The following is a 72089-nucleotide window of genomic DNA, read 5'->3' on the forward strand; positions in this document are numbered from 1 at the left end:
GATGATAAAGCCATATATTTATGTGCAGTATTTCTACTGCTCTGATACTGGGTTTTCTGTCTTAGGGCCCAAATTAAGTTTCAATAAAGCCTCCCAGAGAGTTTTTCCCTGAGAAAGAGCTGTGTCAGGATGGGAGGGTAGGGAGCTGTGAGGGAGAAGCTGGACTGAGCATTTGAATAAAGGCTAAGGGCTCAGGATAACTAATAAAAATGAGCTGGTAGGCAAAGCCACACAGGACTGTCAGCAGGTCCATAGTCTCGAGTGAAGGACTTTTTGGTCCTAAACGTCACTGCCAGCCTCGGGTCTAAAGACCAGTCATCATTCGAGCTTGAAGCATCAGAATGAGCAGCAAGGGTCCAACAACCTGGAGAAACAGAAAAGGCCGAAAAGACCAGAATCAAACAAGAAGCCACAGACCCGGAGAGATGGGTCAGAAAACATACACAGAGCACTAACAAGAAGGACACCTTGACAACAAACCATATGTAGCTCAGAAGTCTGCACATGGTCCATATAAAATAATAACCAAATCCCAAACACAACAAGCGTAGGGCTGGCAGGTAGAGATAGTACAAATACCTGGCTGGGACAAAAATGAAAGTTAGGGTGGGCCCAGTACTTATTCACTTTGTCTTTTCTCAACAAGTAAAATGTAGAGCTTATTATGTGCCAGAAAATAGCTTCAAAGTGCTGAAGATGCAGCAGAAAAGAAAAAAAAAAATAGTTTTCCTGCCCATGAGGAATTTACGTTTGATTGAGAGTCAGATAATAAGCAAATAACATACAGCATAATTTCAAGTAGTGATAAGTGCTGAAGAGAAAACTGAATAAGAACCAGGGGATGGAGATAATGGCGGGGAAATCATTTTAAAAAGTTTATATTTGAGGGATAGCCTCTTTGACAAGATGTAATTTGAGGAGTGGTCTGATTAAAGCTAGGGAAGTTTCGGTGTAAAGGCCCCACGGGAGAATGCTTCAGGGAGAATAGCATGTGCAGAGGTCCCATGGTGAAACTGAGTTTGGCAGGCTCAAGAAACCGCGAGGTCAGTGTGTGAAAAACATTGAGCAACAGAAGACTGGCAGGTGATGAGTTTGGAGAGAGGGGCTGTGGGCAGATTTTGTAAGGCATTGCAGACCCTGGTTAGGAGTTTGGATTTTATCATTGAGCTGCTCTCCTCCAAAATTCTCCCTTAAAATTAAAGTCTACCATTTCTTGGTTACTGCAGAATTTTACTCTCTGCCTAATAACTGATCATTGTTGTCACAAGCAGCCTAACTGCGCCACACAAACAATCAAAGGCAGCAATACTCATTCTGTGGGGCTCTCAGCAACAAGTCCACTTAGCTCTCTCTACACCCCACGCAGGTGCCCAAATGGCAGTGCTGGCACCCAGCATAAAGTGACTAATGTTATGTTTGGGATGCAATTACAAAACCCAAATCCATTCTCAATAATAAAGTGGACCAGAGGGTAACATTTCTTTGAGGTCCACAAGCATCAGACCCCCATAGCCAATGCTGTATTCTCAAGTGCATTCCTCTGAGGAAAAAAAGAAAAAAAAGAAAAAAAAGTGAATTATTTTAAGTACCAAAATCTCTTTATTTAAATTTGGGGCGGGGCGGGGGGGAGGTGGTAACAACATGATTTATATGCCCTCCTGGATATAAAATATAACCAGAAAAGTAAAGCAAGACGAAAATCATTTCCATGCCAGGATAGGAATTTAGAATTTACACATCAGATGAGGAAAGTATGACTACACTTTGTTAACAAATATTGCTAAATTCGAGTAAACAACTGTGTTCTGCTTTCATTTTGGAGTGTTTAGCTGTGGGGACTTCTGGATCTGTCACTATTCAGCCACCCATTTTTACATTTGTAGGTGTCATCTAGATCTACCTAACATAAGAGTATTTTAAGTTCTGACATCTTTCTTTTGCTTTCTTACCAGAATAATGACCATTTACTGAGTGGTACTAAAGAGATAGGGCATTGTTCTCTAGAAAACAAAGAATTGACGTATAGATGGGTGAGAAGAACAGGATTGTGGAAGTTCCATCACTTTCCAGTTGTGTGATCTTCACCGCATTACTTTACCTTTCAAATCCTGGTTTCCTCATGTAAAACTAGGACAAAAATACCCACCTCAAGATGTTACTGTGAAATTAAGCAAGATAACACAGGAAAAACTCTTGGAGCCTAACACAGAGTAAGGACTTTATCAATGGTATTTGTTTTGTAACAAGTATAGATTCACGGGAAGTTGCAAAAAGAGTATGGAGAGGTCCCTGTGCCTGTCACCAAGTTTCCTTCCATGGCTATCTCACATAGTTTGATAGGAAATTGATGTTGTTACAAGGTGTGTGTGTACTTCTGTGTCATTTTATCATATTATATAATACATCGTATCGTATATCATGTCACATCATGTCATAATCAAGATACGGAACTGTTCCATCACTCTAAGGTCTCCCTCATGCCACCCGAGAAGTCGCATCACCCACCCGTAACTCCACTCTGCCTCCACCTTCTTTATCCCTTGACAACCACTACTAATCTGTTTTTCATCTTCATAATTTTGTTATTACAGGAATGTTTTATATAAATGAAATAATACATGTATGTCACTTTCTGAGATTAACGTCTTTTCACTCAACATAATGCCCTCAAGTTCTATCCAAGTCGTTGCACGTATCAATAGTTTCTTTCTTTCTTTCTTTTTTTTAATTCCTGAGCAGCATTCTAGACTATGGATGTAGCACTGTGTTTAACTATTTTTCTCTTAAGGAGCATTTCGGCTGTTTCCAGTTTTTTGGCTCTTACAAATAAAGCTACTTATGAACGATTCTATACAGATTTTTGTCTGGATATAAATTTTCATTTCTCTGAAATAAATACTCAGAAATGTGATTGCTAGTTTTGTAAACTGTTATAATATTTTCTCTTTACTGTTATAATTACAAGTGAAAATTTGCAACTATTGCAATATAAGAGAATGTCAACAAACCTCATCAAAAACAAAGAAAGGAAGTTAAATAAAATCCTTGTGTACGACTGAAAAATTGTATTAGTTACTATAGTTAATGCTAGCTGCTCTAAGAAACAACTCTACAATTTCAGTAGCTCAAAACAATAACGGTTTATTTCTTGCTCAGTCTATACCTGGTGTGAGTCAGGCAATACTTCTGAAGCCCTCTCTCTGTTCTATGACACCTTCTATGATGGAGGTCCAGGATCTCTGCCATCTTTGAGCTAGGTAGATGGGAAGGGGAAGGAGAAGATATTAAAGATAACTCTGGATGTTTTAGGAGTCAGGCCTACATATGGCATATATTGCTTTTGTCTACATTCCATTGGCCAAAACCAGTCATACAGCTCTACTTAACTGCAAAGAAGGTTAGGAAATGTGGTTTTTCAAGAAGAGATGGAGCCTATCTCACTAGGCTTTGTATCAAAAAGAAGTAGCATCTCTGAACAGATGGAGAGATAGAGCATTTTGTTTTCATTATCAAAGCACTAAAGGTTGAACCAGCTCTGGCTTGAGGAAAACTCAGTAGCAACTCCTGAATCACATCCTAGAAAGACCACTGACAGAGTTAAGGAACAGGAAATTACACTGTAACAGTGAACCCTTACTTGGTAGTTATAATCGTTAAAGCAGTTGACACGCGTGTTGTATATATTACACTCTCCTGGCTGGAAGCCAGTAATCTTTGGCAAGTACAAGAGTGGAGAGGGGATACAGAAAGACAAGGTGGCAGTGCACCAAGACCAATCTCACCAGCCTCATCTGCTGGCTCCCAAGGGCTTTGCTGATTCTACATGTTACACCCAGAGGGAAATTGGGTTAAGCCAGCATCAACCAACTGCACCTACAGATCTCGCCCAGCCCTCTGCCTGTTTTCCTATGTCTTGTGCACTAAAGATGAGTTTTATACATTTTAATGGTTGAAAAAAATCAAAGGAAAACACAATATTTTGTGATACTGGAAACTATATGACGTTCAATTTCACTGTCCATAAATAAAATTGTCAGGACACAGCCAACCTCATTTATTGATATACTGTCTGTGGCTGCTTTCACACAGCAATGAGAGTTAAATAGTTACAACAAAGACTGTATGAGACCTACAAAGCCTAAAATATGTACTATCTGGCCCCAGTTTGCCAGTCCCAAGTATAAACCATCTGGGCCTAATAGTTTTTCAACAGTTTTGAAAATATCATTATGTTCAGGGAAGGCCGTGCCCTTTCTAAAGCCAACTTTACTTAATGACTTTTTCACATTGGAAAAGTATCATTGATATTTTTTTAAATCCACTTTTAACAGATTTTCATCTTTTACTTCTCACAAGAGCAGTCATCCGAGAATTAACAATATTATTGCCGAGCCTGAAGGGATAATACTTTTATTCCCGAAATCCATCAGCATTGACCTTTGAGTCTTCAGTCTGGAAAAAAACTGCCACATGTCCAACTTTGCGGAGTCCTAAAATATTACATAACTGTAGCATACGCATATCATGTGACCGAAACCCTTACCATGAAAACAATTTTCCCCAGGCATAAAGTGTTCAGGTTTTGAACTATATTTAGAAATCTCTAGTTTTTTAAACTTGTTTGTTTTCCCATTGGGCAGCAAGTTCAAAAGAGTGTCAGCAAAAAAAAAAAAAAAAAAAAAAAAAAAAAAAAAACTTTTCTTTAAAAGAAAAAAAGTTCTCGTTCCATCCATGTTGTGAACTACTTAATCTTTTAAAATAGCCTACAGAGTCTCAGCTTCAACATCGCAATTTACAGAAATGAACGAAGAGCGGTGGGTTATTTTGATCCTTTAGGAAAAGCATATGAATCTTTTCCTCTAAAGTCTTAGGAAAATTACCACATTTTATGCATCCTTAACAACTTGCTAGATTTTTTTTCTCTCCATATCTGATTCTGCCTTTTCAATGTGTGTCGATAAGAGCACTGGCTTAGAACTTAGGCTGCCCAGAATCCAAGTTCCCATGTGCTACTCACGCTGGGTGACTTTGGGTAACGACATGATATCCTATGTCTGTTTCCTTTTCTGTAAAATGGGGTCACACAGTGCCAACTTCATAGGATTATTCTAAGAAATAAATGGGATACAATATGAAAAGTACTCAGCAGAGTGCCCGGCATGTAGGAAATGGTTAATAATATTGTCTACAATTAAGATTTGTTTTTGTCTCACTGGAGAACGGGTAGACCAATGAGAGTTTTTTGTTTTGATGCCGTAGCAAACACCACGGCTGCATGGTTATAAAATGTAGAAACAGTGTCAGAGACAAATAGTAGTCATTATCAACAAAACCATCTGTCAGTGAATTAAGCACATTCAAACAGAAAGAGCCTCTTGTGTTTCTCAAAGCACAAGATAAAATGTATTAATTATACGGATAGCAACATCACAAGTATTAAGTCAACATAAAGTCATTTTGCATTAAGTTCTCTTGAATCCCTAGGAAGCCTTAAAATTTATCTAGTTCGACCATCTGTCTGATTAATTCATTCTGCCCATTTAACTCCTTCCCGTGGTGAAGAAAACACCTTCCCTTGAAGCAACCCATTTCAATTTGAGACTCTTCCCCGGACTCTTCCTTCTATATTCCCCACACCACAGGATTTGTGGGGCCTCTGAAACCCTGGCAACATGTCCTGTCGTGCTCTAAGCATAACACAACCCCTTTCTTTTTCAAATAGCTTACCTTCCCTGGACTCTTCTCTCTGGTAAATGTACAACCACAGAAACTCACCAGGCTCTGTAGCTAAATAAAAGTATTCTAAAAATGTTCTCAGATCCGCTCCTTACATTTAAGAGCAAAATTCAAAGAAAAATTATTTGATCTCTTCACTGTGTTCTGTTCTGCAGGTCAGGACCAAATATAAATAATATTGAAAGGCATCATGAGAAACTGGAAATCAAGCACGCAGTGCCTAGAGAATTTAAAATTGGATGTCCTGTTTATTTAGTTCATTATGCCTCTAAATGGAGTTGGAACAATATAGAACCAAGCAATTAAATGAATATGCTTTTCTTTCCAATGTTATGTCAAGAATGGGGAAGAGTCTGAGGTTTTACTTTACTTATAAGCTACCAAGTGAGCCTGCTACAATGTCATGGATGCTGCCAGAAGACATGAGCCTCCTGGGTCAGAGACAAAAGAGCTTATTACCCAAGGCACAGCAAGCAGCCCGAGCTTCATGTTCATGCTGTTTCTACTTGCCCCCATGTCCTATGGGGACAAGTAGAATGGTATATGCGGATGCTGAGAACTCAATAGTTTGCCTCGCAGCCAAGAAACCCTGAGTTTAAAACTCCCTCAGTTTTTTATAATGGGCTATGAGCAAAACTACCCAACTTCTACCCTGGAGGGAGACTATCTATACTATACCTGGCAGCAAGCAAACCTGCCCCCTGCTCCAGTGGAGTCACTGTCTCTGTTCTCCAGGCTGTTCAACTACACAAACTTCCTAAGAAGGGAATCTAAAACAAAAGCTGTCAGCGCCTGTTTGTAAGAATGGTTTCTCAGCACACTGTAGGATGTTATTAGGGAGAGTACTTAATTTCTCTAGAACAATAAGCCAATCAATAAGTACTTATTGAATGAATACTGTGTGCGTAGCACTTCTCTAGGTACTATGGAAGATGAAAAGTCCATGGTCTACAGATTCCAGGAACTTAAAATTTACCAGAGGTGACCTGACCCAAAACAACAGGGAACAATACAAGACAAGCTAAAGTTAAATTAGGAATAATTCATCCATTTACACAAATAAAAATTAAATGCTCACTATAAACACTAACATTAACTTTGTGCTGACTATATGACAGGCAGTAATCTAAGCCTTTTACACATATTAAAACAAGCATATGAAGTAAATTCTAGTATTATCCCATTGTACAGGTGTGGAAATAGAGGCAAAACATGTTAAGTGGCTTATCCATTGACAAACAACCTGGAACTCAACTGTGTGCCCAAGCTGTGGCTACACAGACTGCAATCTCACTCTGAACCCTGCACTATCTACCTTGGCACAAACACTCATGGAAACTGGAGCTCTAAAGTCAGGGCCAGGACAAACCCTGTCTCCACAAAGCTTACAGTCTACTAAGTGGGACACTTATGTATGGATATGAATTTGATTAAAGGGTTGGGGTGGCATTTTTGACAAGGACAACAGCTCAGAAACAATCACAATAACCCAGGCAGGAAGTGATGACAGCCTGAGCAAAGAAAGGGCAGAGGAAATGGAGAGGAGGGTACAGAAAATGAGTGGAGGTTGGAGGTGAAAGAGAAAGAAGTATCTATGATGATGTCTGGACTATGGCCTGCATGTCCATTATGCCACTGACCAAGATAAATCAGATCGGAAGAAAAGAGTTTGTGGAAAAGGGGGTGGATTAATTCCATTTGGACATGCCAAGTTTCCGGTAACTATTTCATGTCCAGACCAAGATGCCAAGTAGATGTATATGGTAGTTGCCACAATGGATGTGGGCGATCTGACCCAAGGTGAGTGTGGAGCCCAAGATGAGTATGAAGTCCAACCAGAAATTAGAGACACACTATAGGGACAAGGAGAAGACAAGGAGAGGAGTTCAAAAGACGAGACATAAAGCCAGCCCTTGGAGGTCAGGGAGGTGCCCTGACTTGTAGGCAGCCTGATTTGTATTCTTATGTTTGTTTATTTCTTCCTTCTGCTTTTAGGGCTAAAATTCTAAGAAAGTATGCAATTATTACTGCACTTCATCATAGAGAAGCATAGGCTACTGTTAGGCTGTTGTCACAGTCATTCAAAAGCTATTTGAAGCCGTTTTGGACAAAGAGATTAAATTAGTTGCTTGTTTCCCTCTCTAGCCACTGGACGTGCAGTCGATAAAAAATGAAGCCGCTTTCTCCTCAGAGAGCGTTAAAGAAAATGACCTCTAGTAGGTCATGGAACTAAAGTTCAGGAGAAGGAAAATGGTCTATTAGAAATGTTCCTTGTTGCACAATTTTAGAAGACACACTTTCGTTTTTAAAGCTTGACATTTAGTTCTCATTTACATACCAAGAACATTGTTTCCCCTTCAGGAAAAAAATCCTATATATTTCAAAATCACTGCTAAGGCATTTTGTTCTAACCAGTTAATCACTTCATTTTAAAAAATGCTATTAAAAAATTGAAAAGGGCAGCATAGTAATCTACTAGTCTTACAGAGCGAGCCCCTTAAAATGACCAAAAGAGAGAAGCAATAGCACGTGTGTGTGTGTGTGTGTGTGTGTGTGTGTGTACACAACTTGAGGTAGTGGCCTGATTAGAGATTGCACCTCTAAACATAGGGACCTCTCCATGTTCTCTCACGGCCCCTGTGCCCCTTTGTGCTCAGTAGTGGCAGCTTAGCCCACGTGTTCTTGTATAGATAGTCCTTCAAATCCCATAATTTCATCACTTCAGTCTTATATATTGGATCTGTACTTCTTTTACATACTACAACTCAGTATTGGGGGGTATAGGTATAAATACCAAATACATTAAATGAATAGATAAAAACACCGTGGCTATTGTTTACAGAGTGGTCACCATGGTTTCTCCCTGTGGACAGGTCCTTGGGCAGGGCCTCCCAACTAATTCTAAGAGGCTTTCCACTTCCTTTAATCCCGGGACCGCTTTTATCCCATGTTAGCAAGCATGAGATAACCTACTGGTGGGAGGAGAGTTCCAGCCTGCCAGCTTTTCCCACCATCCCAGGTAAGGTCCCAGATCTGTAAGTAAGGCCATCCTGGACCCTCCAGCTGCAGCCAAGCTGGACCAGACCAAAAGCACTGAACAGCCAAGACATAGAACAGTGAGAAATAATAAACGTTTGTTTGATGCCACTAAATTTTGTTGTGGTTTGTTGTACAGCAAAAGCCAATCGATAAAAGCAATAGCATTTTCTCTAGGTAAAATGCTTGTAACTATATATAATGTCATACTTTAAATTATATTCTTAATAAACTGTTTATCTTCTCATTAATGTAACTGGTCATAACTTTTAGTAATGAACTTTCCTGAGACTATAGAAGGATGCTTATTAAATATGAAGAGCACAGGAAATTGAGAATGATATAATAAAGAAGAGAAAAATATTTGAAAAGCCAAAATGATGAGATACATCCAACAAGTTGAAATTTATGAATATAAAATATGGAGTCCTATATCTTGATCTATAATATACACAATATTCATGTAGCATGGCTTCCTGTGTCTTGATTGAATCATTTGAGGGTAAGCGTTTAGGGCAAATTCTCTCCCTTGGTGCAGAGGAAATGAGGAAAAAACACAAGGAAATACCAAGGCCACCTGGACAACACTGAATATTTTATTAGTTAATATTGGCTAACTGCTGTAATAAATAGATCCCAAATTATGTGATGGCTGACATGCAAGAAGAGACTATTTTTTTGCTTACGTAGCAATGCCGGGCAGGTGAGCAGATTTGGCAAAGTGGCCCTCCTCCACAGAATCCTTCGGGAATCCAGGCTGACAGAGCTCTGCCATCTTCAGCATGTGGCTTCCAATATCCCTTGCCCCCAATATCCAGTTCAATCTAATATCTCTTCTCTGTTTCACCTGGCCACAGGGGTAAGGAGCATGAAGGATCTTGTATGGGAGCCATTTGTATAGTTTTGAAATAGCAAGCATTACTCTCTCTCTCTCATCTATGGACTAGAACTCAGTTAAATGACTATCTAACTTTGAGGGAGGCTGGGAACTCTAGTCCGGTGATGTGTTAGGAAGACAGGAACAAGAAATTTAGTAAACAGCCAGCTTTTTCCACCCCAGCATCTCATGAATATTCATACCTACTCACCGTTCCTTCTCATCCTGATCTACTGATGAATCTGCTCCTTTCCCTGCCCCAGCCTCTTGCCTTGCGAGGCAGCCATTGATGTGCACAGGGCTACGTTACTCGAGTGAGTTGCAGGAAAGAAACTGCTAATATGCATTAACTTAGAGAGCTTTATTTAGTACAAATCAACAGTGGATACCACTGCAAACAAGTGAAAAAGTTAATTAATATCAATATGTCATCCAGAACAAAAGAGATGCATGACTTGCTCGTCAATGATTAACTCGGACATGAAGTATTGCATTCAGGTGTTTGTATCACACCTGCAGAGGATAAAGTGGACCACAGAAAGAAGCCACAGGAAGAGGAGCTGAAATAACTGGAATTATTCAGATAGAAGAGCCAAAAAGGATAGATAGAGAGACCATAATTATCTTTAAATGCATATTTTTAAAAATAAGCTTTTTCTGACTGCAGAATTGTCAAAGAGAAAACAGAAACTTCATCCATAGTTCCACAACCCCAAGGCAAGCACTGTTAACATAAGGTTATATATAGTTTCTTCTGGACTATTTTCCATGCATGATCTTTTAAGATATTCTTGCATTTGATCTATTTTTTCTAATTTTTTTCATGCTTTTGTCATTTATATGGGCATGAACATTTGCTCATGTTTTTAAAAAAGTCTTTAGAAACACCATTTCCTAGGAACACATACCGTTTCACTGTGAAGATATGTCATAGCCACTCGCTGCTGAAAATTTATATTGCTTTCAAGTTTTCACTATTGTAAATATTACTGGGTTGCATATTGTGTAGAAGCCTTTTTCCAATTCATTTAATCAAAGTGCTGTCTACATGTATAAAGTCTCTTCATGTGTATGCTAAATTGTTTTTTAATATTTGTCTGCTGCTGGTAAATGGCTAAGAATTCATGTTTCATCAAACCTTCTCTAGCATTTGCTATTGCTTCAAAAATATTTTCTCATAGACAGAAAATTCCTATCTTGTTTTGTTTAATCTGAATTTCTTTGATTATTATTAGTTTGGTTGCACAGTTTTTCAGGTTTATATACCACTTATATTTCCACATTTATAAATTTATTCACATAATTTGGCCAATTAATCAATCTTAGTGTATTCTTTATTGACTTGTATGACATAATTATGCTAAAATTTTTGCATATCTTTCAAGTGTTTTTTTTTTTTTTAGTTTCTTCGAGTTCATTTTTATTCATCATTTTGTTTGTAGGAGTTTTAAATTTTAGCACAGTCAAATTTTTACATTCTTCTATTTTCTTCTAGTGTGTGTTTAATCTAAAAAAATTCTTATTCTTGCCAATTTAGAATATAAACAAATATATACTGATATTTTCTCCTATCTTTTAAGGCTTTTTTTTTTCATTTAATTCCTTAATTAAGTTACAACAGTATTTTGGAAATCCTAGTTTGTCTAAAGCTTTATGTCAAGCTTTAACTTCTCTAGCCACCACCTTTCAAGCCAGCTTCGGGCCCAGACACCTGCTGGGAGCTTGGGGGAGCTTCAGGGGTCCTCATTCTCCCACGCTGGCTCAGGGCAGATGAAGGGAAAGCAGGGAAATACAGAAGGGTTTCTGTCGTGCTGCCCTGACCGGGTCAGGCTGCCCTCTGGTGAATGGAAGCCCAAATTCTGGCTCTTTCTCTGCTGGGGCACTTTTGTTGGTTCTCTGGAACCTCTCGTTCTCACTCCCCTGCCAGGGATTTTCAACCCGAGTTCCCTGGGGTGAGTGACACGCTCTCCACCCCTGTCTCCAGCTTCATCTCCCAGAGGCCCTTCATCACCATCACCTTAGCTGGCAAGCACATGAAAATAGGGGTGGGGAAGCTGCCCTTGAGGCCAGAGCCCCTGGAGGGGGTAGTGGGAGATAATATCCTTGGTCATCAAGGATTCCTCTATGAGCAAAGGACAGTGGCCCAGAGGCCAAAGGCAAGAGCCTTGGAAACGAAGAGGTCATGAGCAAGGAAAGCAAGGGGCAGCCCGCCCCACCCTACAGGATAACCTGGAGTGTGCGTCCCCATCTCGGCCTGTCCATGGGCCTGACCCAGGGTTCCTGGTCCTTGAGGAAGGGCCTTCCTCTGCCAGAAATATCCTGGAGAAGCCAATATGTACCAAGTATCTGAGGAAAGTGGATAGAAAAGTGTGGCCTTCACAGTGTGTGAGAAATACAAGTAAAGAATGAGCATCTGATGGAGACAATCTTTCTATTGCTGGAATGTGTTTCTTTGATTGCGTGAGACTAGATCATGTTGGTGGAGTGTAGTGAATATTGTGCACGAAAAAATAGGAAGACAATGCAGTGCTATACTGAACAGTAAAGATTAGGAGCACAATAGAAATTCAGAGAATGGGCTGATGAGAGTAGACTGGAGTGTGACGAGGGCCAGCTCCATGCTTAGACTTGGCTGCGTGGGGAAGGGCAGGAGGGTGCATAGCAGAAGGAAAAACAGCCTCAGCAACCAAAAGAAACACGCATTGTTTAAAATCTCACATTGCTATTAAGGGAAAACAAAACACTTGGCTTTTCTTTTGCATCTTTGTTCTCTCTTTAGTGTCAGCCTCAGGAGCCCTTTCCTGGACATCTAAGCTTGGGCTGAAGTCTGCCTAAAGTGCTCTAGTTAGTAAGAAAGCAGAGTGATTTTCCAAATTCTTGAGTGTGCATTTATCCCCAGCTTCTATTTGGCTGTAGCCTTGCTGTGATTGATGTTGACATGTGACTTTACTTTTAAATGTTGTCCTAGTTTTTCTTATCCAGGTCAGTCTTCGAAGGACCTTAGGTCACATATCCAGCCAGACTGGGAACTTAATTCACTCTCATGATTTCTATTCAGTTACCATGTGCCCCTTCAAAGGGAACATCAGTATGCCTGTTTCCTAGTCATCTGCATTCTAGTTTGACTAGTGGGAAAGGTTGTCTTTTCTCCTTCGTTTATTTTATGTTTATTTCTACCTTCACAAGTCAGTGGGAAGAATGAGCTTGCAAATTGTACTGGACAGGAATAGAAGACATTTCTAACTTTTTAAAAACATTACACTTATAAACTTGTTGGGTCATGCAGCTAATAGCATGATTGTGGCAGAAATGCAGGTGTCAGCTCTATCCATCTATCTCATTTTGTCTCCAAAGAGTTACATTAACTTTATATGCAAGATCTGTTTCTTGCTTTGGTTTGTCCCTTACTTCCTTCTTTCCTTCCTTCTTTCCTTCCACCTTTCCTTCTAAAAAATCAGCTTTTTGAGGTTTAATTTATATACAATAAAATTCACCAATTTTAAGTGTTCAATTTGCTGGATTTTGACAGATGTATAGAGTCGGGTAAAGACTCTCATGATCATGTTATAGGATACTTCCAGATGTTCCCTCAGGGCTTCTGGCCATCCGCTTCCTCCCACTAGCCCTGCCCCTGGCACACTTGGTCCCTTTCTTCAACATGAAGAGGGAAGTGAGCATAGCCCTATAAATATCCCCTAGGGCTTCTCATTCTTAATTTGTAGCAATTGTACTTTGATGGTCATTTCCTAATAGGTATCCTGAAGAATCAGGAATCATTAAAATCCATCTACCTGCTGCCCACTTATCAGGAGCCACCATCTTTGTTAATTTGCTCCCTGTATATCAAATATAGGTTTACTCCATATTTCCAAAGATCTGTCACTATCACTGACATCTCTTCAGAAGCTGAAAGACAAAAGTCTGAGTTTAAAGAGAAAGATTCACAATTGAAATTAAATGTAGTAATCTCTAGCTCCTACCTGTTTTCCTATTACCTTTTGGCTAGATTTCAATAATGTTTTATGTCTGAGAAATTATTAACCTTATTCTATTAAACTATGGGAATGGAAAGAGATAATAAGTAATGAATGAGTTTTGGATAGGAGTCCAGGGGACAGACAATGGCAGTGTTAATGTGGGGTGAACCAAATGCACTATAAACCACTTGCTGAGCATTTGTCAAGCACATTGCTGGGTTCTGGGACAACACACCAGAATAAGCTGTGAGTCTTGCCCACGAGGAGCTCACAAGCCCAGTATGGGAGTCAGACAGATAATCAGGCAGTGATGATTTCATAAGATGCATGCAATGACAGAGGCTATGGGAACACACACAAAAAACATGAAATCTATTCCTTGGACAAGGAAGCCTTCTAGAGACTGTGATATATGAGACCAGGCTTGAAAAACATGTAGAGTATAGAACCTCAGAATTCGTTTTTCGGGTTGTTCGTGGTAATCAAGTGATTTATGATGTGAAATGGGAGGATATTTAAAATTAAGTGGTATCATTCAGAAGCACTCAAGAAGTGAGAAAAATTTAAAATTCAATCTGTATCACATCATAAGCAAATCTTAAGTGATCCAGTTGAATTTAAAAAGATGTGTAAGAGAGAGAGGGAGGAAGGGAGGGAGGGACGGAGAGAGGGAGGGAGAGAGAATGAGAGAGAGAAAGAGAGAGAGAGAGAATGTGCCATGCCATGGAGCAAATACCAAGCAAAAGCTGAAAGCCCAGGCCAGTGCTCTTGCTGTCTCCCCAAGGCAGGTGCTGAACAGGAAGTGGGAGATCAGGGTTCCCAATCAGGCTTTGGGGAACTCAGTTTACTTACCTATAAAGTCAAGAGATGAGGCTAAATTATCTCTTTAGTGCTTTAACCTCTAGATGTCCACCTGGCAAGTGCTCGTTATGACATATAAGGATGTCAAGGTGTTACCTGATGGACTATAATAGATGAGCAAGGATGGCTCTATCCACCTTGGCCCTCTGCAAAGGAAAGCAACATCGTGTTATTCTTCTTCATGTCGCTATGGCTTTTGCCATGTGTACAAATATCAAATGAAAGAAACCCTGCTGCCCTGGCCGAAATGACTTGACCAGAGCAAAAGACAACCACATAGATCTATGTGAGAACTACAGCATGAGACCTGTAACTTGGGATGAAACACTACCAGTATGAATGACCCAATAAGAGCTCCCTGTGGTGGTGTGAACATGATCCACAGAAGAAAAAGTGGGTCATTGGAGCTCCTTCGTATTCTACATGACTATGAGTCATTCTTGAAGCACTTTGGGGTCTGCTGAACATTACTGTTTTAGAAGCATTGAAACACAGAATGACTGTAAGTTGCTGAGCATGTTCCTGGGGCTCCTCATTACTGCAGACATTCTTATAAAACCTTTATCACCTAAAGGAATCTGGGTGTGTCTTGTCTTTTCTAACCATGAAAATCTCAAAGACAGGTAGGAGGCTCTTCGACTGAATAAGAATGAGGCTCATGTGTAGAAGACAAATGAGTAAGACACTTATTTCTGTTAAAAGAATAGATGCTTCTGGAAAATATCTTGATGCATAATACAGTTTTAGTAAGTTGGTGCCGCAAAAATATTTTTCTATTTGCTTTGCAGCTAAGGTGAAGAAATAAATTGGGAAAGTTGGCTTTATGACTTCATTGATGATATGGGAATTGGGACTGTCAAAAACTGTGAAGGGTTTGAGATTTCACCCCACTTGCAGTGAACCTGTTTGCTTGCCAGTTTCATGGATGCTGGCAGAAGACAAGAGACTCCCGGGTCAGGACAAAGCAATTATGGCATTTAGGGTGTCGACATTTGCACTTGTTCTCAAGCCCCAATTCCAACAGGATGTCACTAAAAGGGTTGAGCTTAGGGACCCTGAATCTTTTATAATTAGCAGTAAGTCTGCCTACCATTATCTTTATTGTACCATACAGAAAGCAAATGTATCCCTTGCTCTAGAGAGTGACACCATCTGTGTCATTCAAGGATGTTTGCTGTACAAGCATTCTTGAAAATACAACATCCTTGACAAGGGATCGAGTGCCTCTTCAGGAAAGACAAGCAGAAACAGACTCACAAACTCTCAACACTGATTCACTAATTGAATCATAAAATCAATTTAGAGGATTTAAACATCAAAGGATATTTCATGTAGTAAGCACGTCTAGCGAAGCTTTATTTTTCGTTATATCTACATGTAAAAAATAGTTTTTAAATCTTTTTTCATTGGCAAAAATTTTAGACATATTAGCTAAGATATTATCAAATACATTGAGTTCTTATTTTCTTGGACTTGGCTTGCATAACACCCAAATCTGGGCAATAGCGATATGTATTACAATGAGGTTCTTCTGTAATATACAATTGACTCTTGAATGACATAGGGTGATGGACACCAACACCTCACGCAATCAAAAATCCACCCAAAACTTTTGACTCCCCAAAAACTTAACTAATAGCATATTGCTCACCAGAAGGCTTACTGATAATATAAACAGTAGATTAGCACATATTTGGTGTGTTAATATATATTACATACTGTATTCTTACAATAAAGTAAGCCAGAGAAAAGAAAATGTTATTAAGAAAAGCATAAGCTTTGTCCGCCAGTTTTTTAAATTGTCACAAACCTCCAAACTTTTTCCAATATATTTATTGAAAAAAAAATCCATGTATAAGTGGAATAGTGCAGTTCAAATCCACATTGTTCAAGAGTCAACTGTAAATTATGAACTCAGTTCCATAGACTATATATTCTATTCATGATTGATGAACCCATTCAAATACTTTTTTTTTGCAGACTAGAAAATTTTAGATACCACACTGTATTTTTTTTTAACTAAATGGAGTTTTAAGAAGATTATTTTACCTCAGGTTTCAGGTAGATAGTGGGCAAAATGTGTAATATGAGTTCAGACCACTTAGAGAATAAAATACAATGTGGGAAATTTTACATTAGTAACTGAAATGATGTTTTGCCAAGCATTGACTTTAATAAAGGGTACACACAAAATTAACAAATATTTGACATATTAACAGTTTCAAAGCAAATATTTATTTCCGCTGACTTGCAAGCTTGTGAAACAAATGTTTTGAAAAGACAAATAAGTGTTGGGTTAAATTCAGTATTTTTTAAAACTCTGCATAGTAGACAAAATTTTGTTAAAACTGGTTTTTTAAAAGTCCAGTTTCATAAATATTTACTAAGTTTATATATGCAAAGGATCTGAATTAGGTCAAAAGATATAAAGATATGTAAAACACCTACCTGATGTCATATGGATTGTTCATATGGATTAGAATGATTGTTATTTTAAAGTGTAAAAATTATATGTAGTTTTCTATTGTATATATCTATAATATTGTCTTTACTTAATAAGTATTCCTATTGTTGTTGCTAAAATCAAGGCTGCAGTAGGTTATAATGCTAACATAATTATTTTATATTAATTGAGAAAATCGTCCAATTAGTTGAGTATTTCTAAAACTTGAAGAAAAATAATTTTAAGAATGAATATATATCATGTATTAGAAATAGACCATCCATAATCTTAACATATGAAATCCATTGTCGCAAGAATTATATGCACTGCCAAAGATAGAACTATGATGACAGAACCAAACACCATATCATTATATCTACTAAAAAATAGAATTATTATTTTTATAGGATTGAATCATTTAAGGGAAGACCATACAAATAATACTATTCTTGGAAGTTTAGTATTTTAAACATGAAGAAATGCCATGAGTTCATTGTTTTGGTTTGCTTTCTCAGAAAGGCGGTGAAAGCACTTTTTCTAGGGTCCAACCTTTAATTAATTATATTGTCCCCCTAAAATTCACTTTTAAAAGAATAAAGAAAATTCAAGGAAACTAACTAGCAGAGAAATTTCTCTCTATTTCTTTTTCAGGCATGTGCACGCGCCCGAAACACATACACACAGTTCCTCCAAGGTAAATTTTGGGGTTAGGGGTCATTCTGACAAACCAAAATATCCTCATCATCTATGTTAATAACGTTTCGTAAATGGGTTTTATTTATCTCACACATAATGGAGAACGTAAGGAAAGATGGTATTTATAGAAAGGTAGCAAAACCCAGACATTTGTGAGAAGTACTTTGTTGAATGAAATTAGGACTGAAGTGGGTCAGTTAATTGAGAAAATACAATTAAAGTGTGAAATTATAGAAAAAAACTGGACATCTTAAGCATATCATTTGTCTGCCTTTTAATATAAGGCAGGGACTTTTCTTTGAGTATATTCACTAGTTGCAGTTTCTTTCTTATTTTTTTTCATCACCCCGTCTAGTTTCAGAGTTTCATCACCTCACAAAGCAGCTCTGTGCCCATTAGCAGTCACTCCCCATTCCCCCCTCCCACCAGCCCCTTGCAGCCACTAGTCGACTTTCTGTCTCTGTGAATCTACCTATTTTGGGTGTTTCATATAAATGGAATTATACAATATGTGATCTTTTAAAAAAATCTTTGATTCCTATCTCTCACCTCCTCCTCTTTGACAACCATCAGCTTGTTCTCTATCTCTATGGGTATGTTTCTGTTTTGTTTTGTTTATTAATTTATTTTATTTTTCTACTTTCTACATATAAATGAGATCATACGGTATTTGTCCTTCTCTGTCTGACTTATTTCACTTAGCATAATGCCCTCAAGGTCCATCCCTGTTATAACAAATAGCAAGATTTCATTCTTTTTTTATTGCTGAATAATATTCCATTGTGTGTATATGTGCATGCAAGTGTGTGTATATGATTTACCTCTCACAAATGTCTGGATTTGCTATCTTTCTACAAATACTATCTTTCCTTACATTCTCCCTTATGTGTGAAATAAATAAATATATATTATATATAATATATATATGTGTGTATGTGTGTATGTGTGTGTGTGTGTATATATATATATCAATCACATCTTTTATATCCATTCATTTTTTTCAATCATAAGACTAATGCATCATCTAGGATGACCAACAACTTGGGTTCTTTAACCAATCTGATTTCAGTATCTATTTGAACTTTTGATTCTTTTTCTTCACAATCAGCTGCAGTTTTGTTCCACCATGTAATTTAATGGTAATTTTTGTTTTTAGTGACTCACCTTCATCAAATCATCCAAAGCTTTCAGCTCTACATTTATACTCATATTTGTTTTACATAATATTTAATTTATGTTTATTTATAATAACGACAATAGCAAAATGGGATTTAAATAAATAAAACGAACTCTTAAGAAGTATATAAAGTCTTACCAGTGGGACTGAAAGGGGGCAGGTGCCCCAAGAGCACTGAACCTAACTAGGTGTCAGCTCACGGATAGATGGTAAAGAGCAGGGTCTGGCAAGCCAGTCAAGCAGAAGGTGGTTAAAGAAGTTTCTACTGAAAGTCAAGTTTTGTTGCTGTCAGTATGTACATGGAAGAAATATTAGGCATGTTCCTCAACACCTAAAGAAAAGGTTGTTTTTTAAAAACCAGCTTGCCTCAATTCACAAACCACAAATTCACCCTCAAAATTCACAAATTATTTTATATTTACTTTCATATAATTTTCATTAGTATATATGCATTTTTAAAGATTCTAACAACTTGTTACTGAAAAAGCAAGTTTCAAAACTCCTTTAGAGGTTTAAGGCAATACTGTCACATGTGTAATTAATTTTTTTCTTCTTGTCATAAAGCTTCTCTTAATAATTACACGTTATCTTTTATCAGTATATATTATCAATTGTTACCTGATTACTAGAGCACGTCTTGGAACTATGATCTTTAAACTCTCATTCTCTTCTGAAGCTTTGGCATTTTTCCCCCTTAATTCTTAAATCCCTTTCCTGCATCGTAAATGCTCCGGAGATTTTAGTATCTTTCTAGTTGTTTCACTGACGCTTTCTATAGTATCACAGTGACCAGAGCCCGACATTCCTTTTCAATGTCTTTGGAAAATAAAATTCAATTTATTTTTACATACCTCATCCAGACTTTCCAATGATGCTTTTAATATTTTCATAACTATTCCTCAACTCATACATTTCGTTAATCTCATAGTGCAGTTTCAGGTGGTTCTGTTAATTTACACCTTTACACTTCAGCCCTGGTCTTTATATTTATCCCTGGATTTGGTAACCTTCACTTTCAGATTTCCTTTAAAAGCAGTTTTGTTTTATTTAGAAGATGCTCCCCAAAGCTGTCAGGGACAGTGCCAGTTCCTTAAGATTTGGTGCTGTCAACACTCCAGGAACTGTTCTTTCAGTGATTTATATTTGTACTTGATTTAGTGCTGTGGTTATTTTTAAGTCAGTTACAGATTGCTGGAAAGGACACCAAGCAATCAATAGGCTTTGTTTATTGTATGTGCATAACCGTATGCAAATTATACAGATGCTCTGAACTCTAAGGAAGTGGTAAAGGCCAGGCTGTCTCTAATGACTTGCTTAGGAGTGGCTTTTCAGAATCTATTCTGTGTACCTGCAGTTTTTAAGGTCATTAATATTAAAACCCACTTAAAACGAATGACTTCTGGCTACAAACAGTAAAATAGGCTGCATTTTAAACTGGTTTTATAGAAATATTCTAACATTAAAGAATGTTAATATTCACTTTTAAGATGTAAGATAAACATTAATACTTATAATACTAATTAAAATTTAGTTAAGTATTCACTATTCTTGCTAAGATCAGTAGTGTAGTAGAAGAATTATTTCTCTTAAATACTCTGTAAGTCCATTTGGAGGGCCTATATTGACCCAAAGTTTACATATTTTAGATTGACTGACCATCCTGGGACGACGTTTCTATCAAGTGGACTTTCTCAGGCATTTCCTATCTCCCCTCAACTTCTGAGAGGAAGGTATAGGAAAAATATCTTTGGAAGTGAGAGAAGCCCGGAGTGTTTTTTAGGATCTAGGCACGTTTTTCAGCTGCGTAGAAGATGGTTCATACTGTCAGGTGGAGGTAGCGGGAACTGTCTTCATATATATATACAGATATAAATGCATGCGCACTCAGATCACAAGAGATTCCAGCAGAATAAAGAGCCAAGTAAAATTTCTCCCATCACCCCTCACCTCCAGCTCTGCCTGAAAGAGCCGGGAGAGGCGATTTAAAGCTACAGGCTCTGTCTGCACAGTCGCCAACCAAAAGGGCATAGAGCTCTCTCTTAAAACGACTTATATTTTCCTCCATTCCTCAATTATCTGAGAGCGATGGGAAGTCAGAACTGTCACTTTGGCTTTATTTCAGCCATACGTTGGCATTCAAAAGAAGATTAAATTTTCACGAGGCACTCAGAATCCTTCTCTGCCTGGAAAGTAGCTTCGCTACATCCAGGAGTGATTTGAAAACCTAAATACGTCTGGACCTCAACCAAAGGAGGTAGCGCAGGCAGTACCTCTCGGAGCACGTAGCCGGCCGCCCCGCCCCCAGGATCGCCCCACCCCAAGGGCGGAGCCCCTCTCGCCCCGCCCCCTGCGTAACCCGGATACACACCCACGCTACCCTTTCACCTCCCGGCGGTTGGCTAACGTGGACGTGAGACCCGCTGGCCCGCTGAGCAGCTGGGGCCGCGCCGCCTGGGGGAGTTGGGCCCGCGAGACAGCGACATTATCCTTTGCAGCGCGGCGCGGCCTTTACCAGAAAGGAGCGATGGGGCGCGGCGGCGCCGGGGAGCGGGCGCCGGTGTAGTCGGCGCGGCGCCTGGCCCGGGAGTGCGGCGGCGGCGGCGGGCGCGGGGAGGCCTCTGAGGGCCGCCGGCCCGAGCGCCCGGCCTCCGGCGCCATGGCCCCCATGGGCATCCGCCTGTCCCCGCTGGGGGTGGCCGTATTCTGTCTGCTAGGGCTCGGCGTGCTCTACCACCTCTACTCCGGCTTCCTGGCGGGTCGCTTCAGCCTCTTCGGCCTGGGCGGCGAGCCCGGCGGCGGCGTGGCGGGGCCTGTGGCCCCGGCGGACGGGGGCACCGTGGACCTGCGAGAGATGCTGGCTGTGTCGGTGCTGGCTGCCGTTCGCGGTGGCGACGAAGTGAGGCGCGTCCGCGAGAGCAATGTCCTCCATGAGAAGTCCAAGGGGAAGACGCGCGAGGGAGCCGATGACAAGATGACCAGCGGGGACGTGCTGTCAAACCGCAAGATGTTCTACCTACTCAAGACCGCCTTCCCTAACGTGCAGGTGGGTGCCGCGAACGCCGGGTACGGCGGGAGCGGACCGGCGAAGCGCTCGAGCCAGGGAGCGTGGAAGCCTTGGAACGTGTCCCAGCACGTAGACTTGTCCCAACAGTCCCAGACCGTGGGGCTCTGGCTCCCATTTTACAGATGTGGATTGAGATTGAGACGCTCAAGGTCATACGGCTTGTGGAGGAGCCGGATGAGATTGCAGGCAGTCTGACTCAGGGCCCGTGCCCTTCTGCCCCCTTCTCGGGTGTCTGTGTGGCTTTGTACCTGAGATCAGGAACTCTGGGTTCTGGGTGGGCTTTCATGTCAAAGGCTGAGAAAGTTAACTTCACTCCCTGCCTCAGGTTTTTCTGTAAAATGAGAGGCTAGAACCTCTCTAGCCTTCCTTGATTTAATTACTGAAAGGGTTGTGACTGTTGTGACACTGGTTTTCTGACTGATCTGCCAGGAGCCAACTGAAGGCCAAGAACTGTAGAAGTGTTGCTGTGGAGCTGTTAGTATGCAGGGCTTTCGTTGGGGGTATGCTCATGAATTACTTTAGCTGTAGTGTTATCAGGACCCTCTTAATGGTATAATTTTGGGAGCCCTTAAAGGAAGTGTTTGGAAGTATATTTTCCAGCAACTTTAATTCAACCATCTATCTATGTCTTATTTACTGCAGAAAATAAGAATTGAAGGGCATTTGCCTTTTCTTTGGGTAGGTTTCTGGTAAGGAATTGATATTTTCTTAGAGAAATCCAGACATTTGGGATTGCTGTTAATACTTTACTTCAGTGGAGTTGCTGTTGAATGAATAAAGCTTTTAAAAATGTATTACAATTCCGGAGGAAGAGCTCAACATAGTGTAGCAATACTTTATATATTTAAGTCTTCATTCATGGAACTGTAGCCTTTGGTTCTTGGGAAGAAAAATTGTTTCCAATGGAATTTAATTAATTAGATAAACAGCGAAATATAACCCCTGGCTTCTTTGGAAGGTATCTGACTTTTTACTGTTCTTAGAAGAGTTAGGAGAGTATTGTCATTGTAGAATTACATGTCTTATGTGACCATCCCTTTAGTCTATCATATTAATGCTGTGGTTTTCTTTCTTCCTCTTTCTCCCCACCCCCCAACTTTTTTCCTTTTTTCCTTTTTTTTTTTTGCAGCAGGAAGGAACATCGCCTTTCATATCATGAACTCCAAATACCTGATGTAATTTGCACAAGAATTATTAAACAGAACTCCACATTTTCACTTTTTCTTTTGCCCTACCGTCATTGTCAGCACAGATAATATTTATATGTGTTTGCATCTACATGTGAGACGTGCTTATAAAATGTATTTTTCTCTTCTCTAAAACACAACGTTCTAGACTTTGTAGAAGAAACAGGAGTATCAGAGAAGTTGATGTGTAATAGTTATAATAGTAGTAATAGTAACAATATATTGAGTGTATTTTAGGTGTCCAGATGCTGGCGACACAGGACTTCCTTTGATCCTCACAGCAAGTTTAAGAAGTAAATTTTCTTGATACCTACTTTACAGATGGGAAATCTGAGGCTCATGATATAAACAGAGTTTATATCAACTATCTAGCTGTTCATTTTAGCTAGATCTTTAGGAGATTACTTAAAACAAAACTTAAAGAATGATTTCCCCAGGGGAAACAAAATTGCAGAAACTTAAAAGCAATAATAGTGAAATATAGCAAGCAGAGTTGAAGGTTTTTTTAAAGGTAAAGACAAAAATATTCTTAAATATTGAAAACATGTATCTCTGTGTGCATTTGTGTTTGCATACAAACTGCACCCCAGCCATGCCAAATCTTTTGCCTTGGGTAACTTCCACAGGATTCCGAATTTGCTTTTATACCTATTAGCAAATGCTGAGGGAATAGCTGCCAAGGGTCTTGAGCTGCATTTTATGAAACAAAAGCTAAGCTTTTTGAATTGCAGATGTTGAAGTCACTGCTTTTATACAAAATAACGTTTTGTTTTCTCCTGATTGTATGAATGTTTGCGTGTACATCTTAGTATACATCTTGGATGATGATTGGTGGAATAGAGTAGGTTATGTTCATTTATACAATGGCAAAATAGGGTGGTGTCATGTTGAGCTATCACGTTTTGTCACTATGTTGTTAGATTAGAGGCGATATGTTATAGCCGGCTAAGTAAAGGCTCAGCCCTAGATTCTTTTCTTCTTTCCTCTCCCCCAACATTCAAAAGAATAGTCTTAAATGTCCGGTCATTTTTGAAGCCTCACCTGAAATTTTTTGGTAAGGAACTTAAATCTCATTCAGTTTACTTCCTTATGGAAAATCAGCATTGAAAAGCCACACTCTTTTATCCTAGTGCCCTGTGCAAATAGAGGGAGGTCTCTTTTCTCCCATGGCTTTCCTATCGCGAATAAGATGCTTGAGCTCTCCTATTTAACGTTCACCCTTCAGTGAAAGGATATATACCAAACAGGTGTCACTGTAGAGCACTCAACTGGGGACAATTTTGCCCCCAAGAGACATTTGGCAATGTCTAAAGCTTGTTGTTTGTCACATCTGGGGGTGGAATGCTATTGGCATCTAGTAGGTAGAAAGTAAACAACCCACAATGCATAGGATTGCCCCCCATAACAAGGAGTTATCTAGTCTAATTTTTCAATTTGTGCCCAGGTTGAGAAGCCCGACTCTTGAGAAGTGAGTATTGTACTAAGAAAACTCAAGTTTGACCTAGGATCCCTGGATATCCTTTTATTCAACCTTTCTTCTGTCAGGGATCTTGGGAGAGATCTCAAGGCAGCAGTTCTCTCCCTAAACACATTGGCAATGCTTGATTTTACTGTGTGAAAATAATAGTAACTGCAGCCATTTATGAGACACTGTGTTGCATTATATCCTTGTGGATAAGGATGAAAATGAAGGCTGAAGATACTTTCTTGCAGTGGATTTGCAGACAAAGAACAAACAAACTTAGATTTTTAGTTTTGATTTAAAGTAAAGGGAATTCTGTTTGAGAGGCTCCTGTCTTCAGCTTGTTCAAAGTGTTGACAGTGATTTATTTGAAGAGAAAACATGATACTCCATGCTGGTAGGAGCAGCTTGAGTCAGTGCCTTCCTTGACTTCAAGGATGGGAATTAAATTCTTTCAACAGAATTATTCACTGGAAAAGTTTGAGAAGTTCAAGTATAGTGCAAAGAACACTTGCCTTGTCATCCTGCTCATTCTCCAGTTTAGGTCATCCTGGCCACTTGTTTATCTTCTTTGAGTTACAGTTTCCTCTCATAAATTTGAGATAAGTAATAACGTGGTAATTAGTGCAGGCGTGAGTGTTGCAGACAGAGAAAGTCTTCAAGGCTGCTGACCCAGTAGAGGTGGTACTGTGGTAAGTTAAAGTAGCCTGATGAGTCTGAATCAGAGGCACATGGGAGAATTACCGTGGAAACAATTAGGAAGGTAGGCAGGAGTTATATTGTTTTCCAAGTTCAAACAAGTTTGGACCTAATCTTTAGTTTAATCCTAGAGTACTAAACGAAGGCCAGATTTACCTGACTTTTCTTGAAGCCTACAATATGCTATAGTTTGTTTGGGCTTTGGGCCTTTAGAAGTGATGAGACCAGTTAGCAAACCATTAAAATAGGCTCTGTGAGAGATGAGGATCAGAACTTGGGCAATGGGAAAGTTATACTTAGCTTGTTCTACTAGCTAACATTTATCTAGTCTTCAATAAATGTCAAGCACTGAATTAAGCTTCTATTACCACTATTTACTTTTGACAAAAACATAGGAAGCTAACTACTGTTGCTTCCATTTTGCAGATAAAGAAATTGGAGAGACTGAATAATTTGCCAAAGTTTACACAGCTAGAAAATAATCTTGTGCTCACTGGGATTCATTCAATGGTCTGAGAATCAGCTCTAATTCTGTACGTAAGGTAGTATAGGAGGTGTAACTAAAGTGTACTCTTAACCACAGTGTTTTGAATGCTTAGAGAATGGTTTAGAGGGAGTAGACCAGTTAGAGGCTTTTTGAGAGATGACACAGTTTGAATCGGAGTTATGGTTGTAGAGAAGATAGATATGGAAGGATATGAGAGACTTTCTAGGGATATGTCAAAAAATAACTCTATTTCTGGCTTTCACAACTGGTATTTTGCTGGTGATGAAGGGGTGTGGGATGTGACAAGTACAAGGAGGCAGATTTTGAGTGCCATGTTAGACTTGTTAAGTTAGAGGCGCCTTTGATATGTTCAAGGGGACATGTTAAGGAGGTGGTTGAATATATGGGTCTGAAGCTCTGAAGAGACGTTTGAATTAGATATACAGATTTGTGAGTCATCAGTGTTGTAATATTAATTGAAACCAGTTGTGGACAGGATTGCTTAGTGAAAGAATACTGTGTGAAAGGGTAAGATGAGGGCCTAGGACTAATGAAAATAATCATTTAACGCAACAACAATAGCAGCCAACTTTTATTAACTGCTTACTCTGTGTTAAACACTGTACTGTTTGTTTGTTTTACCTTTTGTATTTCATTGATTTATCCAGAGAACCCTATAGAGAAATATATCAACCACTTTTTAGCAATGGGTAACTGCCGCTCAGAAAGATTACATTACTAGCTTAGGTAAGTCTTATACCAAACACCCAATAAATCAAGGAGCTGGAATTCTGATGATAGAACACATACTCTTAATAATGGTTCTATATATAGGTCATTGGCAAACTTCGTGAGAGATTGCTTAGTATCTTAATGGAAAGGAAGCAAAATTGAAAAAGCTAAAGGTAAGGAAATGAAGACAGTGAGTAAAGACAAGTCCTTAAAGAAATTGGGCTTCTAAGGAACTTGGTTAGGGTGTTATGTGAACTAAGAAAGGTCTATGGATTTTTTTTTTTTTTTTTGGTATATTTTTAAGATGTGAGATGCTAGAGCATGTTTAATTATAGGAATATATTTAAGAGATGGTAGTTAGTTGATAATAAAGTCTTCTGAAAAGGTAGAAGGAGAATAAGGCAAGAGCAATGTTCATCCATTTAGAAAACAGTTATTGAATGCCTGCTATGTGATAGGCACAGTGTGAGGCATTACATCCAAAATTTTATTGGGATTTAATGATTTATGGAAAAAATTCAGTAATTGGTACCTTCTTAAGGCATTAACCAAAAACCTCTTTAACCCCAAAGTAACTGAACTGTAATATAAATAGCATTAATAATGTTTTGGTGTCTTGATTTCTTATTCTTCAATTCCTTGTTGAGGACTTGGAGAGACAGGCAGTAGTAATAAGGGGAAGAGAGGAGATTGAGTGAAAAAAGGATTATGGTGAAGAAATGAAACTATATTAGTGAAGAATGATGTTGTCAATCAAGAAGTTATTTATTTAGCTCCTATTATTAAGGCAAGTACAAATGTCCTGAAGCCGAGGGACCAGAAGACCAGTCAGCCTGGATGCAGTGAATAAGGGTGTGTGCAGAGAAAGTTTCTGCTGGGGCCAGATCACTAGGCCTTGCCTTGTAGATGATGGTAAGCAATCCGGATCTTATCTGTGTGAAATGAGAAATCATTGGAAGATTTTAAGCAGGGAGTGGCATCATCCGATTTAGGAAGATGCCAGGTTGCTGGGTTGAAAAGGGAAGCTGCATAAAAGCAGTGATTTTGTCTATTTTGTTCATTATATCTCAGTACCCCAAACAGTTTAGAATATGTAGTCATTAAATAGTTGTTGAATGAAAGACTGAATCAGGTAATGAAAAGCACCATAGGAGTCAAGAGCAATCAGAGGCTAGGTGGCAGTTTTAACCAGGATGTACTTAGTATACATAGTGACATGTACTTAGAATTGGGAGGTAGAATTTCTAGGATGTACTACTACTTGATTGAATGTAGAATGTAGAAAAGAATTGAGGAAGACTTAATGGTTTTGACCTTTGCACCTTATGTAAGGTCATTTACAATGGCGGGTAGGGGATTTATTAAATTTGTAGTTGTGTAGCGGTAGTGCCAGGGTATAAATAGTTGTGCAAAAGCAGATGCAGGTAATTGTGCTGATGATATTGTTCTCTTGCTTCAATTTTTTTTCTCCCCTAGCCTGACTTTCAGTGAAGATCTTTTCAAATACGAATTCAGTTGAAAGGATATAGAGAGGCTGACTTGAATTCTGAGAAGCAGTAGTTGCCACTCAGACTTCACACTGCATTTTTGTAAACTATAGTGATCAAGATCTGGGAAATACTTTTTGTTTTCTGGGAGTCACTTTTATTTGTTTTAAGTTTATTCTGTGATTTTTTCATGGTTTTACTCTTAAATTTATTCATCCAAGTTAGCCTGGCATTGTCATTGAGTATGGGCCCTAAAGTGAAAATACTTTAAAGTGACGTCTACAAGATCGCAGAAGAGGACTTCTCTCATAGAACGTGGATTTTGGGCATTACCCATAGATAAGAACACCTTTGTGGGAATCTGGTAGTCCAGTAGAGAAGTTCCAGCACACCAGTATGGCAAAGAAATCCGAAAATAGATGCACTGAAGAGAATAAAACAAACATTTTCATTTTGCTCCCTCAAGGTGGCAATGAATGAAATTTAAAATGCAAAATAGAATCAGCAGAATACTTGATCAAGCAGAAGAAAGTGTCTGTGAACTTAAAAACAGATCATTTGAAATTATTCGGTCAAAGGAGAAAAAAAGAACTAAAAAAAAATGAAGAAAGCCTATATGGATTTTGGAGCACCATCAAATGAAACTAATCACATTCTGGGAGTTCCAAAAGGAGAAAAGAAACAGAAAGGGGCAGATAGTTTATTCAAAGAAATAATGGTTGAAAACTCACCAAATCTGTGGAGAGAGATGGACATCCAGGTTCATGAAGCTTGTAGGTCCACAAACAGATTCAACTCTAAGAGGACTTTATTAAGACACATTATATTAAAACTGTCAAAAATCAGAGATGGAGAGGATTTAAAAGCATCAAGATCTAACAGACATATCCAGATCATTCCACCCAACAGCAGTAGAATATACATTCTTGCTAAGAGCACGCAGAATATTCTCCAGGATAGATCATATGTTATGTCAGAAAACAAGTCTTAACAAAATGAAGAGGATTGAAATTATATCAAACATCTTTTTTTGACTACAATCATGTAAAACTAGAAGTCAATAACAGGAAGAAAGCTGGACATTTTACAGATATGTAAAAATTAAACAGTATATCCCTGAACAACCAATGGGTCAAGGAAAAAACAAAAGGGAAATGAAAAAAATTTTGAAATAAACAAAAATGGAAGCATAACAGCAAAGCTGTGCAGCAAAAGCAGTTCTTATAGGGCAGTTCATAGTGATAAATGCCTACATGGAGAAAAAAGATCTCAAATAACCTAACTTATACCTCAAGGAATTAGAAAAAGAACAACCAAAATTAGCAGAAGAAAGGGAATAACAAAGACCAGAGCAGAAATAAATAAAAACTAGAAAGACAACAGAAAATATCAACTAAGAGTTGGTTTTTTGAAAAGATAAAATCAACAAACTGTTAGCTAGGCTAAGATAGAGAAGATGTAGATATGTAAATTTAGAAATGAAAGCCTGGACATTATGCCTGAGACTGATGCCTGAGACTGCAAAATATAGAGGATCATAAGAGACTACTATACACAATTGTACTTCAACAGACTGGATAACCTATTAGAAATGGATAAATTTCTAGAAACATACAACCAACCGCTACTGAATCATTAAGTAGAGTATCTGAATAGGCTAGTCACTAGTAAGGAGACTGAATCATTAATCAAAAATCTCTCCACAAAGAAAACTCCAGGACTAGATAGCTATTTAGGAGTGAATCCTACCAAACATTTAAGGAATAATTAATACCAATACCTCTCAAATTCTTCCAAAAAATTGAAGAAGATGGAACACTTCCAAACTTAATCTGTGAGAACAGCATTACCCTGACACCAAAGCCAGACAAGTGCCCTGCAAGAAAAGGAAATGACCGGCCAATATCCCTGATGAACATGCATGCAAAAATCTTCAACAAAATAACTAGCAAGCTGAATTCAGCAGGACGTTACAAGTATCGTACACCCTGATCAAGTAAGATTTATCCCTGGGATATAAGGATGGTTCAGCATACACAAATCAACGTGATAACACTACATCAACAAAATGAAAGATAGAAATCATATGGTCATCTCAATAGGTACAAGAAAGGCATTTGATAAAATTTAACATTCTTTTATGATAAAAACTCCTAGTATATTATATATAGAAAGAATATACCTTAACATATTAAAGGTCATATATGATAAGCCCTCAACTAACCTACTCAGTGGTGAAAAGCTAAAAGCTTTTCCTCTCATCAGGAACAAGAGAAGGATGTCCATTCTCACTACTTCCATTCAGCATTAGTACTAGAAGTCCTAGCCAGAGCAATTAGGTAGGTAAAAGAAATAAAAGGTACCAAATTGGAAAGGAAGAAGTAAAATTGTCTCTGTTTGCAGTGACATGATTTTATATATAGAATACCTTAAACATTCCACCAAACTACTGTTAGAACTAATAAATGAATTCAGTAAAGTTGCAGAGGATACAAAGTCAACATAGAAAAATCATTTGTGTTTCAAAACAATGAACTATCTGAAAGAGACATAAAGAAAACAAACCCATTTACAGTAGCAGTAAAATAATAAAATACTTTGAAACAAATGTAACCAAGTTAGTGAAAGACCTGTATACTGAAAACTATAAGACATTAATGAGAGAAACAAGACACAAATGAATGCAAAGATATCGCATGTCCTTTGGAAAAATTAATATTGTTAAAATGGCCGTACTACCCTAACCAATCCACAGATTAAGTGTAATCCCTAGCAAAATTATCGTGGCATTTTTTCAAAGACACAGAGCAAACCCTTCTAAAAATCGGTAAGACGCCAAAGCAATCTTAAGCAAGAAGAACAAAGATAGAGGCATCACACTTTATGATTTCAAATTATATTCCAAAGCTAAAGTAATCAAAACAGTATTGTTGTGGCATAAAAACATACATATAAACCAGTGGAATTGAATATAGAGTATAAATTCAACTAATCTCTGACAAGATACCCAAGAACATACCATGGGGAAGAGGTAGTCACTGGTGCTGGGAGGATTGGTTATCCATGTACAGAAGAAACTGGACCTTTGTCTTACACCACTCAACAAATATTAATTCAAAATGGATTAAAGATTTAAATGTAAAATCTGAAACCATAAAGCTCCTCGACATTGTTCTTAGCAGTTTTTTTCAGGTGGGGGTGGGGGAGGTGCATTTGACACCAAAACACAGAAGACAAAACCAAAAATAAACAAGTAGGACAACATCAAACAAAAGCTTCTGAACAGTAAAGGAAACAACCAGCTAAATGAAAAAGCAACCTATGGAATGGCAGAAAATATTTGCAAACTATATATTTGCTAAGGGATTAACATATAAAACATTTAAGGAACTCATTCAACTCAATAGCAAAAGAATAATCTAGTTTAAAAATTAGCAATGGACCTCAATAAATATTTTTCCAAAGAAGGCATATAAATGGCCATCAGGTACATGAAAAGATGCTCAGCATCACTTCTTATCAGGGAAATGAAAAAACCAAAACCACAATGAGCTATCACTAAACATTCTTCAGGATGGCTATTATCAAGTAGACAAGAGATAAACATCGTCAAGGATATGGAGAAAAAGGAGCCCTTTAACACTGTTGAGAATGTTAAATTGGTACAGCCAATATGGAAAACAGCGTGGAGGTTCTTCAAAAATTTTTAAGAAACAGAACTATAATCCAGGAATCTCATTTTTGGGTATAGAGCTGACTGAAATAAAATCAGTATCTTGAGGAGATAACTGCACTGTTGTGTTTATTATGTTATATTCATGATAGCCATGATATGGAAACAACAGGACAATAAGTGTGTGTTGATGGATGAATGAAGATATGTACACACACACACACACACACAAAATGGGATGTTATTCAGCTATTAAAAGGAAGGAAAGCCTGCCTTTTGGGAAAACATAGGTAGACCTGGAGGGCATTATGTTAAGTGAATTAAGCCAGACAGGGTATCACTTATGTGTGGAATCTTAAAAAAAAGAAAAAAAGGACTCAGAGAAACAATGTAGAATAGTGATTGCCAGAGTTTAAAGGGTGGGGGAAATGTGGAGCTGTTGGTTAAAGGGTGCACATTTATGCCATAATTAAGAAAGTTCTGAGAATCAAACATAAAGCAAGGTGACCATGGTAAATAATAGTGTATAGTTGACATTTGCTTCAAGAATAAATCTTAAGTGTTTCTCACACACACACACACACACACACACGTAAATAGATGAGGTGATGGCTGCATTCAGTAACTTAATTGTGGTAATCATTTTACAATGTATGCACATATCAAATCATCATGTTGTACACTTTAAGCATATACAGCTTTATTTGTCAATTATACCTCATCAGAACTGTAATGGGGATCCAAAATACAGCACCAGTATTAATCTAGCATTAAATAAGTCTTGATATTTGATAAAGGAAGTCACTCCACCATCATAGTCTCTTTTTTTTTTTCTCTCTAAAGTGTCATGGGTTTTGCTGGCTTTTTGCTGTTGTATTGAATTAAATTGTCATGTAAATTTTTTTAAATGGCTTGTCTTCATTCTAAGAAGGAGTAAAAAAATTGGAGTTTCATTAAATCTGTAGTTTACTGATGCGAAATTGACATCTTTACCATGTTATAAAAGTCATTGGTGTTTTTAAATATAGTTTAATTTTCTTGATAGTGTTTTTACAAAATCTTGCATACATTTATTTTCAGGTAATTTATTTCTGTTGCTAGGTTTCTTTTTTTATGTTAAATATTTTTAATATTTATTGCTGGTGTATGAAAATGCAGTTGATTGATAATTATTGATCTTATATCTAGAAACTTGGCTGTATTCAGTTATTAAGTCTATAATTTATCCACAAGTTCTTCTGGATTTTCTCAGTAATCGGTCACCAATTACACATTATGATTTTGCTTCTACCTCTCCCCATGCCCCCACCCTTCGTTAGTTTTCTGCAATGACTAGGTCTTTCTGCATGTTGTTAATAGTGGCTACGATGGAGGGCAACTGACTGTGTCATGCCTGCAGGGTCCTTCACCATCTGGCTTCCATTACTGTCTGGCTCAGCCTCTTCTTGGCTCACTCATTCTAGCCATGCTTGGCTTCCTGCCGTGCTCCAAAGACACCAAGCACATTCCTGCCTCAGGGCCTTTGCATTTTTAATTCCATGGGCTGGAATGTGCTCCCTTCCTTCCTTCTTGCCTTCATTTATTTTTCACTTCACCTGATTTTGACTTTTTTTTTATGGCGACATTGGTTAATGGAGTTCAATAAGTTTTAGGTGTATAATTTAACAATAAGGCATATGTATATTGCATTGTGTGTTCATCTCCCATAGATTTCTTTCCGTCACCACACATTTAACCCCTTTTACCCCATCTGCCTCGCTCCTCCCCTCTCCCCTCTGGTAACCACTTGTCTATTGTTCACGTCCATGAGTCTCAGTTTTAGATGCCTGCAAGTCTCACTTCTTTTAGATCTTCATTCTGCTGTCACCTTTTCAGTGTGGCCTTCCTTAGCTACCCTGTCTTTTAAAAATAACCAACTAACAACTACTTAATTGCAGTATATTTTACATATCGTATAATTTGCCCATTTCAGATATCTAGTTCAGTAGTTTTTTTGTAGACTTGCTGAGTTGTGCAACCATCGTCATTAATCAGTTTTAGAACATTTTCATCACTCTAATAATATCCTTGTGCCTATTTACTGCTAATCCCTGTTCTGCCCCCTGCCACAGGCAACCACTAATCTACTGACACCATAGATCTGCCTTTCTAGACATTTCCCATAAATGTAATCATCTAGTATGTAGTCTCTTGTATCTGCTCCCTTCACTTAGCATAATGTTTTGGGTTCATTAATGAATCAGTACTTTATTTCTTTTTACAAATCAGTACTTCATTTCTTTTTATGGCTGAATAATATTCCATTGTATGAATGTACCACATTTTGTTTATCCATTCATCAGTTGATTGACATTTGATAGTTTCCACTTTGGGGCTATTGTGAGCAATAATCCTAGAGTAATCCTTCTGTTCTCCTACAACATACTTCTCTTCTTCCCTACTTAATTTTCTCCTCCATACTACTCTCCAGCATACTACATGGTTTACTTATTTATCACTTATCTCCTTCACTAGAATCTAAGCTCCACAAGGGTAGAGATGTTTGTCTCACATTGATCACTGTTGTACATTATGACTTGACACTGTTTCCGGCACATAGTGAGCAATCAGTAAACATTTGCTAAATCAATAAAGGAAAAAGTGCATGGATGAATTGAATGTTTAACTATACACTGTACTAAAATATTTTAGGATTTAAGTGGCCTTGTGTTTCAGGAATATTACTATCATTAACCTCTTCTATGACAATTTGGGATATTTCAGGGTACTTTAACAGAGATTGCTGATAGTTGTAGGGTTTTTGCTCATGTACTGTCATTGTTATAATCACTCTGACACTGTAGTGGCATTGCATTCAATATAAACACATCGATCTGCTCTGGAAAGGGAGCTCGTCAGCACAGTAACATCCTGCTTCTTTCTTCGATGCTTACTTTCTCTGTATTCTCTATATTTGGATTCTTCGTCTTGCTTAGACAACAAGCTAAGCTGGCATACCAGATTGGAAAGTAGTTGAAGACAAGATGTAGCTGTAATTTCTTTTACATGTAGTTTCATTTTGTAATGAAATGCCTCAAAATAAATAAAAGTACTGCTTTACCTACTTTCAGTTCATGTGTTTTTGTCTGAAATGTTTTTCTCATGCATGCCTTCTCAGGTAGTGATTTATTCTTTCAAAATTTTTTAACTGTCAGCTATTTTTGATGCAGATAAATACAGAGGAACATGTGGATGCATCCGATCAGGAGATTATCTTATGGGATCATAAAATTCCTGAAGACATCCTGAAGGAAATAGCTACCCCTAAAGAGGTACCAGCAGAAAGTGTTACTGTCTGGATTGACCCACTCGATGCTACACAGGAATATACAGGTAATTTTAAGTTTATCTCAAAGTTTAGATTGCCGTTATATATCAGGGAACCAGAATGAAGGCAGGTGATATTATACGTGGTGGTAGATATTTTACCAATCTAAGACAACTTTTCCAATTAGATTTTAAGACTGAGAGATGGATTAATGCAATGTCATGTGAACCATTTGCACTGGATAATTTATTCTCAGTGCCCCGCCCCCCGCCAAACCACTGTAGTTATGCCATACTCTCTCATCAGTTATAGTGGCTTGCTATGTCACTGATTCTTCAGTGAAGGGAAGATTTTAGCAGTCACAACAAAATGGTTCTTATTTGACATCTACTTATTGAGGTGTTTATTTATTGTGGTATATATTATTGAGGTATTTATATAGCCAGAATATAATACCTGTGATAGAATTTTGATTTTATTGCATTTATATCTATCATTGGAATTTAAAATAGTAAACCCTAGGCACTAAGAGAGCAAGTATTTAGCAAAACAGAGAATTACCACCCCCATCCCATTTTCATTCTTTTTACCTAGTCCTAGCTCAGATTTCATTTCTGTGGATCCTCTCTTAGGCCTACTAATTCCTGCCTTTTCTCTGTTTTCTTGGTGTGTGTGTGTGTGTGTGTGTATATATATATATATATATATATATATATGTTTATATATTTGTATTCCTTCAAATGGTAAGTTCTCTGAATGTAGGGGCTTCTGCTTTTTCACCTTTGTGCTTAAGCTTTGTGCTTAAGCTTTGAACTTGACCCTTTGACACTTGATAGCTATAAACTGTTTGGAGAACAGGAATAGGATACTAGATGTGTATATCTAATAACGACTGAAATTATAAAACAATATTTTGTAGGAGTACATAATAGAAATAGAGAATATCCAGGGGTTTATTTATAAAAGAGTTTTCTTTAAACTGAGACTGGCCTGATCATATAATAGTGATAATATATAGTGAGTACATCCCTTGTGCAGGGGCTATTCTAAGTGCTTGATTTTTAAATTTAATGCTAAAATTAAAAATTATTTTAATTTATACCTAAAGGTGGGTTCTTAACTACATGGTCTGTATTTTACAGATGAGGAAACTGAATTTAAATAATTTCCTCAAAGATATGCAGATAATAAAATGGCAGGCTGGGAAAATAACCCAGGTAATTTGCTTACAAAACCAAAACTCAGCTACTTCCTTAAATTGGCTCTCATTGCTAGACAATTTTTGCTAGAGTTGTTGACTAAGAAAGACATTTCAAGTATATAAATTTTTAATAATTTTTAATAAACAAAATATAACATTGTATCCTGAATTTATATATGTACTTTGACGATTGCGTGTTTTGTTTGTTGGTCATTTTTTTCTCATAGAGGATCTTCGAAAGTATGTCACTACTATGGTGTGTGTGGCTGTAAACGGTAAACCTGTGCTAGGAGTAATACATAAGCCATTTTCTGAATATACAGGTAAGAAATATGTTAGAGTAAGAGTTAATGTTATTAAATCATTTGTCTCACACTTAACCATCCTGTCAGAATTTCAGAATTGTAGCTCAGTAATTATTAGAGTCAGTCCCCGTCACTGGATACAGTGAGGATTTTATTGTTGGTACTCATAATACTGACAGAGCAGAGCTTTCTAAACTTTCTTTAGAGGACAGAAACTGTTTAATGAAAATGAGAGATTCTTTGTGTGTGTTGATGAGCACAGCTGGTTATGGACTCCCCAGCAGCTGAGGACCTCTCTGTCTCTTTTGTGGTTTCTGGGAATAAGGACTCACTGAGGGTTTGACCTGTAAATTGTGTGAGTCACTTCAATTCACATTTCATTGATTAAAACATAACTAGAACCCAGCCACAAGAGGGACTAAGAAATGTAGTCTTTATTTTAGTAGTGGTCATCCAAGCTAAACTTCAGTGATCCGTCACACAGGGGAAATAGGGAAAGCATTGGGGTATAGTTTAACAGTAATGCTACGCTTAATACAGCTCGTGAAGGAGAGACATGGTTACTATTGGTATTCCCACTAAAGGTGAAAAAATGAAACTTGGAAATTTGGCACATTCCTCAAGCTCATCCAGCTAAATTAGTGGAGGAATCAACCCAGGAATTTTATGCAAATCACTAAATCACACCACTTTTATAATAATAACTCCATGATTCCTAACATTTGTATAGTATTTAACAATTTGCATTATACTTAATGTTATCTCATTTGAACTTTTCAATAGATAACTGTGACAAGCAAAATGTTATCATCTTTTTTAAGTAAATCATAAAAAGGGCTTAGCAGTTCTTACCATGAAAACCATACGGTTCAAAATGTTACTATAAGAGCTAACCACTCATTCCTGTCTTACATTTGTTTAGTATTTTCACAGTTTATGAAGTGCACTTACATGAATTCTTAGCCTCAAAACAACTCTAGAAAAAATATAAAATAGGAATTACAGTAGCTTTTTTAAAAATAAAAATAGAAAATGGGCATATAAAGTTAAGTACAGGCCTTTAGTCTTTGAAGCCCTCTCTTAGTCTCTTAACAGTCTCTCATTGCCTTTTCTATACCACTTAGGATTGCATTTTACTGCATGTAAAGTAAATCTGATTACAGTGGTTAAACAAGTAAAACAAGTAAGGGCTTTATGTTTCTCACCTAGTAAGACAGCCAGAAAGTAAGTAGGGTTTGTTCTATGGCTTTATGATACTGATAAGCACCTGACTCCTCTTTTCGTTTTTTGTGTTTTTTTTTTTATCTTTGAAAATGGCTTTTTGTTTGCGTGCTTACAAAGATGGGTGCTTACAGTTACCGTGGGTCTATTCTAGGCAGGAAGAAAGAGGGAAGAAGAGAGACAAAAGATCTGTGCCAGCTGTTCTTTGTATTAATTTGAAGCTCTCTTCCTCATCTCGTTGGTCAAATGTCACATGGCATCCTTAGCTGCAAACAGAGCCCACTACTCCAAAGAATCGGAACCATAGTAAAGGAAATTCGGAGGAAATTGACATTAGATAGACAAATAGATTCATGTTCTTTGGGCCCTAGTTTCCACATCTGTTTATTTTAGCAGGGAAAATTGGGATAATAAAATGCCAATTTAAAAAAATCTTTATTCCATAAGAATATGTATTTCTTCCCAATAGGCTTTCCTCCCTTAGAATAAAAAAGCCAAAGTCTCTAACTTAGGAGCAAGTCATGTTCCAAAAATGTCTTTGTAAGTTACTAATAAAATGCCCTTTCTTCTGTGATGCAGCTGACTAGCCCAGCATGCTAGAACATAAGGTGTTTGCTAGTCAGCAGACATTCCAAAAAAATCAGTAAATTCTGTTCCAGGATCAAAGGTTTGTTTGACTTATACACTCTTCTTGGACTATTTTCAGATCCAAACTATATTGATGTTAGCAGAGTACCAACTGTCAAATATTGTATGTTTACCAGAATTTAGCCACACTTGACTATAATGAACAGAAGGGAGATAATGTTGCTAGCAGTAGTTAGAGCAAAATTCATATCAGATTTAATTATAATTCATTCATTGAGTTTGAAATTTTAGAAGCAAGAGACATGAATAGTAATGTAATGAAGTGATGTATAAATGTATTAGTATATCCACTCTGAAAATTTGTAGCTATTAAAAATAAGTTATAATGTCTGAAGTTTGTAGCAAAGTACCACCCACTTTTTATTTCCTACTGGATTTTTTTTAAGCATTATCTTAGAATAAACACATTTTATTAGCTGTTATTTTACCTTATCACTATTTACCTCATCATCAGTCGTTAATATTTAAGCACTTTCTGTATTTTTAAGGCAATTGAAATAATTTTGTCCATACTGAATGTTTTGAGTTTATATAACATGACATATTTTTTGAAATAGTAAATTAGTAACTGTTACCTAAAATTATTCTGATATAATCTGAGCGATGCTCTCTATTCTCTTATACAATACTGACCTCTAGAGATATAACATTGTAAATTCACTTCTTAGTAAAACCATATTTTTTTGATCATTTCTAAAAAGAATTTAGAGGATTTTTTTCCTTTTATTTCTTTTTCCTAGACTTTTATTATGAGTAATTTCAAATAAAAAAATTATAATGAATTACTATATACAGTATCCCCCCCTTATTGCAGTTTTGTTTTTCTGTGGTTTCAGTTGCCTGAGATCAGCCAGTACAAAAATATTAAATGGAAAATTCCAGAAATAAACAATTCATAAATTTAAAATTGCTCTTCCTTATGAGTAGTGAAATTGCTCTTCCTTATGAGTAGAGATGAAATCATGTGTCATCCTGCTTCATTCCACCCAGGCTGTGAATCACCCTCTTGCCCATCCTTTTATCCACACCGTACATGCTGCCCACCTGTTAGTCACCTCTCGGTTATCAGAGAGAGACTGCTTTCACATAACTTTTATTACAGTATGTTGTTATAATTGTTCTATTTTGTTAGATATTGGTGTTAATCTTTTACTGTGTCTAATTTATAAATTAAACTTTTCATTCATATGTACGTATAGGAAAAAATCAATTTAAAAAGGGTTCTGTACTGTGCAGTTTAGGCATCCAGTGGGCGTCTTGGAACGTATCCCTCTTGCATAAGGACTGCTGGACTCTTTCATCCAGATCTAACAGTTGATAACATTTTTATATAGTTACTCTTTTTTCTTTTTTGGGGGAGAAGGTTGTGTACTTTAAAGAAAATTACAAAAATCATGACATTTTACTCCTATATATTTCAGTATGCATCTCTAAAGAAGGAACTTTCTATAGAACTGTACTATTAATATTATAATAACATTAAAAATTATTCCTAATCGATCCAATATTCATATTTTTCCCCAATTGTTCCTGTAGTGGAGTTTACAGCTGGTTACTTCAAACCAAGATCCAGTCAAGTGACAAGTATTTCTTTTGATTGTTAGGTCACTATGTTACATTCTCTTAAACTAGAACAACCCCCAGCCCCCTTTTCCCCATGACATTGACTCCTTGAGGAGACCAGGCCAGTCTTCATAGAATGTCCTGCCTTTTTGAGTCTTCTCTTTCCTCAGAGTGTCGTTTAACTACTTTTACATCTTTTCTTACAAAGTACAAATTAATTCTGGAACCTCGATTGCATTAAGGTTAAGCATTTTTGTCAAGAATACATTGTAGATATTCTTCATGGACTTCCTACTGCATCATATTACATGTCATATAATAAATATCTTGTCTCCCTATTAATGACTCTAAGATGATTAAAATGGTCATGACCAGATCTCTGTTATAAAATTATTTTGATTCTATTTCTACAAACAGGTAATCTAGAGAGATTTTGACACAATTTGAAATTGAGATTCTATTAAACCTTTCATGTAATAGTATTAAGATCTATTAAAGATATAAAATGGGATTTTCTAATTCTTTTTTTTTTTCCCCTACATATCCTAGCTGTAATTCTATAAGGGAAATTTCTCTATGAACTGAAGTTATTTAACTTGAAATGTAGTAAGATAAATGCTTAACTCTTTCCCTTTACCGGTTTTCAAGTAAGGAGTTGGGGTGAAAACTATCTCCAGTGGAAACAAATAATTTTTGGTGGGGGAAGGTGGGGAAGAGCAGGCTTTCTCTTTTTTCTTTTTCTTTTTTTGGTAGTCTTATGATCTGATGGGATTTTTATATAGTCATTTTGATTCAACTATAGTTATATGAGTTAAATTTGTTTCGTTTTTGCTGTCATTGTTGCTCACTTTTACTAACACCTTAAAAAATACCATTACATCATCTTTTTTTTTTCTTAGATATTATCCGTTCGTTCTTTCCTACGAGGAACAATTAAGTCAGCTTATTTTGGCCTCCTTGACCACCATCCCATCTTAGTCAGTCATATCTTTTTAAATATTTATCTTTTTACTCTCTAACTCTTCATATTTAAATGATACTTGGATTCTCACCAGTCAACTATGAGATAACATTTGCTCACCTTTATTCTCCCACCTTTGTTAATGTCTTTGGTTTCCTCTTAAATTCACAGTTAAATTTATTCAGTGCTAACCAACAGTGCTTTTGCTGAGAGTTCCTCAGTCTTCACTTGATTGAATAAAGTTTTTCCTCAGTACCTCAGGAGTGCTAGCTAATGGATGTGACATTACCTGAGTTCTTACATGGGTAAAGCTTTTTCTATAGCCTTAGTGCTCGAAAGACCTCTTGGCTAGTTATAAAATCTTTGATTCGCCCTGTATTTATTTCCTAGGGATGCCATGATAGATGAACACAGACTGGGTGATTAAAACAATAGAAACTTATTTTCTTGCAGTTCTGGAGGTCAGAAGTCTGATATCAAGGTGTAAGCAGTGTCACTCTTTCTCTGAAGACTCACCGAAGGAATTCTTTCTTCTCTCTTCCAGCTTTTGGTGGCTCCAGGCCATTCCCTGGACTTCCTTGCTCTGTAGACACATTACTCCAGTCCGTGCCTCTGTGGTCATGTTTTTTTCTATGTATTTCTTTGTCTCTTATAAAGAACACCAGTCATTGAATTTAGGGCCCACTCTAATCCAGTATGACCGCAACTTTAATTATATCTGCAAAGACCCTATTTCTAAACGAAGTCACATTCTGAAGGTTCTGGGTAGAAATGAATTTTGGTAGGACACTCTTCAGCCCACTGTGCATTCTTTTTTCTTGGTTAACTAGTAGAAACTGGTAATCTGTACAGGTGCATGTTTATTTGTGTTGGCAAAAAGGCTGATAACCTAATTTTCTTTTCTTTTTAAGCGTCTTGGTCTTTTTGCCAGGAGGGCCAAATAACTTTCTCTTTAAAGTCTAATAATAGAACTATAACATATCTCAGATTCAGAGTTGGCATACTGGGCAAATGTCTATATAGTATGCCTCTCAGTGTGAACATTTAGGTATTCTTTTATTTCAGGGACATTTTCTCGATTCATAATTTTAAAAATTAGTTCTGTTTTATTATTTTGTTTTTCTTTTTCAGGGACTCCTAATATATGTTTGTTGACCTTTCTTTCACTGGCTTCCATATCTATCACTTTCTTTCTGGTCCCTTTTATCTATTAACTTGTTTCTCTTACTTTTTGCTTGTCACATTGCTTGCTATGCTTCCCGGTAAGTCTGTTGTCCTTTGTATATTCTGTGATTTAGCATTAAGTCTTCAGTGATTTTGCATTTTCAATTTCCTATGTTATATGAGTTTCCATTTCATATCTTCTTGTTCATCTTTTCTTGAGATTTTTTTATTTGCTTATTTCATAACATTCTTTTTTATTTATTGCTTGTTTATTTATTTTGAATCAAGTTAGAATGTTGTGTTATAGTTTTCCTCTGCTTTGTAGAAACTTTTAAGTAGCCCAAAGTGTTTTAATTTTCATTCTCTGTGTTTTGTGATTCTGTTTTTCAGTGGACACTTTTTATTCATATTTGGGCCAGCTACTGTGGAATCCAGTGGAGGATGGTGATTCCCAGTTCAGGAGTTTCCCTTTATGTTAGCATGAGAAAGGCATTATCTTTATTTTAGGCATCTTTTTTTGTTTTCACATTTCTTCTTGTTGGATCCTGTGTTGTTTCTGTAGAGTTTTATCTTCAACCCCTTCCTTCACTTTAGTTGTCTGCTGTCTTCCAGATCTTCTCTCTTTTGGAGAGACGTCCTAAAAATCCTAAAAGATGTCATGCGTCAGCCAGCGTCTTATTAAGATTTCACTCTTGGTTCCATGTCTTCTCCAAGCCTCTTTGTCTTCTCACTGCTCTATTGCCAAGTTTCCCGCCTGCTTTCAGTAACTCATTTTGGATGGCACCTTTTCTTCTGGGGAGAAACCCTAGCCGATGTTATCTGAGTTCTACAGCCAGAGCCCTCTGACTTCTTGATGCTTCTATGAAGCTCCTGCCATATTCCCCACAGTGATGTCAGCTATGGCGCTCACTGTGCTGATCTTTGGTATTTACTCCCCTTCTGTCTCATAAATTCTGGTTGATAGCTATCCTCTGTTTTCTACTTATTGGTATTGATTATGGGTGTTTATATTTACTCTCCCTGTTGCTGTGTAGGGTTTTTAGAAAGAAGTGGGAGAAGAGTCCGAGAGACTGCCATCATCTTTGGGGAACTCAGAAACCCAGACTCTGTTAATTTTTAAAATTTTTTTCTGCAGTCAGGAATAAGTAGTAAGGGAGCTGCGTTCATCGCTAGCCATGGTGGACTGTATTTTATCCCATTGCCAGTGATTGCTAGAACAACAGTCTAATCGGGGTAATTCTGAGTAGGCTTGTTTTCTTGTATAGTTTGGTAGACAGTGAAGATCTTCCAAAACAAGAAAAACATTTCAAGCCATCTCTAGAGTCTCCTCACCTTCTTAAAAACTGTGCTATTTTGAAGTCTAGAGCTTTTTTTCTTTTTATACTGTTTGGTAAAGGAGATATGTAAACCTAACTGACCTCTTTAACAGTTGTAACATTTGAATTATCCAGGGTGATTAGTTGTGCTTATGTCATAGGTTGTCACAGGTTGGGTTCCCCAGAAATCAGATTTTGAGATGGAGATTAGCATGCAGGATGTTTACAGGCTGTGCTCTTGGGATTAATTTTGTGGAAGGGAGGGAAGGTAGCTAGATTCATGGTGAGATTCAGTTCCAGTGTGATCTCAGTGAAAACTCAGCAGCCACCCCACAGGGATCTCGAGCCTAGGAGTTCTTAAGCTAATTATTTAGTAGTTATTACCTCTGGCTGGGCAGGATTATATGGCCTTTTTTAGCTTTATCTAAAAACATGCTTGTTTTAATGTAGAAAAAAACAAACATATTACTTTGTACTTAGAAAAAAAATAAAGCTTTCTGTTTTGGAAAAAAATACAAGTAATTCTGTGGAAGAGGATATTTTTTCATTCATTCTTAATACTTTGAGTTGTAGTTTTAAAAACCCTACTGCTAAAAACAAAACAAAACCCTACTGCTATTAATGGATATTCTGTTTGCTTTACAGCTTGGGCAATGGTAGATGGTGGGTCAAATGTGAAAGCCCGCACTTACTACAATGAGAAGACCCCGAGGATCGTTGTGTCTCGCTCCCATTCGGGAATGGTCAAACAGGTTGCTCTTCAGACTTTCGGAAACCAGACTACAATTATCCCGGCTGGTGGTGCTGGTATGTTCCTCCCGCCCTGTGATGCCTGTAAAGTGTTCCAGGCATGGCTGAGGCTCTGTCAGGAAAAAGATTTGGTTGCCCCACGCTTGGGAAGAAAACGGCAGTGGATGGTGTACTGTCAAAACAGGCGTGGTCTCCTACTTGGTTATTTCTAGGGTCAGATTTCAGTTGTACATGCCTTCTTGTTAGAAACAGTCTCCCAATAGAAACAATTTTACAGTAGTGATTTCTGGTCCTCAAAAGCATCTTCCTGTCAGTCATGTTACTGTCAGTGATGGTCATATATTTATATATGAATAATTATCCTGGTAGTTTAACTCTAGGAATATCAGGGTGAGAAGAAAAAATCCAAGTACATTGCGATGCTTCGTATGGCAGAGGGATGCTAGGAACCATCACAGTGTTATTAGAATGGCTAATCCCTGGGTTGCTTTTTCCACCCTGGAACTCCCAGCTTATATGTCCATGCTGAGCCAGAGTCCAGTGCCCACCTAGCTAACTTAATGTATATTCTGTACTATCGTATTGGCTATGTTATAGATTAGGGGTCAGCTAACTTTTTCTGAAAGACCAGATAGTATATACCTTAGGCCTTATAGTCCTTATTGCATACTGTTTTTTGTTTTGTTTCTTAAACCACCCTTTAAAATTATAAAAATCATTCCTACTTTGAGGGCCATGTAAAAATAGGCCACAGCCTGGATTTGGTTCATAGGCCATTTGCTCACCCCTGTTTTGAGTGCTGTTTAATATGATAAAGGTGTTTTAATTCAAATAAATAGCAAATAATGGTCAGAAACATTTGTTTGAAAACCTTTTCAGCACAGTAATAAAGGGAAAAATAATGCTTATTAATTTTTAAGCCTAATAGTTTTAGTTTACTGATTGCATATATCTGCCTTGCTTAATATGACTTTGTTATAAGCTCTCCATTAGGTAGATTGGTTTGAAAGGTAATGGCCAAAATACTTAGTAGGAATGGGATAAACCAGGTTCTAGACCCTGTTTCTCCTGTGGTTGTTTCATTTTATTATCTTATTTTTAAATTCTGCTTCATTACAAATAGGAAGTAAGATAGTAGTGTTATTTTGTATTCTCTTCTTTCAAATCCACCCTTTATTCAAGTGAAACCTATGAGTGTTTATTTCAGTGTTATCTCCCATAGGAAATGCTATGTACCGAATGTATCATTTTATAGAAAACAATCACAGAGTAGGTGTAAATTTAAAAGATTATAGACATATATGTGGTTATACTTGAGAATACCTTAACAAGTTACTTTGCAGTATATTTTTTGCTCAATTAGATTTAATGTCTGTACTGTTACTTTAAAAAAAAAACAACTTTTAAATCGTTTTAGATTTAAGTTGCAAAGATAGTATAGAGAGATCCTACACACCCTGTGCTGTTATTTTTAATATGGTACTCAAAAAGAGTAAACTACTTTCTTTAAATCTTTCTAACAATAACGTAAGTTCTTTGTTTATCTTTTAGGTTATAAAGTTTTAGCGCTCTTGGATGTGCCTGATAAAAGTCAAGAAAAAGCTGATCTATATATTCATGTGACATACATAAAAAAATGGGATATATGTGCTGGCAATGCCATCTTAAAAGCCCTTGGGGGGCATATGACTACCCTGAGTGGCGAAGAAATCAGTTACACTGGTTCTGACGGCATCGAAGGAGGGCTCCTGGCCAGCATCAGAATGAACCACCAAGCTCTAGTCAGAAAACTCCCAGATCTGGAGAAGACAGGGCATAAATAAGAAGCTGATTACAGATCGCAGCTCTTCCAGAGCTGAGCGGTCATCCGGAGACTCTGGAGGCTTCAAAGGATTGGTGGAAACTATGCATGGTTAAGGCCATCCCAGACTTTTTAAAGTATTTATGAAGCATCAGAGACTTATTTTCCCTGTAATAAGATGCAAGATCAGGGAAGATGGGTTGCTTCGTGTCTCAAGTATTGTCTTTATTTTTGAGACTATTTTCGTACAGTTGTCATACACAAGGCGTGCATATATATATATATATACATATATATACACATATATATATGTGTGTATATATATATATATATATTTGTGAATTAAAATCTATAGCTGAGTCTACATTGTTATGAGTCACCATTTTCACACAGCATCATGAAACTTCACTATTAGTATTTTCATGTAGAATTGGGCTGAAGAAAGGATTGATTTCATGTAAATGTTTAATATTACTTTATACTTATATCTCATTGAAAATAAAGTAATTTGGGGGCTTTACCCCTAATTCAGATGGAAAGCACAAGAAGCCACACATTCATTAATATGCAACAAATGCTCTATTTATCTGTTACCGAATATTTCTTATGGATTAAGATAGAAAAATCTTAACTTTTTTTTTGAAATTTAATAACAGGTTCACCAGCTAGTAGAGAATATAGATATATGATGGTTGCATTGTAATTTCAGTGTGTGTGTGTTTTGTTTTGTTTCTGCAAAGAAAAGTGTGTTCGTATCAACTTTTCTGCCATCTTGCTGTTGATTTTCATTTGCCCTACAGACAGTGCATGATTCCATCCTTTCCTTCTTGACCAACATTAAGCCTTTAACCTGTAAGGTTTGGATTAAGGTTTCAACATTAGCACTAGCATTTTGATACATTTTCTCATTAGGGACAAAATGTGCTATAAAGCACTACGAAAATATAAATGATCCTAACTATTAATTGAAAGTTATTTGAAACTATATGAATTGAGCTAGCTTTTATTATTTCCAAAAGCTTTGTTTCAGTACTTTGAAAAAATTTGCCAGGTTTGTATGTAGGGATTCTCTCATCAAGAATGATTTATGGTTGCTTTTGTCATGGTTGCTTTTACCGTTAATAAATGGATCTAACCTAACTAAACTCTCAAAGTAATAACTTTTTAGATATTTTATAGTTTCCTTTCAGATTAAAATAATGAAGATTCAAGTTACTTTTTGATGCATTTTTTTTCCTATTCAGTATGCAGAATCTGGTTGGAAGAAAGGTTTTGACATTTTCACTGAGTCACTAATTAGAATCTTGCTTTGTGAACTATCATTGGAATGTCTGATTTCTCTCATGGTGATATCTGAAAACTTCATGTATACAAATACTATTATTTCATGTGACTTTGATGTCCCTGTATTCTATAACACTGATAAGGAGAGGGATTTCTTATGGTAATTTTTTTTTTTTTTAACTTTTTAATTCTACAGCAACTTTTTATTTATTTTCCTATCCTAGAGGTATAAATGACCAAAGAGTGGACATTCTCAGCTGATGGAATTTGCATACAATTTTAGGTTTGCATATTATACTGTCCAGCCCTTTAATTCCTCATTAGGGAATTGAATCTAGTATGATGTACATTTCCACCTGATCTCAAGCAACTGGTCATGAATCTGAGAGTAGTAGGCCTCATTAGGTAGGCTTTTATTCAGTGAAAATTTATTCAAAGTTTTGGTAGTTGGAACGCTTGATATTTGAATGGAACTTAGGATTCTGAACAGGATATGAGGACCTCATCTTTTTACTTTGCACTGAGATGAAGGAATTCTTTTTTCTCAGGAGAGATGGCAAACATATGTGCTATTTTCAGAGTCCTGTGGTATAAAAGCATTTGTGTCATTGTAATATTTCAAACTTAAGGAAATAGGACTGGCATAGTGAGAAGTGAAATTTAATCGGAGTTGGGTTTTTCCCCCAATATCATATGATTGCTTTGGTTTTATTTTTAATTTCATTAATCTGCATATAGATAATGACTTTGTGAAGGGCTTGTGTGCAAAAATTATGATATTGGCTGTCAGTTAAATGCATTTTTATAATATGTTGGGTGTAGTCTAGTTACTAGTGATTTTTAAGTGCTTTTATAGAAAGTTCATTTTTAAATTTTTTTGTTTCTAAAAATCAGTATATATTACAGAACTAATATAACTACAAACAACAGTATTTATATTTATGTGAGTCATTATTATACTAGAACATGCCAGTAAAACACCTTCATGAATAAGTGAGGCATGTAATATTTCCTAGAATTACATAAATAAAATTATTTCTAAAATGTAGCAAAATAACTAGAGTTTACTTTTAGTGATCCTCACCTCCCCAACATTTTGTCTTCCCTTTCTCTCATTTTGCCCTTATTTAGAGGAAAATATTCCCTTAAAATTGAGTTTTACACATCACATTTACTAAAAGCAGCTGCATCAATAACCTCAGTAGCCATCAGCTGTCCCCTTCCTCTGCCTCTCTTCATTTCTACCTCGTTCCCTGTCTCCCTAGCTCAATGTTCTTTTATTCCTGCTCCTCTTTCTTAACCAATTTAGTCTTCCCCATCACTCATCAAGGAATTCTTTCATAGACATTTCTCTCAAGATTGGCTGCTGAAATCAGGGTAGAACTGAGACACTAGTAAAGTTCCCAGTGAAGGAGCTCAATCTGGGGAAGTTGACTTATTTTTCAAAGACTCCTCAAAAAGTAAAGGAAAATCACCTTCAAAACCACAAAGCTTTACAGTCAAGTCTAATCCAATGCTTCTGTCTTTGTAAAGCATTTCTTCTGACTCTTCAAAGAATGAAAATGCAGAAAATAAGAGAGTTGAGAAAACGTGATTTTTCTATTAGTTTTCATATGTGTATGCCTGTTTCAGGTGAGATTACAAGAGCCTACAAGATGGGTCATATTTGTCTTTGGTATTCAGTTGTCCTCCTCAGTTTTAGTGGGTTTTTTTCTTCATTTTAAATCAATATTCAAATGAACTGTTTATAGCTATATAATAAAGTAACAAGCATTTTGGTGTGTGTTTTAAGTAACAATTGTGCAAACTCTTCCTGTTTGCTGGGCGCTTTCTTTGAATCTTGTGCAAACTGGGTCAGAGAAAGTGGGAGAGGGGCAGTGGCCAAAGAAAGGTTGAGAAAAAGGAAAGGTAGCTCAGGGGAAGAATAGCAGAGGAAGAGTGCAGAACCAACAATTGCCCTGACCTCTGTGATCAGGAACTCTGCCCTTGCTCAGGTGTTTAATTCAAAACTTGGATTTCCCTTGGGCTTTGAAGGTGACAGCTGTCCCCGATAGCCCAAACACAAAAGAAAGCGGGATGCCACCCCCTCCCTATCCCTCAGAAAAGACTATCCAGCTTGCCTCTCCTTGATAACACCTTGCAAAGGGCCTTATGGAGACAATCTGTGGCAAGTTAACAACAGAAGCTATTTGGATTATTCTAGCTGCAAGTACTTATCTTGGTTATGTGCTGATTCCTCCTGGATAGAAACAATGAGTTTTCATTTTAGATCTTGGTCAAATTTCCAATGTAATTAATTATTTTTAATATTTGCCAATAAAAAGTCTGTCTTGTAACTGTTGTGTAAAATAAACCTAATCTATGGTTTCATTTTTATTTTAAAAAAGTTGTGCCTTAACAATAGGGCATTGTATGTTAATAAGGGAAAACAAAACCTTTTTTTTAACAGATGGGGAAAACAGAAACTTTTGCCATTAAAATTTAAGTTCTTTTAATGTTTTTAATATTAGAGTTGGGGAAAATTCATTAAAGTTAAAGTTGATAAAAATTATTTTTGCATAATCTAGCATTTACAGCTAAAGTACATTTTTATAACTGGCATCTTGATGTACATAGGTCTAAAATGATACTTTATCCTTTGGTTTTTAGTTTCAATAAACATAAGGCCAGGATAGATTACATTTTTTAAAATTTTACTTTTAAATCATTTCTGTGTGCTATTATATCTGTTCTAGTCCTCTGAGTCACTTTGGTTTTAAAAAATAGCTGTTTATTCATGGTGCCATATCAATTTATTGATGTTTAAAAATACTGTACATTGTATTACATAAACCAGAACAGTTCCTAGATGGAGGGAAGGGGGTCTGGTTCCAGTTACTAAGAGAGCAAGAAGAATTGAAATTTGTGCTAACAAAAGGAGGTTGTGGTTTTATGAGGTGCTGTTGGTCATGTAAGTTGTTGATTTTTATTTCATCAAAGCCTGGCAGGTGTTTGCATTACAATTTTCCATTGGGAAAGGTTTATAGGAAAGCTTTTTCTTAAGTTTAATTATTTTTTTAAGTTTGGTGGTAAGTTAATTCTGTGGGAAAATGAGATTTATAGTTTTCTTTTGAGATAATATAAGTCAAACTTTCAGAAGTTAAGGATGATGGATAATATTAAAATTTGTTATATATTGTGTTGTAAGCGTTCTTTATAATTATGGTAATTTGTGTAAAATTGCAAAAGCAGAAACTGTGATGTTTAATTAGTATGTTCCGTTAATCTTTTTTGAGGTGTATGTTGTACTCATAGTAAGTTATTATTCAAGAAAGAGCCTGTATTTTTTGAAATAGGAAATATAGCATACCAAGTCATCATTAAATCAATTAACCTACAAAGACTTCACGTCTCTCCCCGAGTTATCTCTTCTAAGCCCTCTTCTTTACTTACGTTAAAGAGGAAATGTTTGTGGACTTTATGTGTAAAATGTGGACTTCAGTTTCTTTCTACTCGTACGTCCACCATTGGCAGTAGCCAAAGCTGGCTTTATAGTCCAATAGGAGAGACCATGCTCTGCCATGATGAATTGTGGCGCTCGCTGCTGGTGGCTTTTTTCCCATTCGATGGTGTTACTTAAGCTACTCTATGTATATACACGAGGGGTTGAGTTTACACTGAAACTATGAAATGGTTTTTTCCAATCTATGTCCCTCTTCCAACTTTGTTTTTATTATCCTCACTGTCAATCTCTTTCATATAAGGGGCTATCGATGGTAAGAGGGATTAAAATAAAAATTTGAATACCCCTTCCCTTCTCACACATTTATGCTGTGGAGGAACTAGACCGTTTCCTGTCGCTAAGATGTGCTGAGACACCAGTTTCATTTACGTGGTGTGCATCCCCCACATCACCAACGGGGGCCCCAGCTTGAGACTTCAACCTCTACTGGGAAGTAAACCTCCTCCCCCGGCCCTGTTTTTAGAGTGTTTTTTTTGTTCCTCACCGATAACACTCATTTTCATATGTGCTGTTGTAAACTTAAGGACAGGGATTATGTCTTAGTGATTTTTATGTTTCCACATCAACCCTGGCAGCTAGCCCAGTGTCTTGAACAAATTAGGTGCTTCATGTATGTTGAATTAAATTGAATAAAAGGTTACTACTAGCGTTAGCATTTCTCATGTCTCAGTTCTGTAAGCTAGTTGCTTGTTTTGTTTCCTCTGCAAATATTTATGATCATCACCCTATACACACTAAATTATTTTTTAAAGTTTTGCTTTCTTCAGATATTACCCCACGGCCTATTAGCTCTAGAAAATGTGATTGCCTCCAATGAAATGATTATGCCCCTGAATATACTTTGCCAAACTGAAATATGAATTTTCTGAATAAATTGGTCATGTCTGAAATGGTGTGTCGCATCTGCTTTTTTTCCCCTCTTTTAACTATGGTAAAATACATATAGCACATTTCTCTTTTTAACCACTTTTAAGTATACAATTCAAGGGGCATTAAATACATTCACAATGTTGTACAGCTGTCACCACTCTCCATCAGAAGAACCTGTTCATCGTTCCAAACTCTGTTCCCATTGAACAGTCACTCCTGGTTCCCCCTCTCCAGGCCCTGGAAACTGTCCTGCTTTCATTACTATGAATGGGTCTGCTTTTGAACTCTTAATTTTATGGGATTCTCTGTCTTAGCATGTTCACAAAAATCGTTTGAAAACGTGTATGTGACAAACATAGCTATAAGAAAACTATTTTAAATCCTTTATTAGCTATTTTTAAAGGAAGATGGAGGATAGAAAAAGAGCAAAGGAAGAAAAGAACAAGATTGTAGAAAGGTGGTAATAGAAGAAGTACAATGAGAAAGACATCCAAGGCTTTTGTTTCTCTCAAGTCTTGTAGATAAGAAAACGAGGTCTTCTAGCTCCTTTATGTTTTAGTTTTCAATTCGGCTTCCTCGAGGATAAATAAAGCAAACTTTAAAAGAGTAAGACCGGCCTGTCATTCTATCACTGGCCAACTACACACCTCTCTTCTACTGACAGCTGCTTTTTGTCCCATTGTTTTGTTAGCTGTACTTTTAAAATATGAATTGACATTCTTTCAAATGTGACATGATTTTTCTGAAATTTTGCTTGTTAAGTTTCCTGAATATTTTTTGAAAAAATATGTGTCAGCTTTGCAGATTAGCATTTACCACTTGATAGTGTTGAGCATAGAAATTGCAGAATGACATTAGTTTCAGGTGTAAAAGTTAATGATTTGGCATTTATGTACCTTACAAAGTGATCACCATAAGTCTAGTAGCCATCCATCCCCATATAAAGTTATTATAATATTATCAACTATACTTCCTATATGTCAACTATAATTTTAAAAACAAATGGCAGGGTTGGGGAGATATATGTTCTTGCTCTTAAATCTGGTGAATCTTGTCCTCACTGTGAATTTCTAAGTGGTTGATATTCTGGAATTTTCTACCGCTCCTTCCAGAAGCAGCTGGTCTCATAGGCCACATTTAGATATAGGAGTTTGAAAATACCTGTTTGATTAGGGAAAAAGCAGATGTCTTCTTGACACTTTTTACAACTCTAACATTCCTGGTTTTACACTGATTGAGTCCTTTGCAGCATTGGGTTCATATTAAATACTCCATAAATATACCTTTATAATTGTATTTTTTATTATAAGTGCTCAGTTCAAGAAAGAGCTGTGTATGAGTGTTGTATTTTGTTTATCTACTTACTCTTCCCTATTTTTTTAACCGCTGGTGAGGTGGAGGAAATTTAAACCCCTGGCATCCACTTCAAATTCATGCTATCTAGCCAGAAAATATCCAAAGTTTCCATGCGTGCTAGTGAGCGTTCTTCATAGTATATTTTAATTTCCCGGAATGTCTTATCATTTCTGTGACCCTCCTTTGGCATTTCTGTCGCTATGTTCCTTGAGAGCCAGCGTAAGCCAGCGGCATCATTTCCCAGGGCCTTCTTCTCCAAAGTAAGAGAGACTCAAGCATCTTGCACTGAAACAGGTTTTGTCATGTATTATATGAAAAGTTGCACCTGGAAAGTCAAGATCAAGGAATGTAAGGTGTTAAAAGGAAAGCAAAGAGCACAGTGGATATTCATCAATTATTTGAGGAAAGTAAGTGACGTGTACACACGCAGGGGTAGGAAATCGGATTATGTGCATCTGATGATGGCTAGATAACTTAGTTTGTGTGGCATTTTTACATTTCTTATTTCAACCTCACTAGAAGCCCCTGAAGAGGAAACATGTATTCCCATTTTAGAGATGGTCTTTGACCTCGCAGATTGCCAAGTGCCAGTACCTATCGGGCTTAAATTTTGCTGTGGTCGATAAGTCCTTTCTGGAAACTGTCTTTCCACCTTTGAGGCCAATTTTCTTCTGGTTTTCCTTCTACTTCTTAAACCACTTCTTTTTAATTTGTTTCTTGGATCGTCCATACTATCTATCCCTTCGATGTTTGTATTCCAAAGGTTCCATTCTTGGGCTACTATTCATCGTATTCAGCATATCTTTGCGGGGCAATTTTAAACTATCACCTATGACCTATCACCAACGAACTCAGATTTATATCGCCCGCCTAAAATTTCTCCTACGCCCTAGACTCGTATTTCACAATGCCTATCTTTAATTGAATATCTTGTGTGCTCCTCAATATAAGCATATTCAAATCCAAACTAATGATATACCTATACCTACCCTCTGGCAGTCTCCTTAGCTAAGGACATCAGTGTCCCAAAATTCTCACAAACTAAAGAATAGAAATATTTTATCAACTTTTTTAGTTACCTCCCCCTGTTTTCACTCAATCTCAAGAGCTCGTCATTATGCCTACCAAATGTCTTATGAATCTCTTTTCCATCTCCACCAAGCAATTTTAGATTCCATTAAATTAGTTTAGGAGATCTTAAAATGTAGGGGTGGAGCTAGAAATAGGTTTTTAAAGTAAATTTTTAAAAATTATAATACATACTTACAAAGAAAATGAGTAAAACAGATAAGCACAAACTAAAAAATTAAAACCACCTTAATTCTACTACTCAAAGATATCCATGATTTATACACTCTTTGTGTTATTTTTCCCGTTTAATTTTCCCCATGGAAATATACATTATATATGCATACTTTAATAGGAATATGGTCACATATTTGTTAACGTAGCAATATAGTTTTGACATTTTTTTCATGTTAGCACTCTTTTACCACATAAGTTTTAATAGTTATGTTCAACTGCACAGATGTACATGATTTATTTATGGTATCCCCTGCTGTATATTTAGATTATTTTCCACTTTAGTTATTAAAAAGAACACTTCAATAATTACCCACATGATTACTTCCTTAAACCGTTTTTGTATCAAATGATACACGTGTTTAAAGGATATAAGCAATGGATGTGTTCTTAATAAATCAGCCATATACGTTTGTTGTAGAAAACGATGGATCAGCCAGATTGGTAGACTATCATACACATACTCAAACACAAGTGCAAGTTTGAGAGGTTCCAAGACTACTCTCAGATTCAATAATTCACTAGAAGGACTCAGAACTCGGTAAAGCTATTATACTCATGGTTATTGTTTGTTACAGCAAAAGGATATAGATTAAGATAGTCCATGGGAAAAGGCACAAAGAGCAAGGGCCAGAAGGGTTCCAGGTACCAACTGCTCCCCTTCCCAGTGGAGTTGTGTAGACAGTGTTTACTTCTTTCATCAACTATGTGTGGCAACATGCACAGAGTATTACCAAGCAGGGAAGCTCACCCAAGCTTTGGTGTCCAGGATTTTTATTGTGGGCTGGTCACATAAGGATGACTGATCCCTCATGGCTGACCTTAGTCTCCAACCCCTCCGGAGGTCAAGTTGATACCATGTGGCCCAAAGGCCCCACCATAAGTTACATTGTTAACAAAGACCATTTAGTATGGTCCTAGGCCCCGTAGTTCTTTGCATATCTAGTACTTGTTGAAGTCAAGAAATAAGCGTCTTGAGCAATAAAAGACTTTTTTCAACAAAACCTTAAATTAATATAAGAGGGTACACATTCTCTGGAAGACAGAACATTTACTCTTATTTTTTAGTTATCTTGTTGAATATCAATATTTTATCACTTGGTTGTTAAGAAATATCACAAAATAAAACATCATCTAAAATATGGTAGTTTCTTCACTATTTTTTTCCCTTTAAGACCATGAATGATTAGGAATTTATAAATAATCAAATTTTATGATCACTGTTTTGAGAATTAATATGTACTTTTGAGATTAAATATATGTAATCTAATCAAAATACCAAGATGACTATACTATGATACAATAATTTATTTAGTCATTGGAGTATAAGCAATTTTATACTCTAGATTTTTGTTTCTTAAAGATGAATCTTCTCTTTTTTTATAATTTGCATGAACGTGGGTAGTAAGCTGAATGTAAAAGCCATTTATATGGTAATAAGCAGAATATCAGTGAAGTTAGTGCTTCAGCTCTATTACTTGTGAAGGTAATAACAAGTGTTTCCAGCCAGAAAAAAAAAAAAATTATTTTTTGCCCAGACATCATCTTCAGTTCACTCAGAGACAACATTTAATAACTCTGGCAGTTTGAATATTGAAATTTTGAGAAAAGAAAACATTTCTAAGTAAGTTGAAAGTTCCAGGTCTATTTTTTGGCCTAAATGGAGAAAGAGATTAATAAAGCCTGAGTGCACTGGACAAAAGAAAAGCTGTTTAGGACAGCAAGTATTAAAGTAAAAGTTGACCAAAAAAAAGTCAAGATCTAGTGACTTCCGGGTAGCCAGACAAAGATAGCACTTGTCAACCTCTTGTGAAATTAGCCAAGCATGTCACGGCCTTTCTCTTCTGTTTCCTGTCCTTCTCCCTTGGAGCACTGGATCAGTTCCAAAATGGCCACAGGAGGAACACCATCTAGATATTGATATGCAACAATAACTAGAAGTGATTCAGTTTGAGACTTCTCAAAAACAACAATAGTTTTCAAAGGACTATTTCCCTACCCTATAAAACAAGAACTTTACAAGCTTTAGGTAATATATGCTAACCATGTACAATGACCATGAATGCTATTGGGTGGGATTGTAATCATAAATAATTATTTTTGCTCCCAAAGAACTATTAAAACAACAACAAACCTTTGTGGCAAGTACAGCAGCCCAGAGAGATTTTTCTTCTTTGGGGATGCAGTGTGGTACAGTGGTGAACACAGGCCTTGGAATCAGATGAGGTAAATTCATATCTAGTTGAATGACCTTGGACAAATAACTTATCCTCTATGTGGCTTAGTTTTCTCATCTGCAAAATGAGGATAATGATAATATTTCCCCATAAGGTTAATCATGAAAATAGAGAAATAACCATTCAGTCAAGTAGTGTTTGTTTGTTTGTTTGTCTTTAATGAAGCTTTGTCATAGTTGCATTAAGATAAGCCTAGATAGGTCTAGTAGGCCTTCATCTTGGTAGCATGTGAGAATGAATGTGTAGTGAAATTCTGGCATTTCAACCCCATTTAGTAGAGGTTAGTTTAGGTTTCATATTTCAGTCAACCATTGAAACAAACTGTTAGAGAACCATTCCGAGCCCTTTATCTAACACACTGAACCTGGAATACCTGCTTCGTGGATCTAAATCACTAAATTCAGGCTGATTCATCACTGTATCCTCTCCTCTCTGATCCCACACCCTCAGGTCAATTCCTGCACACATTCTCCAGGTTTTTGTCAGTATAAATTAGAAAATTATGCAACTTTTTTGGTAGGTAGTACATGGCCTCCAGGTCACATTTTGTATCTCACCCCCTGGGAGTTTTTGAGGCTGGGAGCGAGTTATAGTTGTAGAAGGAAGGAGAAGTCTGGGAGTAGGTCCTGGAGAGAATCAGCAGTCCCTTCAGTGAAGGTGTTTACCGGTTCCTCAGGTGAGGGAACAAATCTCTCCAGCCAGGAGCAGTAGAGGTGCTTCCACAGGCAGAAAAGGCTGGATGGAAGTGGGGAATACAGCATCCTCAGCTTCATCAGAATCTGTCCATACGACCTCATCCCAAGTCTTGGGATGCCATTTCTTCCCAATCAATTTTAACGAAAGAGACCACGCAGGACAGGGTATTCAATTTGCTCAATTTATGATTTAGCCACCTGCAGGATTAGATTTTGGATTTGGTTTTCAGAATTTCCATTCTGTAGTCACAGGAGATAAAACCTTGTTTGCTTCTTTGTTTAAGGGAGTCATAGAAGCTTTTTGGGTCCCTATCTGGAACTTAACCTGGGAATTTAAGACTCCGAACTTATTTTTTTTTTGCCAAAGTCCTGCAGCACACTAGAAGCAACCAACCTCTCCCATTTTACTCCTTTTTTAAACTAAAATGCTCTAAATAAATACTTAATTACCCAGAAACTTCTCTTCTGTAGATACTTAATTACAAGTATATACAGATAATCATTTTTATAACTAGTTTGCAACTGTTTGCCATTTTCTAGAAGTGGCCCCTTTACCACTGGGAATAGTGACATTAACACATTTAAATGCAATCGAAATGAAAAAAACAACTCCTTATAATCCAGAATAAATTCTGAGAATTCATCCTTAAGATTCTATTCCTCTAAAACTCTCTTGGCACTAAATTCTACATCAGTCTGAGTTCAGTCAGAGAAACAGACCACTCGGAAAGCATATAGATGCATATGCACGTGTTTGTGTATGTGTGAGTATGTGTGAGAAACTTGTTATGGAAATTGACCTTATCTAACTGTGAGAGTTGGTTAAGCAGTGTCTCCAAAGATGCCATCCTCGTGCTAAGGCTAAAGAGCGGGGTCCAGTCCCATCCAAGTCACAGCACCGAAAACTGAAAGCCAGCAAGGGTACAATTAGCATGAGCTTTTATTTTAGAAACCAGAGATAATGAAGAGCTGAGGGAGCTGTTTGACTTGGGGACCAGATAGAATGTTCTCAAAGGCTATTGCAGGAGGGGTCCAGCAGAAGCTTCACTAATTTGGGAGTGGTTGGTCAAGGGTGATTCTTCAAGGAGGAAGGGATTGTTCTTGTGGATGTGAGGCCATTGGTCCAGCAATTTGCATTTTACCCAGTGAGGACCAGCTGTGGGGACAAGAGCATGCGGGGCCGCAGTGAGAATTCTCAGTCCTCACCTCTCCTGTCGTGTTTGAAGCCAGTAGGGAGTCCTTCTCGTCTCCCCTGAAAGGGTACCTGATCACTGAGGACGGGGTGCTCCGCTGACCAACGTGGCGCCTGACACAGAGGAGGGGCTCCAGTAAATATTTGTTGACCTAAAATAACCTAACGAGAGAAAAGAAGTCGCTGTAGAAAAGAGGAGACAATTGAAGGGTAAGATGACAGAGAAGCAGAAGGAGTTGTCCAGAGCACAGATGAGGTGAGCTTGGCTGAAGAGAGCAGAAATCTCTCTTTTCTTTGAGACAAAGTGGGAGAGGAGAATTTGGGTAAGAATAAAAGTATCGGAAGTATAAAGAAAGCTAAAAGGGAATTATTTAACAGTCCTGACATTTTTTTTTCTCGGGGCAGTGGGAGTAGGATGAAATATTTTAAGGGCAATGATAACGATGTTATTTTCAAAGCTGGAGTGGGCAAAGTGTCTTTGAGGGAGGGATGTCCTTGTGGAGGAGTTAGTGTGAGTCACCTGCAGGAAACACAGCTCTTTTGTCTGAGAAAGCCATTCTTCAGGGGCCCTTCCCTATGCAGATTCCTTTCCTTCAAGGAGCAGTTGGTGTGGGAAGAACTGAATTAAGGCTCTCTGTCATGATGTACAAGGAAGTCTTCACAGAGGCCAGAGAATATCGACAATATGGACAAGAAGGCTCAGAATTTGGAATCAATAATCTAATGTGTGAACATGTAAATTTATTCATAACTGAGCTTAACTTAGGATATCTTCTTCTGGTTGATGGGGAAGAGTTAAAATTGTGAAAAACTGAATATACGAATGGACAATGGTCAGATCATATTTTAAAATAGAACTTTGACCCACAACCTACAGCAACTGGCACAGAAAATCAACCCCTTATCCACAATAAACAACCCAGGAAGCCAGTGGCTCTAAACCAGACTTGCAGGAAGCCAGATTGCTAACTCTAGTGACAATCTAGGAAGCTAAACAAAAACTTCTGTAACAATCAGCCCCAAATGGCTGGGACTTCATTAATAACTGACAGCTTCCCTACATTTTGTTCCTGCTTCCAGTTTAGGATAAATCAGAGAAAGCCAAACATACACCACCACCCCCTCCCCCCGATCACCACCACTACCAATCACTAGAATACTCTGCTTCTAATCAGGCTGCTCACAGCTTCCCCATGCCAACAGCTTCTAATCAGGGCACATCTGAAGCCTTCTCTTTTTTCTACTATAAAGCTTTCCTCCTCCTCTGTCTGCCTTTGAGTTTCTGCCAAAATGCAAGTGATGGTGGCCAGAATAAATAAACTTTGCTTTACTTTTTTCTTTTGATTGGTCTTCATTTATTTCCACACTTGCCAAATCAAGATAATATTGTCACTTCTGATATTAAACTGGGGCTCGTTGAGGTCTAGATGCTGTCACACTTGAGAGTTGTCCCCTGCTTCTTTTGCTTTGGCTTTCTTCTGTGGTGAACAAGCTCCTAGAGGCTTCTATCACCATCTTGGCAATAGGGATGGGTATCTGGTCTGAGTACCAGTCTCTGCCACAGTCCAGTCTCTGCGGAGACAACCATACTCATGGTCTTTGGGTGTTTGCTTTTGTTCTGCATCTGTGCCTAAAGTGTTCTGATATCTCACTGTGGACTCTTACTATCAGTCTGTGTGTCTACATTCCCCTATTCTGACCATGCCCTTTGGGTCCACCAGCCCTGAAAGCACTTCTGTGCCCACTTGGAGGAGTATGGGACTCTCTGTGTCTTTCTGGTGTTCAAGTAACTCTGGAAAGCTGTCCTTAGGCCCATTCATCATATCGGTATTTGCTTTGATTCCTTCCTGCCCAGAATTTTGGATCTCACTTCTGGTCATGGCTTTACCTTCAGACAGTAGAAGCACAAACTCTTGTTTCTAGTCTTCTTTGCCACAAAGACCCTGACATGTGACTTAGACTCTGCAAATTCCACACATGGCTCCGACCTGGAAAGCAGTGCCTTGAAGAAGGCGGTATGATGTGAAATAATTAAATTGAGGTAACAATGAAATGTTCTGCTTGTAGAGTCAGCCCTGGCAAAGCTCTGAAAGGCAGTGTCTGGTGGACTGTGTGTGCAGTGAGCTGAGGTGCCCAAGCTCAGTGGTTGTGGCCCTAGGTTCTTTACTGAAGATCTCATGATATAATCTAGTTTGTTCCTGGCTGTATAGCCTCTAATTCTGATTCTCGGCCATTCCTGAGATTCTGGGAGTTTCTTATTATTCCTTAACAATTTTTTTTTTAATTGGAATAAGCTAAGGTGGGTTTAGTTATTTGCAGCTAAAAACCCTATTAAATACTTTGTCAACCATTGCTAATCTGTCATTCGGGGACTCTGTGGTCCTGACAAACAGGTCAACTCAGATATTAATTTCTAAGGGGCTTCCTGTCTTCCAGGTTACAGCCTGAGAAGGAAGGTACCTTGGGCAAAGCAGCTAAGTTCAAGGAGAAACAGCTGCATTCTAGTAAGAGGTGACCCAAACACAAGTTTATTGGGCTGGAGCAAGAGACAGCAAGTGACAACCAGACTGACAGAACATGTATGCTGTCCTCGGATTCATGGAAATACACACTGACTGTTTTTACAGGCACAAAGGTTGGGGGTGCAACTATGCTAATTGAGTATTAACACACAGGATGACAACTTTCTGATCTCGAGAACTTGCGGAAATTCAGGTTCCAGGAGCTAATATATTGAATATTGCAATGAGTTGGTCACTATTCCAAGCCCTGGACATTCTCCATCCCACATAATTTTCTCTAAAGTCCTCAGAAGTAGTATCATACTTGTATAGATAAGAGAATTGAGCTGTAGCGATATTAAGGTCAAAGTCACAAGGCTAGGCTGGTATATTTAGAACCATGACACAGAAAGGGAGGAAAAATGAGGAAGAGGGATAATCAAAGTACCTTCTGTTCTTTTAAACTCATGATATATTTTTTCAGCTAAGACTATCTCCTGTTACAAAGAGAAATCTGTTAATTAAATAAAGGCTCTAATAAAGGTGCAAAGCAGATGTGCCTTAACCCCGTATCTGGAAGAAAAGTGCATGAGAGAGCTAGGGCTCCTCTCACTAGTCTGTGGCCACAGGAGAACATGTTGTTCCCTGAAAAGCTTAGTTTCTTCTTCCAATCACGGAGACTAGCCATTACACAGCTCTGTCGGCAGTTGTTCCTAAAAACTCCCAAAGTCCAACCTCGTCCTTGATAATGTGTAATGTGTGTCACTGTGAGGCTAGACGGGTTTTATTTCCTTGTACAATGTTGTTTGACTTGGCAGGCCTCTGATAGCCTGCACATTCTTTGATCCTCTCAGGCATCAATCTATGCTCGTCCATGGGCTATGTAGAAAAGCGGGGAGGCAGGGATTGCTTTGTGGCAAGTGCTTTTCTTGCTTCAAAAGTTGGCTGTTTTAGAGCAGTGGTTCAAAAAGTGTAACCTTCACTGATGATTGGCGACCTTGAGCATCTTTTCATGTCTGTTAGCCATCTGTAGTTTCTCTTTGGAGAAGTATCTGTTCGGGTCTTCTGCCCATTTTTTAATTGGACTGTTTGTTTTTTTGTTAAGTTGTATAAGTTCTTTATAAATTTTGGATATCAACCCCTTATCAGATGTATCATTAGCAAATATCTTCTCCCAAACAGTCAGTTATCTTTTTGTTTTGTTGATGGTTTCCTTTGCTGTTCAAAAACTTTTTAGTTTGATGTAATCCCATTTGTTTATTTTTTCTTGTGTTTCCCTTGCTCGAGGAGATATATCTGAAAATAAATCCCTGTTAGTAATATCAGAATTTACTGCCTATGTTTTCTTCTAAAAGTTTTATGGTTTCAGGTCTTACATTTAAATCTTTAATCTATATTGAGTCTATTCTTGTATACAATGTAAGAAGATGGTCCAGCTTCTTTTTTTTTGCATGTATCTGTTCAATTTTCCCAGCACCATTTATACCCTATTTTATATTCTTACCTCCTTTGTCATATATTAAGTAAGCATATAGGCGTGGATTTATTTCTGGGCTCTCTATTCTATTCCATTGATCAATATGTCTGTTTTTATGCCAGTACCATTCTGTTTTGATTACTGTAGTCTTGTAGTATAGTTTGATATCAGAGAGTATGATACCTCCAACTTTGTTCTTCTTTCTCAAGATTGCCTTGGCTAGTCAGGGTTTTTTATGGCTCCATATAAATTTTAGGATTGTTTGTTCTAGCTCTCTGAAAAATGCCATTGGTATTTTGATAGTTATTGCATTGAATCTATAGATTGTTACAGACGTATGAAAAGATGCTCAAGGTCGCTAATCATCAGAGAGATGCAAATGAAAACCACAATGAGATATCACCTCATATCTTTCAGAATGGCTATCATCAATAAATAAAAAAATAGCAAGTGTTGCTGAGGATGTGTTGGAAAGGGAACCCTCATACATTGTTGGTGGGATTGCAAATTGGTACAGCCGCTATGGAAAACAGTATGGATGTTCCTCAAAAAATTCAAAATGGATATACCTTTTGACCCAGCAATTGCACTTCTGGGTATTTATCCAAAGAAAACCAAAACAATAATTCATAAAGATCTATGCACTCCAATATTCATGGCAGTACAATTTACAATAGCCAAGATATGGAAACAACCTAAATGCCCATCAATAGATGATAGGATAAAGAAATTATGGTTCATATATACAGTGGAATATTATTCAGCCATTAAAAAAAAAAATGAAATCCTCCCATTTGCAATGACATGGATGGACCTAGAGGTTATTATGCTGAGTGAAATAAGTCAGACAGAGAAAGATAGATACCATGTGATTTCACTTATATGCTGTATGTAAGGAACAAAAAGAACAAACTAATCAAAAATAGACTCACAAATATAGTAGACAATTTGGTGACGAACAGAGCGGCGGTGGGGGGAGGTTGGGAGGCTGGGAGAATGAGGCGAAGTGTTAAAGAAGTACAAATTAGTAGCTGATAATTGGGCACGGAGAGCATGAAAGAGGGAATGCAGTTAGCATTAATATGATGGCTAAGTGGAGGGCCAGGGGAGGGAGGGAGCAATTGAGGGGATTGTTTTATGAACATTATAGATGTCTAACTAATGTACTGTATCTTTGAAACTAATTTAAATAAATAAACTTATTTTTAAAAAAAGTGTAACCTTCAGTCCAGAGCATTGAGATCACCTGGGAAGTTAGGCGTGCAAACTCTCAGCCCCACCACCCCGCTAACAGAGCTACTGACTCAGACACAGTAGGGCGAGGTCCAGCCCTCTGTGTTTGAACACGTTTTCCAAGTGATGCTGATGCTTGTTCATGTTTGAGAATGTTGGAGTGAAGGTTAAATACAAATCCCTGTCATCTTTTTTTTCTCTTTAATATAACAGCTTTATTGAGATATAATTCATATAGCATACCAAATCATCCCTGTAAAGTACATAATATGAGGGATTTTAGTAGACCTACAGGGTTGTGCGACCATCACCACAATCACTTTTAAAATATTCCCATCACCTGAGAAAGAAACCTGCACCCATTAGCAGTCCCTCCCCCTTTCTCCTTCAACCCCTGTCTCCCTAAGCTCTAGGAAATCACTAATCAAATCTTTGTCTCTAACGAATAGAGTTGTCCGTTCTGAACGTTTTCTAGAAATGTGATCATACAATATGTAATCTTTTGTGACTGACTTTTTTTGCACCTAGCATAATGTTTTCAAGAGTTATCCATGTTGTAGATATGTTAGTATTTCATATCCCTTTACATGGCTGAATGATACCCCGTTTTATAGATATGCCACATTTTATTTACCCATTCATCAATTGATGCTCATTTTGTTTCTTATTTGGTTTTATATTAAAACTCTGTTGTACAAGTTTTTCCTTCCTGTGTAAAATAGCTACACGTGAAAACGTGCTGTATCTACACACATTAGTATTTCTGAATTATTTTTCAGTACCAAGTATATCAGAGCATTTATAAAGGTTCTAATTGCATAGTCTTTCCCCTCTGATGAATTAAGGGTTTGTAAGACTGTTCTTAATGCCACCAAAGTAGAAATATACTGAACACGAGAGATTTTATATGTTTGTTTTATGAGTTCCTCACTCTCCATTAGCAGGGACAGCCTCAGGAGTGCTAGGGGCTGGCGTCCAGCTGAGACTGAACTCTGAGTCCTGTGTCTAGTGCTCAGGTGACTAATGTGCACGTGACCTGTCTGAGCCTCGTGATACCTGCCCCTTCCTTACACACCGGAAGTTCCTGACTAGTTGTGGCACCACACGTTCAACTCATATAGTGCAATAAGATTTCTCCTAACTCCCCTTTTCTGTAGCATGTCAACTTGTGGAGTGGAGAAATAGCTGTGCCTTACAGGTGGACCTGGAATTCTGAACTAAGACATATACACTTGAGGGGGATGCCACAGTGCAGGGAGAAAGTATGTAGAGGATTTTCATCTCAACAACACATGACCATTATATGAAACCTATATAAAGCCAGGTCAATAGTCTGTCCCCACAGGTAGACATTAAACAAAAAAGGACACAAAAACATCTCTCCAACAGAAAAAAAAAAGTATTTACTTCTAAGTAACAGATAATAAGGGGTGCCTCCAAGAACTTATTGGTTAGAGATGTGAAACTCAACTCACTGTGGTTCTGAGTTTCGGAGGTTTATGATCTTAGAAATTGCTGATTCAGAAGTTGAGGATATTAAATAAATAAAATCATAATTGAATTTTAAAAAATGCTTCTATTTGTTCATATAAATAAATAATAGAGAATTCTATGTTACACCCTAATAAAGGATTAGGACATGGACCATTATTTTAAAAATACCTTCTAAAATTTGAGTATTTTGAAGCACAGAAAAAATTTTAAATGTCTCAGCTCTTTAATAACTTCAAAGACTATTTTCTTCTTCCAACTTAATCCATTTGGGTGGCTCTTGTTAGAAATATCATTGCAGAATTCACTTTTTTCTAAAAGATGGGTGACCCTGTGAGTGCTGACTACCATCTGATATTTCGAAGGCTGTATTTGATCTTTAATTTTTTGCCACTTCCAAATATTTTAATTTGTCTTGCCAAACACTTGGAAACTTGGAGCGAATGGAGAAAAGCCACGATTCAGAGGGACTTCACTGATGGGGCCCAACGCTTCCACAGGCTCCCTTCACTCTCTAGATCTGTGTCCCTTCCTGCCAGCCAGAGCCATTTGCCAGCCAGTCCTGCTGTGAGGATTAAGATAAGAACATCAGGGAAGAAGGGTTCCATCTTGTTGGACAGAAAACAGAGTTGTTTCTTTTCTCTAATCAGATTTTCTATCGCGAATCAAGACTTCCACAGTTCTGGTGGGTGTTCTTCCCAGAGACGTGCTGGGTCAGATCTATTTCACAGGAGGAATGCAAACAGCACAATTGCGAAAGTTTTTCTTTCTGTTTTCAGTGAATTTAGTTCTCTAGCTGGATTAAGATCTCTGGTTACATCGAATCTCCAACTGGCAGAGGACCAGACTTAATTTTTCAAAGAGAACATTGTCATGAAAAATATATATTTTTTAAAGTGGCTGTAATTTTGCCTAAAGCTGTTGGTAGGGAAGCAGTGGGGTGGCATGGGGCTGGAGGGAAATGTTCTTTCTCAAAAACACTTTTTATTCTCTGGAGAAGTGATAAAACATTCTTCAGTGTGTCAAACAGTTGTTTTGGACTGCAAGCCAAATACATCTTGGAAACCTCAACAGATTAAATATCTCAACAAAAGGAAACATGTAAAGTTGTGAGGTCTTGTCAGAAAACAAATGATGCTGCCACCTACGGTAAAAGCTGAATGACCAGTAGTGCTAGGTCATCCTAAGCCCTGGACCCCTGAAGAGTAACAGGGTGACTCTGCTAAAACAGTGACTGTGTTTAATTCAACAATTCAAGAATAGTAGTTTATTATTGAGCCTTGTCAGAGACGGGAGTTAGGAACTTCTGGAGATGAGGTTATCGAGTATAGAAGTTCACCACTGGGACCCTGGGCCACCAGTATCTGCATTTGAATACACCTCAGCCCCTTATTAGCTGCATGGCCTTAGGCAAGGTGCTCAGCTATAAAGAGACATAACCTTAGTACCATCCATAGGGTTGTTATGAGGATGAAATGAGATAAAATAGGGAACAATCTTAGAAGAGCCACATGCAAGCTCTCTCCAAAAACTTGTCTGACCCAAAGCCCTTTGCCCCAGGCTCTATTTATTAGGCAAGGCTCCCTTGCTTTCTAGAGACAGAAATTAACTCAAATTAACCTAAGCAGAGAATGATTCATTGGCTCAATTGTGTAAGAAAGATGAAGTTAAGAATGAAAAGATCAACCGTTTAAATGGTGTGGTTACCTCTCTCCCTTGGCTCTTTCTGTCTGCTGGAGTGTTGCCTTCATTCTCTGCTTCTATAGACTGTCTTCCTCCACAAGATGGGAATATGGCTCTCAGTGAGCCCAGATCCACGCTCTTCCAGCAAACTCCACCTGCATGGAACAGTTTTCCATATTAACTCCACGGAAAAGTCCTGGAAAGGATAGTGGTCGGTTTGCTTGGGACATGTGCCCTCACCTATCACAAACTCTCCTGTTCCAGGGGCAAGACAGGACCTGTTAAGAAAAGAAGGAAGGTTAGGCGGAGAAAACAATAGCTACTAATACTCAATCCACAAGGATTTATCTGTGAGGGTGGGGTGAGGGAACTCACCCCACCCTCACAGATTCTTAACCAGATGTTTAAGAGCTGCTGACAACCACCGACTCTTCTGGCTTCTCACTGATTCTTTCCTGATTGAAGCCCAGGTCTCACAACACCTCCGCTCTGTAGAGGGATTTCTTCCTCCTTGCTTTAGTCCATAGAGGATACTTTCCAGTACCTTGCTCGTCTGTGAGGTGTTGGGTGAGGAAGGGACAAGAAATCCACAGATTGTACTGTACTTTTGTTTTATGCTCAGAACTTATCCCTATCAAGTTTCTTGAGTCTTCTTTTTCTGTGTATTTCCAGGAGTCGAGGCAAAGCCATTATTTCTCTGTTAGTCTGAGTAGCAGATGGCTGTGCCCTCTACTGGCATGTAGAAATCTACGTGTGGGAAGGTGGACAAGGCAGATTACAAGTGAGAAACAGTGGACCTGTAGATCTGAGTATGATGAGTGCTAGGAACCCAGGGGCCCGGGTCCCAGGCTTCTTTACTTCTCCCTAAGTTAGCTCCATCCTGGCAAAAGGAGATGTGAAGACCAAATCCTGTAGTGAGCTGTCAATGTGGCAGATATAACACTCAGATGAGACACTCAGAAAATTTGATGTGGTAAAACAACAACAACAACAACAAAATTCTCCTGAGTTGTCAGATCTAATAATTTGGGCAGTTCTTAATCTAACAGGCAATGTGTAAGGGGCCCTGTGACAACGGCTGACGGACTAGAGCAGAAATGCCTTGGAGTCCACTCCAGCCCTCCTTTGGGAAGACAGGTCCATGGAGATGATCTATGGGAACAGAGGTGATGTTTTTATAAGAGCCACCCCCGGAGTTAAAAGGTTAGAAGAAAATAGTCCTCGAGGGATTAAGACATTTAAAAAGTTGTCTGTGCTTTCAAAGTACTAACCTTTAGAAATGCCTTCTTAAAATAATGGCCTACATCTGAAAAATCCTCTATTATAATGAGCAAATAAAAAGGCAAGTTGAAACCTCTGGTTAAGAATTTATTTATTTATTATCCTTGACTTCTGCATTAGCAATTTCTGTGATAGCAGTCCAGTTTCACATCTATAACCAAAAATTCCAGGGAGGTACCCCTTATCCTGTTGCTTAGAAATTAATATTTCGTCCAGTCCCGTGGACTCAGTCATCTATTGCCAAACCGTACTCAGAGCCCTGATAGTCTGAGTTTTGCCGACTCCTCTGATTAAACTGTATAAAATTCTACCTGGCATAACAAAGTACCAGAGACAGAGAGTCTTCAATGATAGAAATGGATTATTTCACAATTCTAGAAGCCAGAAGTTCAAAATTGAAGTATTAGCAGGGTTGGTTCCTTCTGAGAATTGTGACGATGAATCTGTGTCATGCCTCTCCCCTAGTTTCTGGAGTTTGCTGGCTGCCCTTGGCTTGCAGACACATCGCCCTGATCTCTGTCTTCATCTTCTCATGGTGTTCTCCTCGTATGTGTCCCAATTTCCCCTATTTATAAGAACATAAATCATATTGGATTAGGGGCCCACTCTACTCCAGTATGATCTCGTCCTAACTAATTACACCTGTAACCACATTTCAAAATAAGGTCACATTCTGAGGAACTGGGTATCAGGACTTCAGCACGGGGATTTGGGGGAGGAAGACAAAGCCACTCATAATAATACCCCAGGAAGAAGTAGGATAGGGTAAGAATGGAGTAGAGACTAGAATGAAGCACTTTCAAATCCAGGGTTATTTCATTTTTAGTACAACGTTTTAAGCAAAAAAAAGACATATTTGACTTTTGAAAAAGTTTAAGGTTTTAATTAGTGTTTAAATGCTTTGAGATACCTAATTTGTTAAGGCCACATCTTTTGATATGTTTTTAATGTATGTAAATAGTAAGAGCATATATAGATGAGTTAACTCAAAAATGAGAAATTGAATATTGGAAAGATGTAGCGAATGTTCCATAAAAGAAAGCTCTGTAGATATTAATGAATCACTTAGTAGGAAGCTGCAGTAAAATCCTGATAATGGGGTATCAGTAACTCCTCAAATGTCCCTGCCCATTTCCCAGGTCTCCCAGTAAAAATGAGAGCCACCCTATGGATTCTGTGTCCCAGGCTGAGCATGGCAGAAGGTGGATCTGGGAAGTGGATTTTGAAAGACTTTGATGCTAAGCTAAGCTAAGATCGGTTTTCAAACATCTTTTACCTGCAGAATCTTTTGTTCAGCTAATATCTCACAGGTAAACTCAATCTATAAAACAGAATAAAGCCAACATTCTCTGTTGTCATTGGGCAGGGTTTCTTAGAATGTCATCTTTACGTCCCTTGCCTCAGAATCATCTGGAGATAATAGTTAAGTAGTAGGTCCGTGGGCCTACAGCAGACTCCTTGATTCAGAAGTTCAGCATCGGGGCCCAGGAATCTGCATTTTAACAAACATCAAGGGTATTTTATATATACACACAAGTTTGAGAATTGCTTCTTTAGCTTAGGGTATGTTCTGGTGCAAATTTGTCTTGACCCATGTTAGACTAAGAATCTGGGTTCGAACCCTGCTGTCTGCACTTCGTAGCTCCTTGACTAGGGCACAGTACTCATCTGGCTCTACCCTAATTTCACTACCTTAAGCATTATTACCAGTGTCCAATTAAACAATGCAAGTAAAGCCCTCAGCACAGGCCCAGCAATGTCGAGTGCTCGCTGGGACCATCACTACCATCTTCCAGTGACCTCTACCAGGTTGACCTAAGTAGAATAGCCCAAGGGAATTAATAATCACCACTAACTAAACACATGCCTGCTTTTCCTCCCCCTTGAAGTGACCACACTGTCCCTGGGAGACTGATCACAAACCATCACCTGCATTTGGATGCACCCCTTTGTCACTGTAAGTCTGGGGCTCGGGTTTTTAATCTCTGACCACAGCACCTTTTCCCCCAGTTGGTGGAACTTGGTTGTTTCACCCAAATCTCCAGGTGATTCACATGCATCTGGTTTGATGCCCTTGGTTCTCAAGCATCAAACCAGGTGCATGTGAATCACCTGGGGATTTTGTTAAAATGCAGCCTCTGAGTCTTTAGCTTGTGGAGAGGGTATGAGATGCTGCAGTCCCAAAAAGCTCCCAGGGAGACCAGTTGCTGGTCCAGAGAGCACACTCAGAGAAGCGGGGCTCAGGGAAACGGGGAGTGCCTCCCCAGATCCCACCGCAACAAGTGTCGTTCCTGCCACGTAGCCTTTACATTGGGTTAGATCACCGGAGAGAGTCTGCTGCCTGCCCACAGTCTCAGGGACTCCAGAAAAAGACCTACTAGGGAGCGGAGCTGTCCCTACTCCCGGGACTTCTCAACTTCGATCTTCTGCGTGCCATAGACATCATTCTCTGATGAATAAACACTTGATTTTATTTACGTAGGTATTACTTTAATCATTATTGTTGTTATTTTATAAGATAGAAGATCTGGAAAGGCATGTGAACTTATAATAAGACTTCTCCTTGAGAAATTCTAAATAATAGTCTCTATCTTTATAATTATAGAAGGTCCCTCGCTGACTTTTGAATTTGGAAGAAAAATAAAAAGAAAGTGACTCTACGAATATTATAAAATAGCTATTGGTTTTTCACTAACCTCTTTGTTCAAAAAAATAAAATCATGATATGAGTATTTTAAAATAAAAATAATAAAGCTCTTGACAGTGCGTGCTTCTTTACTTTTTGGCGGTTTCTACAGAGTGGAATACCCATCTTAGCCACACGGGGGCAGCAGAGCACCATTTTTCTTCACTCAACTAGAAAGCCATATTTTCAGATTAAGGCTGAATTTCAAAACCTTGAAGATAACAGAAATTATCTCACTAGCAATAACTCTCTTCTGCTGGTTGAAACTTCATAAATATAACCTTCTAACTTAAAGTTCATTTAAAGAATCACGTGTTAAGTAACTTATTAAGAGCAGCAGCTTGTCTCCTAATCCTATGTAACCCCACAAGACTTGCAGTGGGCAGGTAAGAGGATGGAGATGGTGTAGCACCAGCAGGGCATTAATTAAATTAATTCCAGTCCAGATTATCATTTTGACCATGGCTTCTGGTAGAATACAGGAACAGGAAGTGGGAAGAAATCACGAGAAACACTTGATGAAGAAAACTGATTTGGGTGAACGCTGCGTCTAAAGTACTAAAGTAGAAGGTAAACTTTTCCTTGAAGAATCACTTTGGAAACCAATTAGATATTATTTGAACTTAAATCTAGAATACTAGCTGTGCTGGGAGATGATAGGACTTCTTTTCTTTCTTTCTTTTTTTTTTTTAAATAGGTACTACGAGGTTAGCCTTTGAAAACACACAGTTTTGAACATGCTTCTATTTTGTCTCTGACAAACTGACAAAATCTTACTCATCGGTGTTCTCAGGTAGAAAATTAGGCAAAAGAGTGATCATTTTAGATTCCATAAAACATACATGCATACAGGTTCAATGTTCTATCATTCAGCTGTGGCCTCAAGTAACACAGAAACGGCTAAAATCTAAAGGGAGACACGAGTTCTTGCCTCCATTCCTCTCCTTCAAGGCTAAGGTCGAACGAAGGAGAGTGTTTACAGCAGACTGGGTCATGGGGTCACTGTAACGATATGATATCCTCTCTCAGCGGATTTACATGGTAACTCAGGCTAGAGTCACCAGGACGCTGACCTGGCCTCCGAATGTGGGGCGGGGCCAGGCGCTCTTTCAGTGTCCTTCCGGTAAGGAGGGTGAAAATGTGGGTATGGTTCACAAGAGCAATCCCACGGTTCTGAGCTGACAGGCAGCAGCAGGGAGCTGGAGCATGTGGTTGTCAGCAGGCAAACCTACTGGAATTCCATTAATTCTTTAATTCCATTATATTGTCATTCTCGCAGCCTTGACTTGACTTCCGAGCCCCAGACGCGTCTATGTGAGCTGCCGACCTGACACCTCACGAAAGACACTGTGGCTTCCTGGGCGCTACCTCGGCCAGTGAAAGGCAGCATCACAGACCTGGATTCTACCTTTTCCTCATTCTCACCGATATGTAACCAGCGACATCTTTTGTTTCTACTTTCAAAACG

The 72089-nt window shown here is 37.8% G+C and overlaps 1 protein-coding gene across 1 annotated transcript; it reads left to right on the forward strand.

Moving 5' to 3' along the window:
* The first annotated feature begins 21185 nt into the window (after positions 1 to 21185).
* BPNT2 (3'(2'), 5'-bisphosphate nucleotidase 2) lies at positions 21186 to 51507 on the forward strand. Its single transcript, XM_039868906.1, has 5 exons — positions 21186 to 21846; positions 34804 to 34966; positions 36330 to 36425; positions 43926 to 44087; positions 45582 to 51507. The coding sequence occupies exons 1-5, from the start codon at positions 21460 to 21462 to the stop codon at positions 45851 to 45853; spliced, it is 1080 nt and encodes a 359-aa protein (XP_039724840.1). The 5' UTR covers positions 21186 to 21459; the 3' UTR covers positions 45854 to 51507.
* The last annotated feature ends 20582 nt before the right edge of the window (positions 51508 to 72089 follow it).

The sequence above is a fragment of the Pteropus medius genome, unplaced genomic scaffold (assembly GCF_902729225.1).
Source record: "Pteropus medius unplaced genomic scaffold, Ma_sr-lr_union100, whole genome shotgun sequence".
Taxonomy (NCBI): domain Eukaryota; kingdom Metazoa; phylum Chordata; class Mammalia; order Chiroptera; family Pteropodidae; genus Pteropus; species Pteropus medius.

Coding starts and splice junctions, on each gene's coding strand:
- BPNT2 (XM_039868906.1), top strand. CDS start 21,460: ATGGCCCCCATGGGCATCCGCCTGTCCCCGCTGGGGGTGGCCGTATTC. Junction 21,847..34,803: donor CCGCCTTCCCTAACGTGCAG/GTGGGTGCCGCG, acceptor TTTTTGATGCAG/ATAAATACAGAGGAACATGT. Junction 36,426..43,925: donor GCCATTTTCTGAATATACAG/GTAAGAAATATG, acceptor TTTGCTTTACAG/CTTGGGCAATGGTAGATGGT.